Consider the following 70,740-nt stretch of genomic DNA (forward strand, 5'->3'; position numbering starts at 1 on the left):
TCATTTGCCAAGGAGATGGCAATCATGGGGTGCCACCTGGCAGAGTTATCTTGTCCTCAACCATGGGTGGTGTGTATGCACTAAGGAACTGCTGGGTAGGTTCCACCCAGCAATGCCAGGAGGTACCAGTGCCTGGATAAGATCTGGGATCCATATGCCTGAGATCATCAAATGTCCAGAGGAAGTACCCCTGACATCTGACCCTGACCTGGAGGATCACTGAGCTGGTCCAAGGGAGGCCAGAAGCTTCCCTTGAGAAGAGGACAGCAGGAAGCTCACCCAGCCTGGTGGCACATGCAGGGAGGCCAGGTGGCCAGCCAGAGAGGCCAGCCCTGTACGTGGCCCAGTGACTCGCCTGGTCAGATGCTGGTCACTGAGGTCGCAGGAGGGCACAAAACACAGTGGTTCAAAGCTTGAGTTTTGGGGTCAGTTGGCCAGGGTTCAAATCGCACTTCTGTTAATTTTTCCATTGGCAAGTTTTTTCTTTTTATTCTTTTTGGTCTAGGAACCTCAGTTTCCTTATCTGTACAATGGGTTTACTTCCCTGGGTTGTTATAAGGAAATTGAGCCTATATAGAAATACAGCCTATATTCACTCCCACTGTGGTGGTATTACTGCCTGGCTTTTGAGCATTTGCTCCCAGTGACCCAAGCCCTAGGTTGTTGCCTTCACTTCCCTTTCTAGCTTCATTCCTATTCCCTAGATCAGCCATACAGAGGATGTGGAACCTCCCAGTGGCTGTTTTTAATGTAGGACTTCCCAGGTGGCTCAGAGGTAAACACTCCGAGTGCTAATGCAGGAGATGCAAGAGACGTGGGTTTGATCCCTTGGTCAGGAAGACCCCCTGGAGGAGGAAATGACAACCCACTCCGGTATTCTTGCCTGGAAAATTCCATAGACAGAGGAGTTTGGCAGGCTACAGCCTATGGGTTCTAAAGAGTCAGACACGACTGAGAGATTGAGCATGCGCGCACATAGGTTTTCTAGGGGTGTGTGTCTTATCCCATTCCAAGCAGGGTGTGAGACCACTTGGGGCCCTGAAAGCCTTTTTACTCTGGCATTTCTATGAATCCACAAAATCTATGTTACTCTCATTTCAGGGCTACCAGTCCTGGTGGCTCCGGAGAAGGCGATGGCACCCCACTCCAGTGCTCTTGCCTGGAAAATCCCATGGACAGAGGGAGGAGCCTGGTGGGCTGCAGTCCATGGGGTCACACAGAGTCGGACACGACTGAGCGACTTCACTTTCACTTTTCACTTTCATGCATTGGAGAAGGAAATGGCAACCCACTCCAGTGTTCTTGCCTGGAGAATCCCAGGGACGGGGGGAGCCTGGTGGGCTGCCGTCTATGGGGTCGCACAGAGTCAATCCCTGGGTCGGGAAGATCTCCTGGAGAAGGAAATGGCAACCCACTCCAGTAGTCTTGCCTGGAAAATCCCGTGGGCAGAGGAACCATGGGGTCACAAAGAGTCGGAAAAGACTGAGCGACTTCACTCTAGTCCTGCGCTCTAAATTCTTGTGGGGAGTCAGCTATGCTGTGTGTAGTCCAGACTGTATCATACCACCAGAGGGCGCCGGCAGGCTGGTCTTCCTCCACTTTTCCAGGAGACTAAGGGAAGTGAGCCCTGGGTGGCAGGTTTGCCCTTAAGCTGGGGGACCTTGGGCACTTAGCCTGGACTTTGAAGGTCTGCCACTTGGAGGGCTGAGAATCACAATAACAGGGACCCTTCACATCACTTGGGCTCTCCAGTTCTGGTACATGGCATTCCATCTTATGACTAAGGAAGTAACGCCCAGATAACAAACTACAGCTCAGAGAGGTGAAGGGAGTACTCAAGGCCACATAGCTGGTAAGTGGCAAAGCAGATGCCTCCTAGGCTAGCCTGATGCCAGCCCCTGGGGCCACAGGTGAGGCAGCATGGCGGGAGGAAGGAGCGGGTCCTGGAAGACCTGCTGGGTCTGAGTCCCGTTCCACCTCCGCCCAGCACAGCTGACCACTCCTATCCACTCCCTTCTCCTCTCCTATTCCCATGGGATCTCAGTGACCTTCTCCCCTGTTTTGAGAGAGTTGGTGACAGGCTCAGGATCAGTGACAGGTGATTTTTCTGGAGCCCATGCTGGCCTCTTTAGGGACAGTTTTCAGTCCTGCTACAAGACTTCCACATGCTCCAACTAGCTGTGGACACCTTCAGCCTGCAAGTGCACTCCGAGACTGGAGGCAGATGCTGCGATGCAAGGAGTCTGGGCAGCTGTGCCAGCCCAGAGGCCTGAGGCCACGGTCACTCCAGCTCAGTGTTGTATATGCAGTCTCACTCGAACCTCATGCCAGTTCTGGGAGACAATATTATGATCCCCATTTTACAGAGGAAGAAACTGAGGTTCAGAGAGGAACTCAGCAGTTCTGGGGAGGAGGACTTGGCTTTCCCCCCCCATCTCTGCCACTGACTGGCTAGATGTGTGAGGAGTAGGCTAGCTGGGGTCTCAGACTCTGTTTGGGAGCTGGCAAATGTAAAGGGCATGAAAGTGAAAGATAGCGTTACTTGCTCAGTCAGGTCCGACTCTTTGTGACCCCATGGACTGTAACCCTCCAGGCTCCTCTGTCCATGGGATTCTCCAGAAAAGAATACTGGAGTGAGGGCTTCAGCAAAGGTTTCCTGGGAGACCTTCCTGGGAGGAAGGAAAGAGCAGCTTGAGTATCTTAGTTCCCTGACCAGGGATGGAACTCAGGCCCCTGCAGTTAAAGCACAGGGTCCTAACCACTGGACCATCAGAAGTCCCAGAGACAGTGGTGTTTCAGGACCTCACAAACCTAGGGGTTCCGACAGGACCTCAGTGGAGGATAAGCTGCAGCAATTCTTGGGAGTGAGCAGAGGCCAGCAAGAGTGACAGGGGGCTGTGATGATCAGCCAAGGCTTACAGAGAGAGGAGACCGAAGCCAGTCATCCAAGAGCGAGAAGAATGTTCTCTGCAAAGGGTCTGGGCCCGGTGGGGGAAGAGCAGGAGAATGGGGGCTCCAGTCCTTACCCTTGGTCTTCAGGAGAGAGGTAAGGTATGGGAAGATGCTGGGTGTCCAGGGAAGTGGGTGCCTCAGGAAGCAATCACTGTATCATGCTGGGACCGATTCCCGGTGGAAAGAAAATGAGGTTTTGCATTTACTATTCCCAGGTGGCGCTAGTGGTAAAGAACCCACCTACCAATGCAGGAGACAAGAGAAAAGGGGTTCGATCCCTGGGGTTGGGAAGATGTCCTTGAGGAGGAAATGGCAACCCACTGCGGTATTCCTGTCTGGAGAATCCCATGGACAGAGGAGCCTGGCAGTCTACAGTCCATGGGGTGGCAAAGAGTCGGACATGACTAAGCACATATGTACTGTGTTTCAGCCAGCCATAGTCAGAAAACTGCACGGTTCCATGTGTGTGTGTTCCTGTGTGTATGCAGACATATGAGGGTATGTTTGAGGTCAAAGTCCTCTTAAGTCTGTGATCTCTTTTTATTTCCCCAACCACCTTGAGAGGTTGGCTGCACAGAAATGTCACCCTCAAGGACAGATTCAGAACTCCAGTGGGATGAACTGTCTTGTCCAGGGTCACAAGCCTCGAGAGTTGAAAAGCCAAGCACAATCTCTGCTCCTGCTCTTGAACTTTCTGCCTGGACCCCTCTCCTACCTTCCAGGACACTGCATGGCGCAGGCCACCGAGTCATCTGCCTCCTCACACCCTTAGGGCATTCTCCCCTAGACAAGAGGAGAGAGAGAGAGAGAGAGAGAGAGAGAGAAGGCACTCCAGATGAATCCTTTGGTGGGTATAGGGGGTAGGAGTGAAGGACTGAAACCGGAAAGATAAGGATTCCAGTGGCTGCAGAGGTCAGAGCCCCAGGCCAAGGTCAATCTTTTCCCAAACTACTTAAAGCACCCATCATCACCTTAAGGAGAAACTGCTACAGAGAAAGGACCTTTGAGGAGTATGTGTGGGTCCTTGGGGCAGCCTCTGGGGTGGGGGAGTGTGGGGGTGGGGAGGGCTTAGTGAGGGCCAACTAGCTTGACCTTCCCACTCCCCTCCCCAGAATCTCCAGTAGAATGGCACTGAGGACCAAGGGTCTGGGAAGTCACTTTCTGCCCCCTGCCAATAACAGCAGGCACCTGCAAAGCTCTTAGTTTGGACCAGGCTGCTCTGAACGCTTTGTACATACAGGGTCAGTTAACCTTCACAACACTGTTACTTCCATTCTACAGATGAGGAAAGGGAAGCACAGGGAGGTTGGGTGACTTGCCCAGTGTTACTCAGTTTGTAAGTGGCAGAGCCGGCCAGGAAATCTGCCTCTAGGAGCCATTCTGCCTCGGTTGTTAATAGTAATAATAACCAAAGCTTCCATTGGACTGGTCCCTCCCATGTGCCTGGGGCTTAATTTCTCACAGCCACGCTGTGATTTAGGCGTTGATGTTCTCCGAATTTCTCATTTCATAGATGAGTAAATCCGGGCTTAACGGGCAGCCTGGGGTGAGGTGACTTCAGACTCTCACAGATGCTGCGTCGAAATCCGAAGCTTCCACCCTGATGGGCCTCTTTAAAGTCGCTGCGTGACCGTGGGAAAAGCCCATTCCTTTTTGGAGCCTTAGTTTCCCTCCTTTCCCTAAGTCGCTTAGGCTTTCTGCTCCCAGTTCCCCTCTGCTCCAGCGAGTGACCCAGCGAGTGGGACTGCGGTGCAGGGGGGCCTGAGGGTCTTGGGCAACCCCAGAGCCTTCCTCCTCCCCTCAGCCCCCCGTGACCTCACCCTCTTCCAGGAGAAGTCGTGCAGTTTCTTTCTTGCCTGGCAAGCTGGGGTAGAGTACCGGGGAGGGCTGGACGTGGAGGTGCTGGGTGCGGAAGGTCACCGAGAGAAGGCCTAGCTCGGATTTGGGGAAGGGCCAAAGGGCCCAGAAGCCATGTGCTCGGGAGCAGACTGTCCTGCGGGAAAAGAGAAGCGCCCAAGACTCGAGGAGGGGGCGGGGAGGGAGAATCGGAGGAGGCAGGTTCAGGGCAGCAGGGCTGGGGGTGGGGGGAGGCAGAGAGGACGCGGACAAAGGAGGCGGCCGGCAGCCCAGCTGTTTTGAAAAATGCTTCCTGTTTCTTTAAAGGCGCTCGCGGCTCGGGCGGCCGGGGCTGGGGAGGCGGCGGCGCTGACTGATCTGGGGAACCGGGCTTCTGTGTAAACTGAGGCTAAACAAACACAGATGGAGCGCAGCGGGCGTTCTCCAGAAACGCTGGCACGGCGGCAGCGACTTCAGATGACACTCTGAGCGCTCCGGGAACGGACAGCCCGGCGGCGCAGCTGCCCCGGGGCGAGGGGGAGAAAGGGAGGGAGGGAGGGAGCGAGCGAGCGAGCAGGGGGGAGAGCTGGCGACTCCGAGGCGCTGAGCGCGGCGGCCGCCCGGGCAGAGCGAGCGCGGCGGGCGCGCTTCCCGGGCAGCCCCACGCCCCTGCCTCGCGCGCTACCCGCGCCATGAAGCACATCCCGGTTCTCCAGGACGGGCCCTGGAAGACCGTGTGCGTGAAGGAGCTGAACGGCCTCAAGAAGCTCAAGAGGAAAGGCAAGGAGCCGGCGCGGCGCACGAACGGCTATAAAACTTTCCGATTGGACTTGGAAGCGCCCGAGCACGGCGCCACCGCCACCAACGGGCTGCGGGACAGAACCCAGCGGTTGCAGCCAGTCCCGACCCCGGTGCCAGCCCGGGTGGCGCCGGCCGTTCCTTCAGGTGGGGGCGCGGACACGGCCGGCGAGCGCGGAGGCGCCCGGGCGCCGGAGGTCTTGGACGCGCGGAAACGCGGCTTCGCCCTGGGCGCAGTGGGGCCGGGACTCCCCACGCCACCTCCGCCGCCTCCTGCGCCCCAGGGCCAGGTACCTGGGGGTCCCGAGACACAGCCTTTCCGGGAGCCAGGCCTGCGTCCCCGCATCTTGCTATGCGCACCGCCAGCACGCCCCACGCCGTCGGCGCCCCCGGCGCCCCCAGAGCCCCCTGTGCGCCCCGCGCCCCCCACGCGCCCTGGGGAAAGTTCTTACTCGTCAATTTCACACGTAATTTACAATAACCACCCGGATTCCTCCGCGTCGCCTAGGAAACGGCCGGGCGAAGCCACCGCCGCCTCCTCAGAGATCAAAGCCCTGCAGCAGACCCGGAGGCTCCTGGCGAACGCCAGGGAGCGGACGCGGGTGCACACCATCAGCGCAGCCTTCGAGGCGCTCAGGAAGCAGGTACCCGCTCCCAGCCACACACCCTCACTGCTCTTGGGGATGGCTGCGGGAGTGGGTGGGCAAGTGGAGGGACAAGTGGAGGAGCGGGCGGGGGGGGGGGGACTTTAAGGAGGATGAGGGTGTGGATAAAAGGGCAAGTAATCCCCGCCCGGTCGGTCCCAGCGCCGAGACGGGTATGGGACCGCCTGGGGCAGCGACCTTTGCCACACTTTGGTATGGGTCTTAGTTTGCAAAGTGGGGATGAAGGTTAGAGATATCTGGCCCTCTTTACTGCCACTTCCATCCCCTTTGGGGTGACCCTGTCTGCGAGTCTGACTTCAGCCCTCATAGTTCACTTTTATGGCAGCGAATATTTGTCTCCCGGAGTCCCCTGGGCGCAGTGAGGAGTGGAGAGGGGAAACGTGGGAATCTGTCTCCGGTGGGTAAGGGCGAAGACCCTTACCCTTCTGGCAGACCCGGAATGCTGCTGAGGGGTGGTCCTGGTTTTGCCAGAATATAAGTGTTCCGCCTTCACCTGTCGACCCCTTCTCAGCCCCCGCCTCCCAGCAGGGTTGTCCCTGCCCTCAGGTTGCTTACACACTCTGTACCCCCCCACCCCCCCCCACCCCCGCCCCCGGTGTCCTTAAGGACCCTGGCTGTAACCCTTCCCCAGGAATTGGCTGGAGAGAGTCTTTGCTGGAGATTCCCCTTACTGCTGACCTTCAGTGCACATGGAAGAGGCAAGTCTGCTGAGCAGGAACTGGTTGATAGGGCATCTTCAGAAACTAGTTCTGGAGTGGGTTAGGGGCTTCTTAGTTTAGGGCAGGTGGCAGCTGTCCTCACCAGACACTGCCTTCTTGGGGGGATGGGGAGGAATATTTGTCCAAGAATTCCCTGTAGTGGGGAGTGGCAGTTTTACAGTTCCACTTAGACAAGATTGAGACTGCTCAGGCGTTCTAGGCTGTTCATTTTCATAGAGCAGAGAGATCTAAGAAGTGAGTGGTAAGTGCCCTCTGCCTCCACTCCACACAGGGCATGGGGAAGGTTGAGGGGGTGGGTGGATGTGACTATTCTGAATGGTCAGGATTTCTGCTTGCTCTGCAGCTGACTTCCTGTGTGACTTCAGGAAAGTTACTCACCCTCTCTGAGCTTTAGCCAGTAATAAAGGATTTCAGAAAATATGATTTTTTTTTTTAATCACACTTCCTGTGCTTCCTCCTGTGTGTGGGTCGGGCAGTGCCTGTGTTCATCCCTGGGAGAGAAACTGAACTCTTGGGGGAAAGAGGCTCTATGACTTTTGAGCCAAAGTGTCTCACTTGGGAATGGGTGAGCTTATTAATCAGTGAGGTAGAGTGGAGTGGAGGGGTCAGATAGCAGTCACAGACAGTTGGGACCCTGGGCAGTGGGCCAAGTGGAGAATTCAGTCTCACCTTCAGGTAGCAGCCTGAAGGATGGAAGGCTGAGATGACAAAGAGATGCCTGTCCACCTGCTCACCTTGAAGCTAGGAAAACCCCCTCAGAAATGGGGAGGTCACGTGCCCAGAGCATCACAGCTGGTGAGCAGCAGGCCAGGGCTGGCACCCAGGTCCTCTGACTGCCAGTTCCGGGTTCTTTTTACTCCTCCAGCTGCCTCTTTCGATGCCGAGAAAATATTCATAGTCTCTGTGTGCTCAACTGCATCTCATTTGTCCAGTGGCTTTAACTTCTTTTAGCAATAAATTCCATCTTACCTGATCTTAACATCCCTGTCAGTTGAATTAGCTTTCCACTTAATGGAATGTAAAACCGGGGCCCGGAGAAAGAAGGAAGGGGACTCTTCCCAAATCACCTAGTGGGTTAAGAAAGATGATAGAAGTTTCTAGAATGCCCGCCTGGCCAAATGCTTCTCACAGTGTTAGCTGTATCAGTGTCGTAGGCCCCCCACCTGGACTTGCAGTGTCATTTATAGTTGGAAGGTGGGCAGACACAAGCCTGACTCTCTGAGACAGGATTGTTAATTCTGGTTTCCTTTCACTTCTGCCCTTCTTGTGGGAAAGTTCTGTATAAAAGGGACAAATTCATGGAGTGAGTGCGTGCACACACACAGGTACACACAGCTGTGTGTATACACACAATCAGTACCTGTGCTCTTAAGCGCACACCAAGTGCTTAGACAGAAACATCCGCTCCTGTTTGTTGCCCTCCTGGCCTAAAGCATCTGTCCTTTCCCCAGAAAGTCTATCTGGGAGCAAAAGAAATTGCTAGGGCACTTCTGGTCCCCAGAGCCCAGGGCCCAGGGCATACTCACCGCGTCCACAGCCCCTGTCCGATGAGGAAAGTCCTGTGTCCTGGAGGCACTCCCTCCTCTGGACCTCAGGTTCCCTCCTGTAGAAGGTGTGCATGTGTATACACACACAAACACACACCCATGTGCATGCCCCTGTCTAGACAGGCTGTGGCTCTGGATCTAGGCTTGGTGGTGGTGGTTTAGTCACCAAGTCGTGTCTGACTGTTGCGACCCCATGGGCAGAACCCCTCCAGGATCCTCTGTCCATGGGATTCTCCAGGCAAGAATACTGGAGTGGGTTGCCGTTTCCTTTTCCAGGGGATCTTCCCGACCCAGGGATCGAACCCAGGTCTCCCGCACTGCAGGCAGATTCTTTACCAGCTGAGCTACCAGGGAAGCCCTTGGATCTAGGCTCAGGCTTGACTATCTGAAATGGGCCCCAGAAGCAAAAGGTAAGAGTCTGGTTCTGCCTGAAATGAGACCTTGGCCATTGCAGCGCTGAGGGCCGTGGTGGGACTGTGACTCTGGTCTGGAGTTCCGTTTCCCTGAGCAACTTCCTGGTACAGTGAAAAGAGTACGAGCAGGGAGCCTGGAGGCCAGCATTTGAGTCCTGTCTCTGCTGTATGCCTCTTGTGTGACCCTGGACAGGTCATTTTCTCTCTGAGCGTCAGTTAATGAAACTGGAAAATGGTGATAAGGCTCACCTCATACACAGCTTTGCAAACATCGAGTGAAGAAAGGAAGGGAGGCCATAGGAGGAATGAACCTTTCTTGAACATCCACAATGTCCTTAATGCTGGGCAAAGGCCTGGACAGATGTAGAAATAAGAATTCTGTAATCATTTTTCTTAACAATCATAGAAACTGTCATCAATATGTGGCAGCAATCAAAGCAACTGGGTTCAGTCACTCAGTCATGTCCGACTCTGTGACCCCATGAACTGTAGCATGCCAGACTTTCCTGTCCTTTACTGTCTCTGGGAGTTTGCTCAAACTCATGTCTGTTGAGTTGGTGATGCTATCCAACCATCTCATCATCTGCCACTCCCTTCTCCTCCTGCCCTCAATCTTTCCCAGCATCGGGGTCTTTTCTGATGAGTTGGCTCTTTGACATCAGGTGGCCAAGATATTAGAGCTTCAGCTTCAGTGTCAGTCCTTCCAATGAATACTTAAGGTTGATTTCCTTTAGGATTGACTGGTTTGATCTCCTTGCTATCCTTTGTACTGGGTCCTAGGCTAAGTGTGTAATGTGTATTAGTTCATTCAACAAAATAGGTGTTGTCCCATCCCCACCCCTGTTCCACCCCCATTTCACAGATGGTAAGACTGAGGTTCAGAGAGCTTCTGTAAATTGGTGGTGGTCTCCCAGCCTTTGGCTGCTGCACCAGGCCTCATGGGTTTTGCACTGCTCATCTCCCTGACTTGCCATTCACTAGGCTCCAAGGTGCATGTGCGCTCTCATTGCAGAATCTGGATTCAAATCAGTCAGTGAGTCCCTCCAAGGCTCAGACTCCTAATAGCTTGGTGATCGCCCTGGAGCTGTCCACCCCCAGCACAGGGAAGCTCGACAGTCTCCTGTTTTGTCCAACCCACCATATTCTCCACCAGGGAAGGAACGGGGGTAGGAGGCTGCCTGGCCTTAGACGTGCAGATGGGGGAGAGAGAGGCCCCCAGGCAGGAGGGTGGGGGGTGGGTATGCAGGGCAGATGGTCAGGCCACATGCCACCAGCCCAGCTGCGTGGGGCCCTCCCCACCGCCTCATGTGAAGGCCATGTGTGTACAGCTGGGCCTGGCCCATGTGCGGGGCTGTTCCGGGCCAGGTGGGAGGGGGTTCAAGGGAAAGCCTGGTGTTGCTGGGTGGGGGAGGGAAGGGGCCTGAGCCCGTGGGCCTCGGCCTTCCCTGACAGAACCTTCTGGCTCACAGGCTGTGCTTGCCCACAGGGCATCTGGTGTGCTTGCAAGACTTCCTCTCTCCCAGAGAAGTGTAAAGACCCTCAGCACTGGAGGAATGGCAGTCTGGCCAGGCAAAGGCCTGGATCAGCAGGGCAGAGCCCTCAGGACATGCTGAGGTGCCTCTTCATAAGTGAAAGTGTTAGTCCCTCAGTCTTATCCGACTCTCTTTGGCCCCATGGCCTGAACCTGCCAGGCTCCTCTGTCCATGGGATTCTCCAGGCAAGAGTCCTGGAGTGGGTTGCCTTTCCCTTTTCCAGGGGAACCTTCTCGATCCAGGGATCAAACCCAGGTCTCCTGCATTACAGGTGGAGTCTTTACCATTTGAGCTGTCAGGGAAGGCTCCATGGACTCCTGGGGAATCCTCCACAAGTGAACTCAGGGTGGCCTAGAATGGGGCATGTGAATGGTGCCCCCAGCCCTGCACCTCACTCAACCTCAGACCCCATAGGATGCCAGCCATGGCAGCCTGTACCCCACTCCTCAGGGAATGAGGGACAGGCCTGCTTGCATCCAGAGGGGAGAGAAGCGACAGAAGCCTCTCTCCGGCCCCTCTCATCCAGTCACCAGCGCAGCTGCCTTTTGAACCTCTTTGCAGAGGGTGAAGTACCTTACCTGGCCCTGTGGTCACACATGTGTAGTCCCATGTTCCCACTTCACAGGTGAGGACACTTACAGAGGTGGAACTAGTGACCAGGCTTTGTCCCATCTGGCTCTGGGCCAGGGCTCATAAAGACTTAAGCCCAGGTTTCCAGGGTTTGGCCTCATTGCTGGGAGTCAGTTTGGGATTTTGTTTAGATGGAACTTGACAAGGACCTCAAACGGCTCTGTATGGAGAGACTTCACTCCAGGAAGTCAGAACTCCCTAATATGAAATGATCAGAGAATAATTTCAAATGAATCAGGTGCTCGGCTGTGTGTCGAGGACACAGTGATGCTGGAGCTCTGTGGATCCAGAAGCCTTGGTGGGCATCTGAGGATGGGTCTGAGGAGCGGGTAGAAGTTGGCACAGAAGCAAGAGGGCTTCCAGGCCTTCCCTGCATTGGCTGGTTGGTTCCTGGCTGTGCTTCTCTGTTGCCCCTCTGAAGGAAATGGCAACCCACTCCAGTATGCTTGCCTGGGAAATCCCATGGTCAGAGGAGCCTGGTGGGCTGCAGTCCTGGTGGGGTTGCAAAGAGTCGGGCATGACTAAGAGAATAACACTCACAGCCCCAGCCCCTCTCTGCATATGCCCATGATGATTCCATTCTGAGGCAGCAGGTGTTCTCATGTCCATTTATTGGTGAGGAAACTGAGTCCCCTAAGCTTGTGGCTCTGCCTAAGGTCATGTGGATGGCCTGGAGTAGAGTTAGGTCCTCAGCATCTCAGGCCAGGGTCCTTCCTGCTTTCTCCCACTTGTTGGAGCCAGAAGAGGGTCTGGTAAGTAAGTGGGATGGAATCTCTTAGAGGCACATGGGACCTTCAGAAAATCCCCACACGTGCTGCCCTGAAGCTTAACAATCTTTTTATTTTCAATTTTTGTCTGTGCTGGGTCTTCGTTGTTGTGCACGGGCTTTCTCTAGTTGCAGTGAGTGGGGGCTACTCTCTAGTGTGGTGCTCTGGCTTCTCATTGCGATGGCTTCTCTTGTTGCGGAGCACAGGCTCTAAAACACAGGCTCAATAATTGCGGCCCATGGGCTTAGTTGCCCCGAGGCATGTGGGATCTTCCCAGACCAGGGATCGAACCCTTGTCCCCTGCATTGGCGGGTGGATTCTTAATCACTGGATCAGCAGGGAAGTCCTGAAGCTTAACAGTTCTTGTGGGTTGAGCATCAGGCAGGTCCTTTTACTTTCTTGGAAGTTTTGCTGCCTCAAGAGTTGGATCCAACTGACCCTGCTACCTTCTTTGGCCTCTGTCCTCTGAGCAAGCTGAACGGATGACTACTGTGGGCTTTCCTGCAGATGGTGTGGTGGCTGGGCTCTGGGCCTTATGTGGATGCTCAGAGAGGTGATGCACTAAGGCTGGGGTCCCACGAAGTCCAGAACTCTCCAGCCCTTGCTCAGAAGTGTGGGCTGCCCACCTCCACACCATATAGATACATCCACTTTAAAAAGCACAGACACCACTTTGCTGACAAAGGTCCATCTTGTCAAAGCTATGGTTTTTCCAGTAGTCATGTATGGATGTGAGAGTTGGACCATAAAGAAGGCTGAGCACCAAAGAATTGATGCTTTCCAACTGTGGTGCTGGAGAAGACTTTTGAGAGTCCCTTGGACAGCAAGGAGATCAAACCAGTCAATCCTAAAGGAAATAACCCTGAATATTCATTGGAAAGACTGATACTGAAGCTCCAATATTTTGGCCAGAGCTGACTCATTGGAATAGACCTTAATGCTGGGAAAGATTGAAGGCAAGAGGAGAAGGGGGCGAAAGAGGACAAGATGGTTGGATGACATCACTGACTCAATGGATATAAAAGTTTGAGCAAACTCTGGAAAATAGTGAAGGACAGGGAAGCCTGTCATGCTGCCATCCATGGGGTTCCAAAGAGTCAGACATGACTTAGTGACTGAACAACAACACCAAGATACATCCGCTGGAGAAGGGCATGGGAACCCACTGCAGTATTCTTGCCTTGAGAATCCTATGGACAGAGGAGCCTGGCAGGCTACAGTCCATAGGGTCACAGAGAGTCGCACATGACTAAAGCAACTTGGCACGCACACACGCAGATACATCCATATCCCCAGGCAGTTGCTTCTGGCTAATTGGAAAGAGCTCAGCTAAGGTGTGACTTCAAAACCCAGCGCGTCTTTCATCAGCTGAGAGATACTGGAAGTGCTTAAACTCCCTGGGCATCAAATACCTCTCAAAACAGCCACCCTTGCCCTGGCCTTAGTAGATCGCAGGAAACAGCAGGGGGTGAGCTGGCTCCAGCATCCATGGAGGGCACACAGGTGTTATTCCCACCTTCCAGATAAGAAAACTGGGGCTTGGAGAGGTGAAGGTGCCTGTCCAAAGTTACATCCTACTGTTTGGGATTCAGATCAGCTCTTTCTGCCTTACCTTGACCTCCTAGAATCAGATCTGTGTTAGGCCAGGGTGCTCTGAGCTGGGTTTCTTGGGGGGCCTGGTTGCTGCATCCTGGGGCGTGGGCATGGGAAGGACCTGGAATTAAGCAGGTGAGCTGAGGAACATCCGCCCTGGAGAGCAGGAGAAGTCAGAGTGAGCTGCCAAAAGGGATCCTTGGTGTGCCATATACAGCCACCTTGGGCAGCAGGAGCTCAGAGAGCCTGGTGGCCATGTGCCTTCCTTGAGTGATAGACACACAAGCTTGTAGCTCCAATCAGGTCTTAGATGAGTGACCTGGGGCCCAATATGTCTCCTCTCTGTTTCCTTGTGTGCAAATGGGGTAATGGTCTTTATTTGGGGGAATGTCTCAATGGGCTAAAACTACCTATGAATAGTGACCACAGGGCCAGGTAAACAGCCAGAGCTCAATACATGGTTTTCTTGTTAGACCTGGACTTTGAGAGAAGCAGAGGGGCAGAGTGACAAATCTGGGACAAAACTGGCTCAGAACTTGGCACAGGAGCTCCTAGGTTGGCCTTGACCTCATCTGTTGCTCTGTCGTCCCACAATGACCCCGGATCCCCACGAGCAGATCCCTTCTGAGAGCCCTGCTCCCGACTGGCAGATGTGAGTACATGCTTCAGTTGCTTCAGTCGTGTCCAACTCCTCGCAACCCTATGGACTGTAGCCCTCCAGGCAATTCCTAGAGTGGCCCCTGGGTGACAGCACAGTAGGGCCTGGGTCGCATAGCTGTGCCTGCTGTCCAGAGCCTCCACAGGCAGGCCCTCCCTTCCTGGGTGCAGAGGAGAGTGGGGGCTGGGCTGCTCCTGAGACCCCTGCCGCTCTCCTAGGACCCCCAGGAAACTTTTTGTCCCACGGACCTTGTTTATTTGTTCAGGCTGATAAGCAGGATTCTCCGGGCTCTGGTTGAGAACAGGCAAAGTGCATTGTTCTGCAAGCTTTTTTTCAGATGGATTTGGTGGCGTGGTCAGAGCTTGGGGGTGGGGGGCAATGTACGGGAGTTGGGGGAGTTGGCAGTCTCTCTGTCTCCTCCCTGCCCCTCCCTGGGTTTCCTAGCCTGGTGAGGGGCGAGTCCTTGGCTGCTGGAGGATGTTGAAAGGTGACTGCAAACCTTGCCTGGGCCCTGGGCTGTGGTCTCAGGACCCCGGGGGTGAGGGCGGGTAAGGGATGAGCAGGTGCTACTTCCTGGCTCCAGATCTGCTTCTCACCCTCTCTGGGGCCCTTCTTAGGAGACTCTCTGCCACACCTACGGACATAATGCCCCTGACGGGCAGTGTAGCGCATGCGCCGTCTCCTTTAGTCCTTCCCACATTGTGCGGCCAAGCCTGTTAGTGTTATAACAAGGACACCCAGGCCCAAAATGATCATGTCTCTTGCCCAGGGTTTGTGGCTAGACCAGGAGTTAGCCCAGGTGACCAAAGGATGTACAAGCTTCACCTCCACACCAAACACCTAAATCTTCGTCCTCAGGGAGAGAACAGTTTTGGAGAATTCCCTGGTGGTCCAGTGGTTAGGACTATGAGCTTGTACTGCCAAGAGCATGGGTTTAATCTCTGGTTGGGGAACTAAGTTCCCTTAAGCCACATGGTGTGCCCTGCTCACAAAAAAAGAGAGAGAGAGAAGAGAGCATTCATTTGTTCATTCAGTCCCTCACTGGACAAATCCTTTGGAGGCCAGTGATGGGCAGGATCTGTGTTAGGCTCTGCATACGGAGACTTGCCCCCGACAGCTCACAAGGAGACTGACCATTAAATGACTCACAGTCATTAGGGGTTAAGAACAGATGGGGGCGATTAGAGCACCATCAAGGACAGGTACCCATAGCCTCTGGTGTGGGGCTGGGGGCCAGGTCAGGGAAAGCTCTTGGACACAGTGAGCTTTAACATGGGCTCCATTTGTGGATGCATTTAAAGTTCTCATCTGAAGCAACTCTCTCTCTCTTTTAAAAAATTAATTAATTAGGTTGTGTCGGGTCTTAGTTTCGTCCTGCAGGATCTTTTGTTGTGGTGCATGGACTCTGTAGCTGCAGCATGAGGCCTCAGCTGCTCCAAGGCAAGAGGGATCTTTATTCCCCAACCAGGGATCGAACCCATGTCCCCTGCATCACAAAGTGAATTCTTAACCACTGGATCACCAGGGAAGTCCCTGAAGCAGTTCTCTTGTTTATGCTGTCTTGATCACAGCACTGTTGACATTGGGGGCCAGGTCATTCTTTGCTGTGGCCGCGCTGTAGGATCCTGAGCACTGTAGGACATTTAGGAGCATCTACCCACTAGTGATGATCAAGAATGTCTGCAGGGCTTCCCTGGCAGCTCAGTAGTAAAGAATCCACCTGCTCATGCAGGATACACAGGTTTGATCACTGGTCCAAGATGATTTCACATGCCGTTGAAGCCACTAAGCCTGAGTGACACAACTTCTGAGCCTGTGCTCTAGAGCCCGGGAGCTGTAATTACTGAGCCCACATGCTGCAGCTAATGAACCCCGTGTGCCCTAGAGCCCATGCTCCTCAGCAAGAGAAGCCACTGCAATGAGAAGCCCGTGCACAGCAACTAGAGAGTAGCCCCTGCTCACTGCATCTAGAGAAAAAGCCCAGGCAGCAGTGAAGACCCAGCACAGCCAAAAATAGATAAATGAAACTAAAAAACATCTGCAGACATTGCCAACTGCTGCTGAGCGATGATATTATCCCTGATTGAGAACCACTGGTCCAGAACAGTGCTTCATGTGTGTGTTGAGTGATCCTGCCATGGAGACTGCACTCACTGTGCGATGAGGGTTAGTCAGTACCAGGTATCAGTGTTGGGGATGGATGTTGCATATAGCTCCTGGAGAGCCATAGGGAGGAGGACGCCACAGCCTTGGTTGCTGGGTATGCACGATTAGCCATTTAGGTGAATGACGCATCAGAGCAGCTCTATCGGTTAGCACGTGTCTAACCGACAGGTGGACTTTGTAGTGACGTCTCCACATTACAGGGGCTCCCACGTGGCACTAGTGGTAAAGAACCTGCCTGCCAGTGCAGGAGATGAAAGAGACTCAGTTTCAACCCCTGGGTTGGGGAGATCCCCTGGAGGAGGGCATGGCAACCCACTCCAGTATTCTTGCCTGGAGAATCATATGGATGGAGGAGCCTGGTGGGCTACAGTACATGGGGTCGAAAAGAGTTTGACACAACTGAAACAACTTAGCATGCATGGTCCATGTTTCGACACAGATCTGTGCTGCAGTCCATGTAGCTTTTTGCTCAAGCAGTGGAAACATTGGTGGATGATGTTAGAGACTCCATCTCTTCACCTGATACAAACCGCTGTGCCATTTGTGGCTGTCCACTCACCACCTGATGTGAAGAGCCAACTCACTGGAAAGGACCTTCATGATGGGAAAGATTGAGGGCAGGAGGAGAAGGGGGAGACAGAGGATGAGATGGTTGAATGGCATCACCAACTCAAAGGACATGGGTTTGAGCAAACTCCCAGAGATAGTGAAGGACAGGGAAGCCTAGCACGCTGCAGTCCATGAGGTTGCAAAGAGTCAGACACGACTGAACTGAGTGACTGAACAACAAGTCAGTGATGAATGTCAAGGATGTCGAGTCAGGTTGGAACTGTACTTATTAGGCACCTGTTGTATGCCCAGCAGCTTCCCAGGTCCAGAGGTCAGAAAGAAAAAGAAAAGCATAATCCAGTCACGTGTGGGCCTCCCAGCTGAGCATTGTCACTTTCCTCTGATCTGTTCTGAGGGTCTGGGTGCTTAGCTCCGCTTTGATGTTAAAGCATCACTCTTTAAAAATTAATTTTAGTTAATTTTTGGCTGTCCTCGGTCTGTTGCTGTGTGCTGGCTTTCTCTAGTTGCAGCGAGCAGGGGCTACTGTCTAGTTGCAGTACACGGGCTTCTCATTGCAGTGGCTTCTCTCGTCGCACAGACTCTCGGCACTCAGGCTTCAGTGGTTGCGGCTCACTGGCCCTAGAGCTGAGGCTCAGTAGTTGTGGTCCGTGGCATGTGAGATCTTCCCTGACCAAAGATCGAACCCATGTTCCCTGCATTGGAAGGTGGATTCTTACCCACTGTACCCCCACCGCGGTCCATAACCTCAGTCTTGAGGGTAAGTCCTCTGATGGTAGAATCCAGTTACTGTTTGTCATCAGACCCCAAGTGTCCAGCAAGACAGGTGTCACTGAATGAGAGAACAGACTCTCAGAGCAAAAAACATCTGTTCTGTCCAAGATTCCTTCTCAGGGAGACAGTGGAGGGAACTCTGTCCCAGGGAGAAGCGCACTGTGCTTCTTGATTACTGACATTCGGGCAAGAGCCAAGCCTGGCTTTCCTCCTGTACAGCCTGGGAACGTGGATGCCCCCCAGGGGTTGTGTGTGGGTGTAAACAGCAGGTGATTAGAACAGGAAATAAAATCCGGGTGGAGAGATCAGACAAACCACCTCTGCCGCCCGACCGTTCCCTCCCCAGCAGTGGCATGAACGGCCCCACACCTTCCTGGCCAAGGTGCCCCCTGGGCCGGTTCTCAGCAGAGACCGGGCAGCCCCTGCTGACGCCTTCTCACCCACCAGGTGCCGTGTTACTCGTATGGGCAGAAGCTGTCCAAGCTGGCCATCCTGAGGATCGCCTGCAACTACATCCTGTCCCTGGCGCGGCTGGCCGACCTCGACTACAGCGCCGACCACAGCAACCTCAGCTTCTCCGAGTGCGTGCAGCGCTGCACCCGCACCCTGCAGGCCGAAGGCCGCGCCAAGAAGCGCAAGGTACGCGCCAGCCATGCGGGCAGCAGCCTGTGGGGAGGAAGGGGAGGCAGCGACCGCAATCCAGGGCACCTCTTACTTGCATCTAGTGGCTTCCAAAGGGACCAGCGAGACCAGCCTCTCGGAGGCTTGCTGGGATTCACGTCAGTTTCAGTTTCCTTGGGCCCCTGAGATTGTGTGTGACTCTATTCCTGGGGCTTCCTAGGTGGTGCTGGTGGTAAAGAACCCGCCTACCAACGCAGGAGACGTGAGACATGGGTTCGATCCCTGGGTTGGGAAGATCCCCTGGAGGAGGGCATGGCAGCCCACTCCAGTATTCTTGCCTGGAGGATCCCAAGGACAGAAGAGGCTGGTGGGCTACAGTCTATGGGGTGGCAAAGAGTCAGGTACAACTGAGCAACTTAGCACACAACACACTGGTAATGGGGCTCCTGGGTACCAGGGCCAATCCCCTTGGGCCTCTGTTTGCTCATCACTTAAATGAGGACAGCTTAACTCCGAAGCTCTTTCTGGTCTTACATGTTCTGGTGCTGAGTTCCCCACTCAGCCCCTGATTAACATCATATTAGGGGGAGATCTCATGGGCTGGTAACTGCCCAAGAGAGCCCTTCGGTATGTTTTGGCACTATGACTTGGCCTGTGGGTTTTCTGAGGCTGTGCATTAAGGCAAATCATGTTCATTCATTCATTCATTCTGAAGGGATTCATAGAGCCCCAGCTCTTTGCTGAACCTGCTGGGCAGGAGTATAAAAATGATAAACATGTGGTCCTAGCACCTCTGTAGCTCACAGGATTCTCAGAGACCCTCTTGCATCTGGATAAGGGCAGGAGAATATAGACAGGAGGCCCCAGAAGCCTTTGCTGGGTATGGGAAGGCCAGGCAGAGGAGGGACAGGCTGTCTTTCCTGCCCAAGGGAGTTAGAAAGATCACCTTTGTGTAAGTGGTGTTTGAGCTGGGACCAGCAGGACCACCAGGAGGTTGCTGAGCAGATGAAGCAGGAACAGCATTGGAAACAGAGGGAACAGTGTATACAAAGCCTAATGTGTTTGGAGAAATATGGGCAGGAGGAAAGGTGTTGGGCACAGCTTTGCTTCCCAGGTGGCTTGGCTTCCAGCATTTCCAGTTGCGGGTCATTGCCAGGCAATGCAGAGCAGGGCTTGTGATGCAGCCCTCTGGATCTCTGTGCACACGAAGCTACAGGGAGAGAGACAGGCTGGGACCTAGTCCGTACCCATAAGGGTGGAGGTGATCAGAGATGCCTGACTCCTCTGGGCATGTAGGGATGGGGAGAGCGGCGGGGTGGGGGGCAGTGACTCTATCATCCTCCATCTGTTCCTTCCTTCCACTTCCTCCTTCCTTCCTGGCCCCCCACCTCCCCTTTCAAGGAGGCCCTTCTCTGGGTTCTCCAGGCCTTCCAAAGGCCCCTTCAAGAGGCTTCCAGGCAGAGAGACCCTTGTCAACTCTCCTGCCCACAGCAGGGAGGAGCCTAGCACATCCCCACTACCAGCCACTGCTGTGTTGATGGCATGTTGCAATCCTGGCAGTGATTTAACGTGGACCAATTAGGTGAAATCTTCATCTAGTGGGTGAGAAAGGAAGTGCCACTGGCTGCTAGCAGGGCGGCTTTCCTCTGGAAAGTGACGTGGATAAATTAAGGGTGTGATTGATGGCTCCATGCAGCGCTCTGTGACAAAGGAGGGTTGTAAACTCTGGGTGAACTTCCCCTGGCATTTGGGCGGTCGGAGGTGTGGATGGGCAGGGTGGGCAGGCGCCATTTCCCCCATTTAAGCCCCTCGCCCCCACCCCCACCCCAAGTCCTCCCCTCACCCACCAAAGGCCAGAGTGCTGCCCCCCCTTCCCTGTTCTGTGGAGCATAGTGTCCTGGGCTGGGGAAGAGGAGAGACACTTGGAAAGTGAGAGGAGAAGAAAGGGGAGTGGGGTGACGATGGCCAGCAGAGATGAGTTTTTGGCTTCCCCTGAAATCAGCCCAAATCTAAGACACCTTAAAGCCCATCTGGTCCAGCCTCCACATTGTCCAGATTGGGAAACAGGTGTTAGATGGTGGATTAGAGCATCAAACAGGCTTCTCTAGTGGCTTAGACAGTAAAAGAATCTGCCTGCAATGCAGGTCCCCGGATTCAACCCCTGGTTTGGGAAGAGCCCCCAGAGAAGGAAGTGGCAACCCACTCCAGTATTCTTGCCTAGAGAATCCTATGGACAGAGAAGTCTGGCAGGTTACCGTCCGTGGGGTCGCAAAGAGTCAAACATGACTGAGTGACTAACACTTTCACTTTTAAGAGCATAAAACAGCTCTGAATTCAAGGCTTGGTTCATTTTGGACTCATTTTTTAACTGCTTGCCTCAGTTTTCTCCTCAATCAATGGGGATGTGGAAGCATCGGCGATTTCCAAGGCTGTTTGCAGTCTGATTTCCAAGTAGAGATCCTGCCTCACCTCTGAAGGGCAAGGGGCCTCTGGCATCCTGTAGCCCCTCCTGCCAGGGGGGTGTCCTGAGGCTGCCATCTCCCGAGGACCACGCCTGGACAACCACCATTACCAAGAGGATGTAGAGGGAGGGGTGGGCCGGGGTCCTAGAGCTGTTGGGACATCTTCAGGCCCCACCACTGTGCTGGTAGATTGGCTGATCACAGCATCACCCCCTTCCTGCTGTGTGTGCCTTCCTGCATCTCTGTCACCAGGCAGGTAGGTAAGTTTCAAGGTGTCCTCAGGATGGTCTTCAGTGACCGCCGAGTGACCCTGAGTGGCTTGAATGGGCTACTATTTTGTTAATGAGAACCCCTGGAAATACATCCCTTTATTTGTTCGTTCATTCATTGACTCATTCCGTGTTTATCAAGCACTGGCAGTGAGTTGTATGTTGGGAAATCCCAACCTGAGCACATGGGTGCCATGGTGGGTATCAGCAATGAGGTCTGAGCCTCCCAAGTCTCTGTAGATGGGCTTCCCCCATGGCCCAGCAGTAAGGAATCTGCTTGCAATGCAGAAAATGCAGGAGGTGCTGGTTCTATCCCTGGGTTGGGAAGATCCCCTGGAGGAGGGCGTGGTGACTCACTCCAGTGTTCTTGCCTGGAGAATCCCCATGGACAGAGGAGTTACGGTCCATGGGGTCACAAAGAGTCAGACACGACTGAAGTGACTTAGAGCACTCACACACACAATCTCTGTGGACAGAGCATGTGGATGCAGCTGGGTGTCAGAGGGTGGGGGTTTCAGATGAAGCCCCTGTTACCCATAGCCTGCAGCCACTCAGGGCAACCTGAGGGTTTGGGGATGCAAGTGAGTCAGGCTTACATTCCAATGAAGGATAAAGAAAGGAAGAAACTAAAAAACATTCTGATGTAAGCGACCAACTGAAAGGAGGTCCTCCATAAATGATCACCAGCAATCCCATCGACGGCACCCTGAGCGGTCCCACTCAAGGGTGTCCCCCTCACAGTTCATGTGCCCCAGGGGCTGGGTGACCCTTTTCCAAGATGCCTCCTTGAGAGATTGTGCTCTGTGTCTGCTGATAAGCTGCCTTGTCCCTCCAGGCCTGTGTTAAGAATAGGATTTAAAGTGAACTTGACTTACCCCCTGGGCCCCAAGCACACCCTTTTGCCCACCCCAGCCTTGCCTTGCTGAGGTGGGCACCCACATTCCTTGACTGGTGAGTCCTCCAACTCTGGGCCTCACAAGATGTGACTCTGAGGATCCAGGGTCCCTCTGGAAGCCCCAGTCATGCAGAGAGGTGCATCGGAGGCTGCCCAGCTGAGAGACAGGTGGGAGGAGTGGAAGGGCTCCACAGAGTTCAGCTCCGACTCCGGCCGCAGCCGGAGATAATGTGCCTTAAGCACCTGGCTCTGGGCCATGTTTCCGCAGCTCCTGTTTTTAAAGCAGCGACTCCTGGGAGCTTCTGAGGAGGAGGGGAAGAAAGAGCAGCAGAGCTGTTCCGCACCTGGGCTGGATCGGCATTGCTGGACCTCAGAATAGGAGAGGACCAGTTTCCTACGATCTAGGGCACTGCCTTCCAGTGATTTGAAGCTATTGAATAAAATAATAGCAACAATAACAACAACAATAATAGCAACAACAAAAGCAATAGCAGCAGCAGCTACTAACGTTGATGGTATAGTTTAAGCCCTGATGATGAATGGCCAGTAAGTTCTTGTCCCCCACCAAGTTGCTCACAGGCCTCGGGGCTGTTCCCCAGTGACTCAGTGGTAAAGAATCCGCTTACTAATGCAGGAGACTCAGGTTTGATCCCTGAATTGGGACAATCACCCAGAGAAGGAAATGGCAACCCACTCCAGTATTCTCGCCTGGAGAATCCCCATGGACACACACAGAGAGAAAAATCAGTCCTGGTGTGCTGAGCTTGCGGCTGTACCAGTTGCCTGGGCAATGATTGGTGACCCCAGGCTGTGACTGTAGCTGTCAGTGCCAGCTGGGCCGGAAAGGTGGGCTCTGCAAGTCTAGAGGCTGCTCCTCACCTGTGGGCGGTCTTCTGCCAGAAGAGGGGCCAAGGCTGGTGTGGCTCCATCAGATCCGCGTCATCCCCCTTCTCCTGCTGCTTTCTGGGCAGGGAGCGCTTTTGGTGGTGATGGCAGGTTGGAGGGTAGTCGCACTCCTCTTTGGAAGGACATCTCAGGTGCAGACTTCTATGTTTTGGTGCTGGGGGCAAGCTGAGATGGCACATTGGTTTTGGGGTTAGGGGGTCAGTGGGAGCCGAGAGTGTTCTCTGTCTGGTGTCTGAGCCCAGGCCGCAGACCTGGAGGGACTTGCTGTTTCTGTGGACTCTTCCTGAGCCCTGAAGTGTGGGAGACAGCAACTCCACAATTCCTGTGCCTCCTGTGTCCCCAGAGTGCCCACTGAGCGGCGTTGTCTGAGCTCTGTCCCCCTGTCGCATGTATGGTCACCCTCACTGGGGCTTTGGCTTCTACATCTCCAAGGTGAGTTGACCCCGGAAGTGATTGCTATGGCCCTTTCTGGTCAGACTTGCTGAGCTGAGGTCGCTTCAGCCCCTTAACTATCTAAATGACTAAATGTGTTTTGCTCCCTTCCCTTCTGCCCATCACAGGCATTTCACACAGATTTGAAAATCACTCACAGAGACTGTTGGGACCCCAGTGCACCACAAGAATACTGACAATACCTGACGTTCTTAGAGCCTGGTTCACATGCTAGGCGTGGTGCTGGGTGTTTAGTACTTCCGACGGATCACCCCGTTGACTCCTCCCTGCCCCCATCCCTTCAAGGTGGAGACTGGTGTTGTCCCCTGTGTGTGAATGCTGTCACTTCAGTCATGTCCGACTCTTTGCAGCCCTGTGGACTGTAGCCCACCAGGCTCCTCTGTCTATGGGATTCCCCAGGCAAGAATATTGGAATGGGTTGCCATGCACTCCTCCAGGGCATCATCCCAGCCCAGGGATCGAACCCACATCTCTTATGTCTCCTGCATTGGCAATCTGGTTCTTTACCATTAGCGCCATCTGGGAAGCCTGGTGTTGTCCCAGGAACAATGAATCTGAGGCTCAGAGGCCTAAGGAACTGGCCAGTAAGAGGTGCCCGGGGGGGCCCTCTGCCGCTTCCCCGTCCTGCCCCCTGCATGGAAATGGGGTGGTGAGAGGAGGTTCTATCTCTTCATCTTCTGGGCCATGTTACTGAGTTAAATACCATGTGCTTTGAAAGCCCATGGAGCCCCTCTCTGCTGGGAAAGAAGGGGGGTGGTGGGAAACCACCATCAAATTCCCTTCTCGTCATAAAAATGGATGCAATTTATTTTTTCTGGCATTCCAATTACATAGACGTTTGTCGCCAGCTGTTTGTTCTAACGTGGAGCATTCTCTCAGCTGCTGTTTCCCCTCTCACATTTGACACCGTGAGTCCACAGGGCTGGCAGGCACTGGGCTGGAGAGCTCGTTTGGCCAGGGAGCCTCCCAGGTTAGGCTGGAGCTGGCTGCCCTGGAACGCAGGACGTGGCCGTCTGATGTTCCCCGGGTGGTCCCAAGGTGGGGAAGAGGCTGGGGCGCTGCTTTCCCCTCTCCTTTCACACTCCCTTCACTTCCTCCCCCTCCCCTCCCCTCACTCACAGACCCCCACCCTCCTCCCCTCTATACTGTGTGTGAATGAAAACTCAGGGTCTCTGACGGTGAGAAAGAAGCAAAGTCTCCCACTCAGAAAATCACAGAGACCGTGGAAAGTCCCCTCTGATGCTTAAGCCACTACCTCTCAGAGAAGCCCCTGGAGCACCGCTTTGATCCAGGGTACTCCCTGGAAACCGCTTGAAAGACTTGGTGGTCCCCCATCCAGGATGCTATAGGTGGGGGGTCGGTTGAGAGAACCCTACAGTTCTTTTAAGTTTCTGTGCTGCTGTCATTAACTTCAAGGCACACACAACAGGGAGATCGTTGGCAAGACCACAGAGTGGGCGAAGAGTAGGCTTTGGCTCTGGAGACCTGGGTTTGAGTCCTGGCGCTGGTACTTTCTGCCTGTGTGGCCTTGGGTGTGTTCCCTAACTTCTCTGAGCCCCTGTTCTCGCACGTGTGAAGGCAGAGCTTCCATGCCTTCCTTGCCGCCTTGCTGGAAGGCTTCAACAACATCCCGTAGGAGAAAGGGCTGGCCTCTTCTCAGTGCCAGGAAGGAAATCTCATGAATTTACAGCTACAAGGTAACAGCTTCATATGGAGCCCCAGGAAGGATCATCTCAGGAACAGGCAGTGCTGAGAATGGATGAATGACCAGCCCAAGGTAGATGAGAGCAAATCGTTTTGAATGGGGGATTTCTGTTTGTCCAGCACTCAGGGCAGAGCTCTGGCCCTGCGTCCTTAAAGGGGGTGAGCATCTCACCAGCCCAGAAACTCATGGGCTTTCAAAGTTCATGGGTTCATACCAGAGAACAAGCAGTAACCTGTGGTTTTACGTGATAATAATGCTGTTAAACAGACTCACCCTGGTGGCTCAGCGGTAAAAGTATCTGCCTGCCAAGCAGGAGATGCAGGTTCGATCCCTGAGTTGGGAAGATCCCCTGGAGAAGGAAATGGCAACCCACTCCAGTATTCTTGTCTGGGAATTCCCATGGGCAGAGGAGCCTGGTGGGCTACAGAACATGGGGGTCACAAAAGAGTCGGACATGACTGAGTGTCTGAACACCACCACACGAACACCAGAGACCACACTGACTGGGTGGGGAGCGCCCACTGGGTGCCAAGCACCACCCATAATTTGTCTCTACCCCTTTTGCTACCCCTGCACTTTGGCACCACTTCCCCCGTTGCTCGGAGGGGAAACTGAGGCCCCGCGAAGTGCAGTAACTTGCCCAAGGTCTTGCGCTAGAAGCAGTGGAGCCGCTTTGTTTCTTTGGTTCCAATCTCCTAGGGCCCTAAAGTTCACCTACCGCCCAGCAGGGTGGCCCATGCCCCGGGAGACCCCCAGCAAATGGGGGTACAGGACCTTGTGGTGTGGGTGAGGGGAGCAACAGCTCTTATGTAAGCAGTCCGGCGGCGACTGCAGTGCGTGGAAACTCCATTTAGACGCGGGGAGCCAATAGCCCTCCGCCTCTGGGGGTGAAGGGGGTGTGGGCTGGTCTGGGGGTGGGGGTGTCAGCAGCCCCGATCCACCCCCACCCTCCCCGCGCCCCCCAGCGCCGCCGCCGCCAGCGAGGCCTGACACCAGGTTAAGTCGCCCGGCGGCCTCTGGCTGCAGCTGGGAGCGCGCCTGGTTCCCATTCGGGCGCTGTGGTTTTGATTAGCTGTTCCGCGAGGCAGGCCTGGTGGCGAAGCCCTGGGAGCTCCGCTGGAACACAGGGTCCCCCGCCCGGCCGCCGCGGCCCCCCCTCCTGGCAGCCCCAGACTCCAGATGTTCCGAGCGCTCGCTGGGAAGGCCTGCTGGCGCCACGGAGGGCAGAGGGCAGGGAAAGCACGCGAGCTGGAAGCCCAAGCACTCAGTCACCGCAGGGCTTGGCAGCCCGCCCAGCCCTCTGCTGGCACATTCCCCAGCTCTCCCCTGGCCATCTGTTCCCAAAAAACCCTTTCAGAGCCTCATCATCACTCACGATACAACAGCGCGAGCAGCTGGTTTGGAGGCAGCAGGGAAAACCGTGCAAAAGGTCCTTTGTGAGAGAGGAAACTCGCTTATGAATAACAGGGCTGGACGCCGTAAAAGTTGGCGGCTGGAATCCCTGTTTCTCAGGCGCCGCTGTTTTCTCCCGACTCTTTATCTCTGCTTTTTATTTCGTTTCCCCTTGTTTGCTTTTAATGTTGTTTCTTCCTCTTCTTGCACCAGTTGTGACTTTTCTTGCTCCTCCAAGGTGCCTGAAGGCCACCTCATTAAGTCTCCTGGAAGATGCCCGACTTTTTTTTTTTTTTTTTCCTGTTCTCTAAGCTGTAAAAATTGGGGATGGTTAGAAGTGACTGTTTTTGTAAAACCTTGGCTGGAGGAGACAGGGCAGGAAGAAGGTGCCCGGGAGGGCATGGTGCAGACAGGGCAGCAGAAAATCATAAACTGGAGGAAGGGTGGAGGGCAGAGAGGGTGCAGAGACCCCCACCATCTCATCAGAAGGAGACGCTTAGGGAGAAGAGCTGCATTAATGAAACACCCAGTGCCGGGCTCCTTGGCTGATTGCAGTATGACATGAAGCCTTTTTTAAGAACTGCTGCTGCTGCCAGAAACTTCTGGGAGATGTCTGCCTGGAATTTGGGCGCCTCCTGGGAGGGTCATCAGGGGCCCTTGGGGTGCTGGGGGAGTACTGGCCGCTGGGAGGCCCGCACTGGGGAGGAGAGGAGAGGGCAAGGCCTGTCTGCCTCCCTCAGACCCCTCTGGACCCTTGAGGAGGAGCTGAGAGTCAGGCCCAGGGTACCAGGTGGAGGTGGGGACAGTGACCCCTCCCCAGGTGTCAGATGCTGGTGATGGCATGGGGGTGTCACAGGTCAGGGGCAGGGAACTGGGGGCTTCCTCTTTCCTCTCTCAAGTCCTACCAACCTTTATTCCTTGCCTGCCCCCCACACTATTCCATGAGACCCAGAAACTCAGCCACCCTTTACCCCAGCAGTGGAAAAATCCTGTCTTCCATACTGCTATGGGTTGTCGGCTCTTCCTACATCAGGTGAGGCTCTGGCTCTGGAGGGCATTTCATCTGCACTTTGGCTAAGAGAGTAAAAGAACCTGCCTGCCCTTGCAGGAGACACAGATTCATTCCCTGGGTCAGGAAGATCTGGAGAAGGGAATGGTTACTTACTCCAGTATTCTTGGTGGAGAATCCCATGGACAGTGGAGCCTGGCAGGCTACAGTCTATGGGGTCGCAAAGAGTCGGACCCGACTGAGTGACTACATTTTCACTTTTCTCTCATCTGCACTTTACTCAGGTCGGTACTTCATGCCTTTCTCCTCTCTGCCCATTTTCACTTGGAGAGATGGCAGCTCCACGGGACAAAATATTGAGACTTATCACAATGTCAGGGCAGTTGATCTCCTGATCCGAAGGGCTGGGTGTGGGCTGATTTCCCCCATCTCTGCTGAGGCCTAGGCGGGCAGATGTGTGGTCTGGACACTGAGGCTGGTCTCAGCTTTGCCCTGGGGGCTGTGTAACTGGTGGCTCAGCTCCATTGTCTTATCCGGGAGATGCCAGTCTGCCTCCCTGTCTTTCCAGGGGTCAGTGGCACAAAGGATGTGAAATGCTTTTGTGAACTCTGCCTTTCCTCTCGTGTCTCCTGGTCTTTGTGGGGCCAAAGTTGAGGCGGGCCTGGGGAAGGATGGGTGGCCATTGGCCCCAGGCCTCTGGTGATGATGTGGTCTGTCCAGTGACCAGAGCTTGCTTTCTAGCCCAGAGACTTCGAGAGGACCAGGGAGAGGCAGGGGACAGGGGGGCAAGACTGCCCTCCCACTGGAGTGACCAGGCCTGTCCTGCCCACTGCCCAGCCTTGAGCCCCTGCCCTTGGTACAATGGACAGCCGGGCACAGGGAGCGCCAGCAGGCCCTAGTTCCCCACCTGTCCTCAGCTGGTCATCCTTTTTCTTCCTGCCCCCACAGACCGGAGGCAGACCTGTTCTAGGGGAAAGTATAGATCGCTGCCTTCCTTGACCTCCTGGTGTAAATGTTTCTAGAGGGTGAAGTAGGGAGCCTCTCACGCCTTCAAGGTGTTTGTTCTCTGCCCAGAATTCATGGCGACCTGGGGCCCCACTGCCTGGCTCCTCCCTGGCTCGATTCACCCCGACCTGAGCCCCTCCCTGCAGCTCTGCTGAGAGCCAGGTGTGACAGCCTCCCTGTCCTGCTTGGGACCCCTCAGGGGCTTCCCACAGGCACCTGCCCCTCCCCCCAAGTGACCTGGCTCCAGCCGGTCACTCTGGCTATCCCAATTTACACTCTAGCCACATGGAACTCCTCACCCAGAGGGCTTATTTTTGGCCTCTGTGCTCATACTGTCCGTTCTGCCTGGAATGCCCTTCTCTGCTGTCTGTCTGGCCACCTCCTGCTCATGCTGGAAGGCTCAGCTCCTCCTGGAAGCCCTCACTGACCCCCACCACAGCCTCCTCAGGGCCCCAAAGCACGGCCACTTCCATGCCCTTACACAGGGGTGAGTAAAGTCTAATTCAGGAAAGCATCCTGTGATACACTATGATAGAACATATTATATTATGTGATCCTCTATGATGTAATATTTTAGAGCTCGTTTTTTGTCATTATATTGTATTTTTACATAATTTGTTACCTGGTAAATTATGTGATATTAAAGCTTTATACTGTGAATTGACATATGTACACGATACCATGTGCAAGGTAGATAGCTAGTGGAAAGCTGCTGTATAACAGGGAGCTCAGCTCGGTACTCCATGATGACCTAGAGGGGTGGGATAGGGTGGTGTGGAAGGGAAGTTCAAGAGGGAGAGGATATATGTATACATATAGCTGGCTCACTTCATTGTACAGCAGAAACTGACACAACATTGTAAAGCAATTATACCCCAATTAAAAAAAAAACCTCTGTACTACATTACATTACACAGTGTATGTTTAATGTATCTATCTAGACTGTGAGCCCTTTCATCTTTGTGTCCCAGCTCCTGGCACACACGTGTGTATGTGTGTTAGTCGCTCAGTCATGTCTGATTTTTTGCAACCCCATGGACTGTAGCCTGCTAAGCTCCTCTGTGCATGGAATTCTCCATGCAAGAATATGGAGTGGGTTGCCGCCATTCCCTCCTCCAGGGAATCTTCGAAACCCAGGAATCAGACCCAGATCTCCCATACTGAAGGCAGGTTCTTTACCATCTGAGCCCCAGGGAAGCCCCACCCACTAAATAATGCATAGCATTCCTTCCATGAAAATCCACTTGTCTGGGGCTGAATGTTCCTGGGCTGGAGGCTAAGACTCTAGGAAGGACCAGCTAGGGGTTTCAAGACACAGACACGGAAGTGCCCCTGGGCTCCTCCCAGGCTCCTGTTTGGGGAATTCTGGATCTTGTTGGCTTGAATCAGTGAGAAAAGCTTTGCATTTTAGATCACAGAAACTCCTCAGGCAGCAGTTTAAACTAACAGGGCTCCTGTTTCTCACAGTTAGGAAAGGTGAAGGGAGGTAACTATTTCCTGGCTCCAAGGCTCTGGTGATGCTGAGACTTCGGCTTCATTTTTGGTCTTTACCTCATGGCTACACAATGGCTGCCACAGCACTTGAGTACTTCATCCACATACTACATCCAAGGCAGGGCAGGGCCTTGCCAGTAAGAGCTTTTGTCTCCTCACCAGTTCAGTCAATCCTTTCCAGACATCCCTTATCCAGGCTGAAAGAGGGGGTGCTCTCCCTGAAACAGAGGAGGACATCAGGTCCTCTCAGCTAGGAGGGCAGCCAGGTCAACAGCCACGTGGCTAATCTCTCAAAAGTTGATCTGGAGTTGTGACAGAGTGATTTTCTTCCCAGTGAGGCTAAACAGTGTCATAACCATAACCACAGTACCAGAACCTCATCTCTGTGAGTTTGCCATTCCTCACTGCAGCTCCCCAAATTAAGGGCCAGTAGCCCAGGTGGTGCTAGTGGTAAAGAACCCGCCTGCCAGTGCAGGAGATGCAGGTTCAATCCCTGGGCCAGGAAGATCCCCTGGAGAAGGAAATGGCAACCCATTCCAGTATTCTTGTTGGGAGAATACTGTGGACAGAGGAGCCTGGCTGGCTACACTGCATGGGGCCACAAAGAGCTGGGCATGACTGAAGTGACTGAGCATGGACGCAGCCCATTTTCGCTGCGCAGCACTGAGGCCCAGAGAACCGAGGTGGCCACGCCAGGCCACTGGTGGCCTCATCAGTCTGCAAGTGCTTTGCAGTGTGCAGAGCCTCTCACACTCCTTGTCCTCTTTAGTCCTGCAGGGACCTCCTGAAATCCACATTTCTAACGGAGCTAGATGAGGAGGCTGGGACTTAGGGGGGTGAAGTCGCCAAGGGCCATCCAACCGGGTGGCCGGGCAAGACTTAGGAAGGCTCATCCACTTCTGTGAAACAGGCACTCCTGAGTCTAGACCATCACTGGCCCATGTTCTCCCAAGGTGAGAGGTCTGGCAGTGCAGGGCCTCAAGCTGGGGGCTGGAGTCTGAGTCTCAGCCCAGCCGCTTGTGAGCTCTGTCACCTTGGGCCTTCTCCAAGCTTTGCTTTATTCTAAGACATGGCTAGAGATGTCCTCGGGTGAGGAGGGTTCAAGGCAATGATGGCCACGAGAGGGCCTCATCAGCTGGATGAGCTTGTTAGTCACTGGTGTTCCTAGAGGTCACTGCTGTCCATTACAAAGGTGAGCAGAGGGAGCCCACATGTCCCCTCCCCATCCCGTGACTTACCCTGGGTTGCTAGGCAGTGGACACCAGGTCTGTCCCTCTGCTGTGTGTGCATCCATGCACAGGTTTGCTGGGCATAAGTAGTCACTATCTGCCAGAGTTAGATGGAGGGCCTCACACGTGGTGGGCTGAGTTCCCGGCACTGGGGAGATGCCCGGAACTTATAGGTTTCAAATCTCCCTTTTTCCGAGGGATCAGGAGCCCTTAGGGGGGTTCCATTGTAGTAGGCAGGGTAGAGCCAGGCAGCTGGGAGCACAGGGGCAGCCTAGTGACCCCACCCACAGCCCAGAGAGCAGTGACAAGGTGTTACTGAGAACTACTCTGCCTCCGCCCTCAGGACAGCGAGGCGTTCCTGACACTCTCCCCACCAGCACTGCCACCACACACACAGAGGGTGTGGGTGGCAGCCAGCGTGCTTATTTGTAAAGGTTTAGCCCTGCGCACCCAGGGGCAGAACCCTCCTCCTCTGCATACTTTGGATTGGCCAGAAAGTTCAGCAGCTTTTCTGTAAGATCGTGGAGAAAAACCTGAACAAACATTTTGGCCAACCCACTACATGCCGTTGTCCTTTTATTTTTCTTCAGACTTTAACCTTTTTATTTTGTATTGGGGTATAGCCCATTAACAACATTGTGATAGGTGCTGGTGAGCAGAGAAGGGACTTGGCTATACACACACATGTATCCATTTGTGGCTCGGCATCTGTTGTATCTCTATCTGGGGACAAAAAGATGAAGCCAGCTTGAAGGACCCTTTACATTTATTTAAAAATAAATAGTTTTAAAAAATTTATTTGTTTTAATTGGAAGATAATTACTTTACAATATTGCAATGGTTTTTGCCATACATCAACTCGAATTGACTATAGAAATGCACGTGTCCCCCTATCCTGAACACCCCTCCCACCTCCCTCCCCACCCCATCCCTCTAGGTTGTCCCAGAGCACTGGCTTTGGGTGCCCTGCTTCATACATCGAACTCACACTGGTCATCTGTTTTGCATATGGTACTTATATGTTTCAGTGCTGTCCTTTCAAATCATCCCACCTTCTCCTTCAAGGATAAATGAATTCCTGCTATGTGCTAGGAATTGTCCTAGGTACTGGGTCACTTTGGGGAACAAAGCCGACAAAGGCCCCACCCTTTGGAACTCGGGGTAAGTAACACAGAGGCCAGACGGGAAAGCTCACAGGGGAGCCCTGCTTCTGAGCCCACTGTGCTGAATCTGCGGACAGTTCTTATGAGCATGACTTCCTGGTGTCCCAGGTCAGAGCAGCCGGGCAGAAAGGGCTGGGAGGCCAGCTCCTGGAGCAGGTGCAGTGAGAGCCCCCAGAACCACAGCCAGTGGCCCGATGGTGTGGGAAGAACAAAAAGAGCAACACCAGAGGCTCAGAAGAGCCAGGAGGCATGGAGCCATTCGGTGTCAGGGTAAAGGGCCCAGAAGCCTCCGGGACCTGGAGGGTCTTCTGTAGGCTGATTTCCCTGGGCTTGACCTTGAGTTGTCAAGAGGAAGCCAAAGTACATCCAGTAGCATCTGACGGAGAATGCAGGGAAGTGCATCAATTATCAAGAACTGGGACCTGTCCAAGCCGTTCGGGCACAGAAAATACGCGCTTCCTTTCTCTAGGGAAACTCACTTCAGCTCGGGGCTGCTTCTCTTGGGCGGGTGGAGGGGGTGGTCCTTGTCTGTTTTGCTCACCGCGGGACACTCACGTGCTCCGAATGGAGCCTGGCATGGTCTGAACACTCAAAGTGTTCCCCAAATGAATGGAAGCGTGGAAGTCCAAGCAAGTGAGCTGTTTCCAGCAGTCCTCCACGGTATCCCATGGGCATCTCCTTGGTGCGCCCAGCAGAGCCCTGGTCACCTGATGGGGAGACACAGTTCCAGTCATGGTCAACTGACATGCAAATGGGGGAGACACACGCATACACACATGTGCGCACTGACACGTGGCTGCCTAGCGCTAAGGGCTTGGCTTCCTAGCCATTGTGTTCTTTTTTAAAAGTAATTAATCTTTGGCTTTGCTGGGTGAGTCTTCATTGCTGCACACCAGCTTTCTCTAGCTGCAGCAAGCGGGACTTCTCTTGTTTCGGAGCATAGGCTCTAGGCACACGGGCTTCAGTAATTGTGCTGCCTGGGCTTAGTTGCCCCAAGGCATGTGGGATCTTCCTGGACCAGGGATTGAACCTGTGTCCCCTGCATTGGGAGCCAGATTCTTAACCGCTGGATCACCAAGTCCAGCCATTGTGTTCTTTAATCCTCTCTTCAACCTCAGACTGTAGACTACTATTATTACCCTTTTACAGGTGGAGAAACAGAGGCGCAGAGAGGTTAAGTAACTGCTCAGATTCACACAGCTGGTAGAACGGGGAAGTAAGGCTTCACACAGGGTCCGTCTGATGCCATAGCCACATTTAACCACCATGCTGCCTTGCCTCTCAGTGGGGGTGGTGTGCGTTCGGGGGTGTCTCTGTGTGCATTTAAGTGTGTGTGTGTACATGTGTGGGTGAAACATACATTTTTCTTCCTGGAACCTCTGTGGTGTCACTGATAGTCAAGGTGGTGGTGAGTAAAGAGCCCTGATTAGAGATGCCCCAACCCTCCCTGGATCCCATGGTAGCTTCAGAGTCTAGATGTAAGGGGCTTAGGGACAATAAGAAGGGCCAGAGGAGGGGTTTGGACACTGTTTTTACAGAAATCATTTGGTTATTCGGGTTGTCCAGGGCCTCACGGCTTCTCCCAGCCACCCCATTATTGCCTCCACGCATCCTGAAATATCAACAGCTAGACTCTTACCGAGGGTCTCCTAAAGACATGCTGTGGGCTTTGCAAAGGCTTGCAGGCTGTGGGTTTTGCAAAGGTTTGCAGGCTGGCACTTCGGCATGGATTCACTTGTCTGGCTGGTGCCCCATCACTCCTGCTGTCAATTTGCTATAAGGATTGGGGAGGGGAGACCAGAGATGTGCAGAAGGGTGGTTGGATCCCTGACACTGTGGTTGGGGATGTGTGTGTGTGTGTGTGTGTGTGTAGTGTTGGTGGCGGATCGTGTGAGAGTCATGAGTCAGGGTCCATGGGAAGCTTCCAGGGAGCAGAACCTTCCTCACCTGGCTGGGCCACCTGTCTGCCCAGCTGTCTGCTCCCCTCCAGCCTGTCTGTGGGGCAAGGTCAGGGGCTCCTTGTGCTTCTGGGGTCTCGAAGAGCAGTGTGCAGCCAAGTGGAGTTGGCTGGACACTCTCCCAGGATGGGAAGCAGATGGGAGGCTCCAGCAGCTGGGGCTCAGGCCTCACCCAGGCCAGCTTGACCCTCGCCCTGTACTGTGGGGTGGGGTGGGATGGGGGCCAAGAAAGACAGACAGGCTGAGGGACTTGGAGAGAGAGACAGAGGGGCGGTCAAGAGAGAGTTGGCACAGAGACACACAGGCCGAGTATGGAGACAGAAGCAGAGCCTGGCCACCAGAGAGAGTGGTCTGAAGCCCAAGAAGGCATCGGCATGATGGGGCCTGGGGTCTCCCTGCCGGTCCCCTGCAGGACCACGGGCTCCCTCCTAGCACTGGCCTGACTCTGGGAGTGCCAGGCCTCCCGTGGTCAGTCACCTTCACTTAGGCCCCAGTAGATGAAGGCTGAGATTTCCTTAGAACCAAGAAGGTAGCAGCTGGGTGGATGGCTTGGGGACTTTCTAGTCCTCTTTGCTGGTGAAGAAGCTGAACCTTGTAGGGGCTTAGGGCTCTGCTTTGCTCTGCTGCATCCTAGCGTGTGACCTAGGGCCTCCATTTTCCCATCTGTAAAATGGGCACAACAACAGCCACCTCCCAAGGGCCGTACAACAGCAAAGGAGTGTGGTGGGTTCCAGACGAGGCCTCTGTCAATGGATTTGCTGACTTCTGTCCCCAGGTCTGGGGACACAGGGAGCCGAGGATGACCTGGCCTCCTCTCTCAGGAGCTCATGGTGGCACTGTGTGAGGTGAGTGGGCAGGCGATGGCAGTTGCACCAACCATAACTCAAGCACAGAGGATAGAGGAGAAGTCGGTGTGAAGCTCTTGGAAGCTTCAAAGGGAGACACATGTCCCCAGCCTGCAGTGAGGTGGATCTGGTGCCTCACTGTCTGAACTGGGGACACAGCGACCAGCAGAGCCCCACCCTCCTGTAGTCTCTGTTTCTGTGGGCAGGAATAACTGGAAGCTAGGCTTTAACCAGGATAGAGGGGGCCTGGCGGACTGCATGGGGATGTCTCAGAGCTGCTCCTGGTACCTGTGTCCCAGCACCGCCTCTAGCATCTGAGCCCAGGAGGGATCCCCTGTGCTTAGCACGGGTAACCCTTGTTGTTTCTTACCACTAGGAAAGTTCTTCCGTACGTGCTTGACTGACCCTGAGGTCTGAACACATCCATTGGCCTCAATCTGAAGGGGCTTATTTATTTATTTAAATATGTATCTATTTATTTGCCTGTGCCGGGTCTTAGTTGAGGCACCAGGATCTTTTATCTTCTTCGCGGCATACAGGACCTTTAGTTGTGACATGTGAACTTTCAGTTGCGGCATATAGAATCCAATTCCCTGACCAGGGATTGAACTCAGGGCCTCTGCATGGAAGCACTGTGTCTTAGCCACTGGACCACCAGGAAAAGTCCCAGCAGCAAGGAGTTTGGACTGTTGGACCAAGACATGCTCCTGACCTGGACTCCTTGTATCACAGACAGTCACAGCATCCTACAGCCCAGGGCCCCTGACAATTGAATTCACTCCTCTGGTGTGCAGCTTGGTGGGACAGGGGAAAGGTGACTAGACAGCATTTACCAGCAACAGTGGTTTCAGTGAACTTTCCTGATAGCTCAGTTGGTAAAAATCCACCTGCAACGCAAGAGACCTAGGTTCGATCCCTGGGTGGGGAAGATTCCCCTGGAGAAGGACATGGCAACCCACTCCAGTATTCTTGCCTGGAAAATCCCACAGACAGAGAAGCCTGGCAGGCTACAGTCCACGGGGTCTCCAAGAGTCGAACACGACTTAGCCACTAAACCACAGGTGGTTTCAGCTTTGCCCTGGGGTTAGATTATAAGCTGCCCCAGGACAAGGCCTCTAACTCCAGTGCCTGTCACAGAGCTGACACTCAGGAGGAACTCAATAAATCTTTGTTGAGTAAATGAATTTTTCCCCCCAGTTCATGGTCCCTAGGTGGAGTCCTCCGGCTCACAAGGGGCTCTGGCCATCACTTTGCAGCTCTAAGACCTTGAGAGTCCTCCTAGCCAGGACACAGTGTGATCCTTGATTCACACCATGTTCCCGCCCTCAGCAAACAGCAGCCAGCTCCAACTGCTCATAAATTTCCTGCCTGTCACTCGTGGCGCCCGGGCCAGGCGAGGCAGGAGGCGCTGGGGGTGGGCTGAACCATACCTGCTTCCAGTTCCCTGGGAAATGTGGAGGCCAGAAGCCCAGGCCTCTGCATGTGCCCAGAATAACCTCAGCAGAGCTAGGCCCCTTGGAGATGTGGAAGCAGGTCTGCCAAATGCAAAGATGAATGGGCTGGAATGTTCGAGAAAACACAAACACCCGCTTGCGGTATGGTTTGTGCAAGCTGATTTCACTCCCAAGAAATCTGATACAGGTCTGCCTAAGCACAGGAAAAGTGTGTGGATGTATGGACCTAGAGAGTATCAGACTGAGTGAAGTAAGTTAAACAGGGAAAGACAAATATCATATGATATCACTTATAGGTGGAATCCAAAAGTGATACAAGCGAAGTTATTTACAAAACAGAAACAGACTCACAGACATAGAAAGCAAGCTTATGGCTACTAACAGGGAAAACAATGGGAAGGGATAAGTTAGGAGTTTGGAATTAACATATACACACTACTGTATGCAATAGATAAATAGTAAGGACATATAGCCCAGGGAACTATATTCAATATCTTGTAGTAATCTACAATGGAAAAGAATCTGAAAAAGAATATATATGTATATATATGTGAATCACTTTGCTGTATACCTGAAATTAATACAACATTGTAAATCAACTGTGGTGGTGGTGATTTAGTCACTAAGTCGTGACCAACTCTTTGCGACCCCACAGACTGTAGCCTGCCAGGCGCCTGTGTGCATAGGATTTCCCAGGCAAGAATGCTGGAGTGGGTTGCCATTTCCTCCTCCAGGGGATTTCCTGATCCGTGAATTGAACTTGTGTCTCCTGCTTGGCAGGCGGATTCTTTACCACTGAGCCCCCTTAAGACTTCCCTGGTTGTCCCATGGTTTGGAATCGACCTTGCGATGCAGGAGATATGGGTTCTATCCCTGGTCTGGGAAGATTCCACCTGCCTCATTGTGACTAAGCCTGGGTGTCACAACCCTAAAGCTTGTGCTTCACAACGAGAGAAGCGACCATAAAGGGAAGCCCGTGCAACACAGCCAGAGAGCAGCCCATGCAGCAACGAAGATCCAGGGCAGCCAAAAATAAAAGAAGTAAAATTGAAATGGAAATAGTAAGGAAATAAAAAACAAAAAAATTAAAAACTAGAAAAAGGAAAGGAAAAGCGCGTGGAAGAGCAATCACCTATAGCTATCGTGGTTTCTCTGGGTGAGGAGGGGGAGGTGACTTAAATGGTTTTCTTCTGTTTAGTTGTCTGTGTTTTAAGTTTTCTATGATTAACCTGTACTACCTATACATGTACAGAAGTTCTAATGGTTTTATTGAGATTATAGTTTACCCACTTAAAGCTTACAATCCAATAGATTCTAGGATTCTCATCAAAATGTGGCCATCCACACAACCGATTTAGAGCATTTTCTTTCTTTCCCCCTTTTTTCTTTTAATATTTGGCTGCACTGGCTCTCAGTTGCAGCCCGCTGGATATTCATTGCTGTGTGCTCTGCAGCATGTGGGACCTTTTTTCTTTTTAGTGCGGCCTCAGCATCTTTTCCCATGGGTGGAGGAGCCTGGTGGGCTATAGTCCACGGGGTTGCAGAGAGTCGGACACGACTGAGCGACTTCACTTTCACTCTCAGCATCTTTAGTTGTGGCGTGTGGGATCTAGTTCCTTGACCAGGAGCGGAACTCCCAGGGCCCCCTGCGTTGGCAGTGTGGAGTCTTAACCACTGGACCACCATGGAACCCCCAATTTAGACCATTTTTATCAGCTCCAAAAGAGACCCCGTATGCTTTAGCAGTCCCTGTCTCCTTCCCAGTTCTGGGCAACCACAAATCTATAGATTTCCCTGTTATAGACATTTCGTGTGAATGGAATCATATAATACTTGAACATTTGTGTCTGGATCCTTTCACCTAGCATATTGTTTTCAAGGTTTATCCAAGTTCTGACATGTGTCAGTACTTCATGCCTTTTTATGGCTAATATTCTTTTGTATGAATATACCACATTTCACTTATTTGTTCATTATGAATGTGATTTCAGTAATTTAAAAATTGTGCTTATTGAAGCAACTTAGTGCACACACCATCTTGGGATTCCCGGGTGGTGCTAGTAAGTAAAGAACCCACCTACCAATGCAGGAGACATAAGAGACGTGGGTTTGATCCTGAGTCAGGAAGATACCCTGGAGAATGGAAGGGCACCCCACTCCAGAATTCTTGCCTGGAGAATCCCATGGACAGAGGAACCTGGCAGGCTATAGTCCATAGGGGTGCAGAGTTGGATATGACTGAAGCATCTGAGCATTCATGCACAGATTTATTGCTTCCTGTTCTGAACGTTTCTGGCCAAGATGGCAGTTGGTTCCTTGTGACTATTTCTGGTTACTTGTTTTGAGACTTTTCAGCCTATGGTACCATTTGATGTTTTCAAACACCAGTGAGTCACCCCAAGGACCCAGCTCTTTGCAGGAATGGGAACTGGTGCTTCAACTGTGGGTCAGACCCTGTTGGGCACATGTGGCTCCCTTGTCCCATTGATTCTTTGCAACTGACCTAAAGGTGGGTACTATTACCGTGCTCATTTTAAAGATGAGTAAACTGAGACTCTGAGAGATCAACCAGCCTGCGCAGGGCCCCAGGGCCCCAGAGCCTCACTGACTTTAAGGCCAAGATGAAACCTAGCATTCAGCATTTAGAACCAAACACAAAATCCCCTTTTAGCCTACATATTGGTTTACATAAAAGTGAAAGATAGGGAATTTCCTGGCAGTCCAGTGGTTAGGACTTGGCACTTTCACTGCCAAGGGCTGGGTTCAGTCCCTGGTCAGAGAACTAAGATCCCACAAGCCGTGTAGCTTAGCTTTCCCTGCCCCTCCACCTGCCCCCCCCAAAGATGAAAGTAAAATAATGCCTGATAGGGTACATCTCTGATGCCCTCCCTGTTTGTCTTTTTTTTTTTTTTAGTATTTTTTAAAAATTAATAAATTTGAACAGTTTTTGCTTGCCCTGGGTCTTTGTGGCTGTGTTTGGGCTTCTTCTAATTGTGGCAGGTGGGGGCTACTCTCTAGCTGCCGTGCTCAGGCTTCTCGCTGCAGTGCCTTCCACTGTTGCAGAGCTCAGCTCTAGGGCACAGGCTTGATAGCTGGGGTTCACGGGCTTCGCTGCTTCACAGCATGTGCAGTCTTCCCACAGCAGGGATAGAACCCATGTCTCCTACACTGGACATTGGCAGGTGGATTCTTTACCACTGAGTCACCAGGGAAGCCTCATTCTTCTTCTTCTTTTTTTTTTTTTTTCTTCATGTTTTGCCTGCACCATGCAGCCTGTGGGATCTTAGTCCCCCAACCAGGGATTGAACCCACTCCTCCTGCGTTAGAAGCATGGAGTGTTTACTACTGGACTGTCAGGGAAGTCCCTGTCTTTCGTATTTTACTGTTAAAATAACATTTGGAATCTGACTGCTCCTTTAAGGACGAACCATAAAAAAAAAAAAAAAAAACACTTCAGGATTTCATTACCATTTGATGCCTTTTTCTGCTTATAAAAGGCTGTATCCAAATTGCTTATCTATAGAAAAAATGTATAATTTGAAAACAGTGAAACATGGTTAAGTAAGTAAAGTGACTGAAAATGTGCTTGAAAGGTAAAACAACTTACAGGCAGAAATAATAAGTTTTAAAAATGCCCCTACAGTGATAAAATTACTCTGAGGAAACCAATCCACTTAAAGCCAGACACAAACTTAGTAAGCTGAGGAGGTATAATTAGAAATTTAAAAACTGGAAGTGAACAAAAGCAGAAAGATGCAATACGGTTCCCGAATTCACAACAGTTACAGGCGCAGTTAGCCAAAATGTCCAATGACACATTTGAAATAGGAAACCTATCTGTGGCACATAATCGCTACATTAAATAAAACGGCAGTGACTGGAAATATTTATTCACGTGGTCAACAGATAGCAAATATTTATTGAGATGCTACTGTGTGTCCAGACTGTTTTAGGCCCTGAGGCTACAACAGCCAACAAAACAGGCCACATCCCTGGCCTTGTGGAGCTGATGTTCTGACCACAAATGAGTGAACAATCAACAGCTGATTTCTGGAACTTCCCTGGCAGACCAGTGGTTAGGACTCTGTGCTTTCACCTCTGAGGTTGCAGGTTCTATCCTTGCTTGGGGAACTAAGATCCTACAAGCTGTGAGGTGTGGCAAAAAAAAAAAAAGATGATTCCTGAATGTGATAAATGCAGCCACTTTGTCACACTGACCAAATCACCTCGATCGGACTCCACACATCAGACCTGCTGAAAGGGACCTGGGAAGGATCTTGTCTAGTCATTTTTAAAGTTTACGATAGTAAGACTTTTTGATGCTTTTGAACTGTATAGTGTTGGAGAAGACTCTTGAGAGTCCCTTGGACAGCCAGGAGGTCAAACCAGTCAATCCTAAAGGACATAAACTCTGAATATTCATTGAAAGGACTGATGCTGAAGCTCCAATACTTTGGCCACCTGATGTGAAGAGCCAGCTCATTGGAAAAGACCTTGATGCTGGGCAAGATTGAGGGCAAGAGAAGGAGTGACAAAGAATGAGATAGTTGGATGGCATCATCGACTCAATGGACATGAGTCTGAACAAACTCCAGGAGACAGTGAAGGACAGGGAAGCCTGGCGTACTGCAGACCATAGAGTTGCAAAGAGTCAAATGTGGCTGAGCAACTGAACAACAACGCTAATGAGAGGCAGAACCTGTATTTAAAGGGCATCTTCTTTGTTGAGGGACCATGTAGGAGGCTCCTCAGGACCATGAAACCCTTGCCCAGCCACACCCAGAGCCTTGGCTGCAGTGGAAACAACCACCCACAAAAAGTCCAGAGCTGGATGGGGTGCAAGCTGTGTTTCTCACCTGGAGCAGGATGTGGCCAGCGGTTACGGGAGAAGGAGTCTGTGGTGTGGTCGTCACAGTGGAGAGTAAGCGCAACCCTCTCCTCTGTATTTGCAATTATTCTTGCGTGTGTGCATGTGTATACACACCTATACACACACCTTGCCTCTTCTGAAAGGATGGCATAGGTAGGTTTGTCTCCTATCTTTCAGCCACAGCTGATGGGTCCATGGTAAGAAATCTGACTGAGGCTGGACCAATTGCCTGCCTTCACTGGGCGTTTAGGGTGGGGATGTTGAGAGACTGGGTCAATGGGGAGACAAGCAGTAAAGAAGCAGGGCCTGGATGTGGCCAAGTGATGTGGTTGGCAGGCACCTGGAGGGAAGGGCCATAGATTGCCCCTTGAGGTTTGCAAGCTTTCCTGAGACTTTCTTCCAGGCTCCTTGAGATGCCCTTTCATTGTTGTTTAGCTGCTAAGTCATGTCAGACTCTTTGGGACCCAATGGACTTTAGCCCATCAGACTTCTCTGTCCATGGAATTTCCCAGGCAAGAATACTGGAGTGGCTTGCCATTTCCTCCTCCAGGGGATCTTCCCAGCCCAAGGATCAAACTCATTGATCTCCTGCATTGGTGGGCAGATTCTTTACAACTGAACCACAGGGAAGCCCCTTGGGTAGCCTTGAATAATGGAAAGATTGGAATGAGTTTCTTCTCCTCGCAATCTAGTCACAATCACACAATCAAAAGAAAATGCTGGGTAAATAAAACCAAACACATTTCTTGACTGCAGGATTTTTCAGAGCTTTTAATATGTCTATATATACTGTGACTTTCTCCAGGGGATATTCCTGACCCAGTGATCGAACCTGGGTCTCCTGCATTGCAGGCAGACTCTTTATCAGCTGAGACACCAGGGAAGCCCATACAGTGACTTTCCAAGGTGGGACCAAGGTCTGTGATGTTTCTAAATCTCATGGGATATGCCTCACCTGGCTCATACTCTGCAGAACAACCCTTTGGGGAGTGCTTATCCACGTGCATGGACTTGTACTTGCCATACAGGTGAAGGAATTAAATCATAGAGAGCGAGCGTCAGCTTCCCAAGGTCACACAGCTGGTTATTGCAGAAAAGGTCCTGGCACCTAAGACTTCCCGTTGTTCCTCCCGCCATGCCCCAGTTGACATAAGACTTCCTTGGATGGATGATGTTATGTGTGGGATTCCTGGTCCCAGGTGGGTGGTGGAAGGCAGGTCCAGTATAGACGCGAGGGAAAGGGTGGGGTTGAGAACTGAAGGTCAGGCCTTGGGCTGGTGGTAGCCATGGCTTCCGTGGAGTCTGAGAGCCCCAGCGATGGCTTGGGACAGAGCCCAGCTGGGCGGCCGCGCCTTGACAGAGCAGCCAGTGGGCCGGCTCCAGCTGCCCCAGCCTCGCGCGCCTTCTCTGACCGCAGGCGGACTGAGCAAGGGAGGAACTTGGGGCCAGTCCTTGGCCGGCCCGCCCAGGCAGCCAGCGCCGGGATGACGCGGCTGTAAATCACCCTGTGGACCACAGACCCAGTGCCATCCCCACGGGTTTCCTTTCCGCTTCTTAATCCTCCTCTTCAGACTCGGTAACAAAAAGCAGATTCCTGCTGGGGCCAGCACGCACCATGGGCTCGGAGAATGTGAGCCCGAACTCACCACATCAAGATGCTCCCTCCTCTCACTTTTCCTTTTACCCCTGTCTTAGCCTCTATTAGCCGGAGGACACTCCCTCCTCCTGGCGGGGCTCCCTCGCCCTCCCTGGACCCCACTTCCAGCCTTGCCCCAGCCTCTGCCTTGGCCGCCTGCCCATCAGCCGCCCAGGCCTGAGGCTTACCGGAGCCTGTGGTTAGCAGCCCCTCCAGCCTCGTGGTTTGGCTCCAGCCCGGCTCCCCAAGCCTCCCTTTTAGCAGGAGTTGCCTTCGTGTGTTAGGATAAACAGCACCGATCAGGGTTCAAATGCTGGTGCTGCCAACTCGTAGGTAGCACTTACCTCTGAGATGGGGGATGTGAGAAGGTTCCCTGGCACGTCGGAGGTGCCTGACAGCTGTTCTGTTCCAAAAATAAGTGCTTAGCTGTTTGTTCAGGGTTGTTGCAAGAAGCAAGAGAGAGGTATTTGGCACTGCTTTGCTAGGGGTTTGCGTGCCCAGTTAAGGGATGGTTGTTCTCCTGAGTGTTCTTAGGTGGACTTGGAGCCCCCGAGAGCCTCCCCACCAGCTCTGATCTCCCTCCAAAGCTAAAGCCCTGGCAGTCCCTATGACCTCTCCCCATCTCCTATCCCTTTCTATAGCAAATCCCTCCCTTTGGTCAGTTTTTTCATGAGCAACACCAAGTTCAGTGGCCAGAGTGAAGCTTCTGAAGGTCAGGACTGCAAGGGACTAAAAGATGGTCTAACCTAAGGGTTTTCCAATTTGCCCCAAAGCACCTGAGTTCTCAGAGACTTCACCAGGCTCCACATTGGAAAGAATACTGTAGACTCTGGGTCCCCTTCTCTCTGTGTCCCGCATCCTCTCCTGATTCAAATAGACCGGAACCATGCTCATCTGTTTTCTGCATTAGAATTTCAAGGTCAGAATTCATTGCTATTTTATTTCCACCAGATGAAGACACTATCATTTTATAGATAAGAACACTGAGGCCTAGATGGCGGGGGGATGGGCTGCACCTAGAGTCGGCCTCTTGGCTGCTGGTGTAGTATCTTGTCTGAAGGATGTGGGGAGAAGGAGGTGAGGGTGCCATTCCTGTGGGCAGGGGCAGGGCTGACTCTAACATTCCTTGGAGGTGTGACCTGGGGATTGTAGGTCACACCTGGGTATTAGGACCAGGGGTCCCTGGGCTTCTTCTACCTGCTACACCCCCTCCCATCCCCCAAACCAACTAAATCAGCATGTGTGCTAAGTCGATTCAATCTTGTCCTACGCTCTGTGACCCCATGGACTGTAGCCCACCAAGCTCCTCTGTCCAAGGAATTCTCTAGGCAAGAATACTGGAGTGGGTTGCCATGCCCTCCTCCAGGGGATCTTCCCGACCCAGGGATCAAACCTATGTCTCCTGTGTCTCCTGCATTGGCAGGCGGGTTCTTTACCACTAGCGCCACCTGGGAAGCCCAACTCAATCAGCAGTGGCTCTGAAATGCAGTGGGGGTGGGGTGGGGAGTAAGGGGACACTGTGGGCTCTCGTGGCAGCCAGTCCTGGGTCCAAATGTTGGCTCCATCCCTTACTGAACCCTTCAAGATGCAGTCCCTGCCTGAGCCATACGGGTCCTTCCTGGGGCAGCCGTGAGGGTAAGTAAAAGCAGATGCTACCAGTGAGGCACCTGGTGCAGGCTGGCCTTCTGGAGTTAGGACCAGTGTGTGTTGGGGGGTACTTCTGACCATTGGTTGTTTCTTTTTTTTTTTAAAAAAATTTGTTTATTTGGCTGTGCCAGGTCTCGGTTGCAGCCCATGGGACCTTTAGTTGTGGCATGTGGGATCCAGCTCCCTGATCAGGGATGGAACCTGGGCCCCTTGCATTGGGAGCAAGAAGTCTCAGCCACTGGACCACCAGGACGTCCCTGTTGGTTGTTTCTTTTTGTTTGTTGAGGTATAGTTTATTTAAAATACTATATTATTTTCAGTTGTATAATATAGTGAATCAAAATTTTTATAGATTTTATTCTATTTAAAGTTATTATAAAATATTGGCTATATTTCCCGCACCATACAATATATCCTTTTAGCTTGGCTATTTTATTTTATTTTTTGTTTGTTTCTTAGTTGTTTTTTTTTTGTATTAGAGTGTGTTTGATTCGGGGGCTTCCCTGGTGGCTCAGCTGGTGAAGAATCTGCCTGCAGTGCAGGAGACTGCCTCTTGTTTAGTTCCAGGTGTGCGGCAAAGTGATTAGTTATACGTACACATATACCTATTCTTTTTCAGACTCGTTTTCCATATAGCTTATTGCAGAGTATTGAGTCGAGTTCCCTCTGCTCTACAGTAGGTCCTTGTTGATTATCTATTTTATATATGGTAGCGTATATGTTAATCCTGTCCTAATTTATCCCTTGCCTCCCACTGGCTGTTTCTTTCAGGAGTGACTAGCCATGGGCTCGCCCGAGGATGCTGCTGTGGGCCCTCTTTCCAAGTCAAGCTTGAGGAGAAGGTGAGCTTGCCAAGTCCAGCCTCGTCTTCCTCTCTAAGATGCCACCGGATGCTCAGACCACCGCCTCTCAGGACAAGAGCTAGCCTGCCTCCCTCTCACCCTCTCCCACACCCCCACCCCCAGCCACTCTACGGTGACTTTGCACTTTGCTCTCTGCCTGCTGGGGTGGGGAGAGCAAAGCCTTCGCCTTGCCTGGGCCTGAGGCCCCCCGTCCTTCTGGCTGCAGAAATTCATTGCCAAAGATTCAACAGGGACACTGAACAAACGGGGTGAGAGGACCCCACGGTGAAAAGCCACACTGTGGCTCTGTGACCTTTGCTCCTCATGTTGCCCGGGTCCCATCTCAGGCCAAAGACGAATCAACATTTCCACTAGGAACTCATGGAAGAGGTGGACGTTCGGTGACTTCAGACTTGACCTGGAACTGTCTTTCTCCACTGGGCCCTGAGCTGGCTGGACCCAAGATAAACCTTCTAGGGGTTGTGAGAGGGAGGCTGGGGGTGCCTGTGGGGAGTGGGATCTGAGATCCCGGCCCTCTCTCCCTCCCACTGGCTGCCCAGGCCTCTGACCTTGATTTTCCATGTTCCCTGGGTCCAGCCTCCTTCTTGGGTCCTCAGCATCATGAGAAGTGAGTGTGTAGGGGAGCAGCACCCGTACCCCACCCCCGGGACCTGCCTCGAGGTGACCTGCCCCCAGCTGGCCAGGCCAGCACTTCTTGCCAGGGGCCCACCCTCCTGACAGGACACACAAGATGGTGCCCTGCCTGGAGCCCAGTGGTCCGTGACGGCTGTGCAGGGGGCAGAGGGGAGAAAGGGACCAGGGGAATGGGCCAGTAATGTGGGGAGGAAGGCATGTTCAAAGCCAAGGCCTGTTCTTTCCTTGTGCTCACAAGGCCAAAGCTGTTCACATCTGTGCTCAACCATCTGCTTCAAATTGAAGTAAAAGCCCCAATGTGTAAAGAAAACACTTGCTTGTGTTGATGGACTCTGTGGGTGACCAGGACTTTGGCCAGTCAGTCAGAGGGAGGAGAGAGGTTGAGAGTCCTTCAGAAATAAACAGTGTGTGAATGAGTGTGTGTGTGTGTGCGTATGTGTAACGGGGTGGGGCGGGGCTTTCGTCATGGCCTTGGCCTAGACCAGTGACCAGGAGGCCAGGTCAGGAACACGTGAGGAGCTTTCTCTGCTTGTACCTCATTTACTCCATACCGTGAGTTTATAAGGTGGAGACTGAATTCTTTATCCTGTTGTACAGACAAGGAACCTGAATACAGAAGGAGACAGGGCAGGTCAGTGACAAAGCCAGGTCTCACACGGTGGCCCACCCCAAAGCCTGGGCTCTTAACACCTTTCCAGCCCCGTAAGCCAGTTCCTGCCCAAGGTCTTGGCGTGGCTTTGTCCCATCCATGCACTGCAGTGGGCCTTGAGTGGGACAGTAACAGCCCAGCAGGGGTGGTTGGGTTGTGGTTTAGTCGCTCAGATGTGTCCAGTTCTTGTGACCCCATGGGCTCTAGCTCACCAGGCTCCTCTCTCCATGAAACTGCTCCTCTCTCTCTTGCTCCTCTCTCCAGGCAAGAATACTGGAGTGGGTTGCCATTTCCTTCTCCCGGGAACTTCCCAACTCAGGGATCGAACTCTGGTCTCCTGTGCTGCAGGTGGTCTCCTGCATTGCAGGTGGATTGGATTCTTTACCAACTGAGTCACCAGGGCAGCCCTCGTGGGGGTGGGGGAGGCGTAATAAGAAAAGCATTCTGGAAGGAATGTCAGGGTGGGCAGAGGAGGGGCAGAGGTCTTGAAGGATGAAAAGGAGTTTTCTGAGCAGAGAAATGGAAGAAGAACTTTCTATGCAGAGAAGTCTTCAGCCCTCAAAAGAGGTTAGAATCACCTAAGGAGGTTATTAAATATTGACATGAAGTGTTAATGCCAAAGTTCCATCTTCAGAAATTCTGCTATATTGGTCTGGGCACTTGGGACTTTTAAAAGCTCCCCAAGTGATTCCAACGTGCAGGCAAGGTTGAGAGTTACTGGATTAAGTGGGGTTAGATCACTGACAAAAAAAGTGATTTAGAATCGCTGATGTGGAATACAGGCTGTGCTAAAAGTGTGTGTGTGTGTGTGTGTGTGTGTACAAATAGACAAGCAAATAATTGTGACACCATCAGATGACTGCAAGAATGTATACACACATATGAGTGACAAGAAGTTCCACGTTTTTCTTTTCTAGCTTCTCTCCCAACATAGCAGCTTTGATTCCTTTGCACACACACACACACAGACACACACACACACACACACAGACACACACACTCCTTCTTGAACGCACATGTATGCCCAGATATCCACCGTGTACATCCCCAGGGAAGAAAAATCCATTTCCCATGAATTCACATTTCATTGGCAGCCTTCTCAACAGTTTGTGTAAATGACCGTGCAAGAAGACCCTCACCAAAATAAAAGTGATAAAGAGCCGCCTTCCTGGAGCCTTGAGAGCACTTGTCCTGTTTCAGCTGAGAGTGTGGTCACAGGGCCCCTGCAGATTCATTTACACACATACCCTCCGTGCTCCGTTGTTTGCTCTGGGTCCTGGCTCCACACACCGGGGGTGGCTCAGTCACGGAGGGCTTGTACCCATGTAGGAGGCCATGTCTGTACACACCATGTCCACGTGTGTACCTCTGGTTCATGATTGGTTCCTGCAGCACGCGTGCTTCTTGCTCTCCAAAGGGCAAAACCACAAAGAAGAGCTCTGGAAGTCGGAGATTCCCCCCAAGCTCAAGGCTGAGCGTCATCAGGCTCTTCAAAAACAACAGGCTGCGTGTTCCTTCTTGGTTCCGACCTCAGGCGGTCCCAGAAGAGAGGTGTAAGTTCTGGGGAAGGGTTCCACAAGTCCCTGGGCCACTTTCTGGGGTCATAGCATGGCCAGGGCCCCTGTGGATTCCATCTCCCCACACCGTCCTTCCTCCCATCCCCATGGCCCACCACGTGGTCCTGGACCTCCCCAAATCCCCGCCACTTTATGTCCCATTTCTTTTCCTGATTAACCCTCCCACTCATCTTCCCTTCCTCACAAGTCAGTGAGATGCAAGAGCTAGTAGGTCCCAGGGGCAGGGAACTGGGTAGCAGAGCTATGAGCAGGGACTGCCTAGGGAGCAAAGGTGCAGACAGGGCTCCTTTGTGCCCAAGATACGGGGCAGAGTTGGGTACTGCTAACTGGGCTGAGCTGGGGCTGTTCTGGGGCTTTTCTGGTGGCTCAGACAGTAAAGAATCTGCCTCCAATGCGACAGACCTGCATTTGATCCCTGGGTCAGGCAGATCCCCTGGAGAATGGAATGGCAACCCACTCTGATATTTTTGCTCAGAGAATCCCATGGACAGAGAAGCCTGGTAGGATACACTCCATGGGGTCACAAAGAGTGACTTTGTGTCCACTCAGTCAGACACAACTGAGTGGCTAACACACAACAACACAAGGGCTGTACTGGGTGGGGTAGGGTCAGTCGGGGGCCCACTAGGGAGCTAGAGCAAGGGTTACACTTGCCTCCCACCTTGCACTTGGCTTCCTGAGCTACAAAGTGGCTATTGCCAGCAGCCCAAGTGACAAATAACCTAGCCCTCTGGAAGCAAGACTCTGATGTCTCCAAGTGTGTCTTTCAGCAGATTCATGTAGCCACTCTCCTTACTCTCTGCCACCGGCAGGGATGCTTGCTGTTTTCAGGCTCTAGGAGGACAGGGAGGCTGGAGGGGGCCCCACCTGAGCGAGGTGGGGAGGGGCGGGAGTGGCTGGCTTCGCCCTTTGCCCCCAGGATCCTACCTTCTCACAGTCTCCTCTGGCCTCCTGGACCCCAGACAAGCTGTGTCTGCCTCCCTGAAGCCAGGGACCCCAGGGAACCTGGCTTAATAAATAACAACTTTGTTTTGCAAGTATTTGGGCACGTGTCTAATCTCCAGATGGCCCTGTGAATTCCTAGAGGGCGGAGATTAGGTCAATCACATCTCCAAATCCTTGAAAAGGCTTTGTACAATGTGTATATCGGTTTCTTTGTTGAATGAATGGATAAAATATGAAAAATATGGTAATTCACGCATTTATTTTCTTCCTCCCACAAATAACTACCAAGCAGCTAATTTGTTAAGACCCAAGAGAACAGGGTGCAAGTCTTTACCAAGGACTCAAAGAAGCTCAGGAAGCTTCCCTGGTGGCTCAGATGGTAAGGAATCTGCTGCAGTACAGGAGACCCCGGTTCAATCCCTAGGTTGGCCCTGGAGAAGGAAATGGCAACACACTCCAGTATTCTTGCCTGGGAAATTCCATGGACGGAGGAGCCTAGCGGGCTACAGTCCATGGAGTAGCAAAGAGCAGGACTCGACTGAACGACTAACACTTGCACTTTTAAAGAGGCTCAAAGGGAGAAGCTCCAGAGCAGAGGGGAGCCTAGGTTTGAGGCTTTTTACTCTTTCTGTGGCTGAGCCTTTGCGCACTCCTGCAAAGAGGAGAGCTTCATAGCTCTGCGCCTGGTCTCCAGGAGGCGCTAAATAAACGTTTATCAAGGTGTGTGGATGAATGAATGAATGCAGCCCCACCCCCACACCCCTCTTCAGATATCACTAATCAACTGCGGCTCTTTGTCTGGTGGGGGGGTCTGAAGTTGTCCAAGTTCAAGACAGTGCTCCAGGCAGTCACTATTAATCCATTGAAGAGATGTGCTTTCTTGGTCATCCCAGTCTTAGGGCCATTCTGGGGTAAACTATGGGTGGGAACCCCTCAGGCCAGCCTCCTGGGGTACCATTGGGATGACATGATGGAAGATATGTTAGGAGGTTGCCTTGCTTATGTCCACGGGGCTATGTGGCCACTCCATGACTGGCCTCCCCTCTCTGATCTGTTCCTTGCTGACCCTTACTCCACTACTGCTAACTGGAGGTGTGTTGCTAAAGTTCCTCCCCTGGGCCGGTCACCTCTAGGCAAAGTCCAGTCTCCTTAGCGGCCCATAGGACTTGTCACAGATGGTCCCATCCCCTCCTTCAGTGACTCCAGTGTCTCCCTAGACTCAGTGACACCTAGTTTGGTCATCTGGGGATGTAGCTGAATCCCATCCCCAGGTGTTAACAGCCCCTCTTTCACAGCCATGCCTCAGTGCCCTTTCTTCTGGCTGCCCCCAAAACACGATTCTTTCTGGACACTGCTGTTTACTGCTCTGGAAACTGTTCCTTTCTGTTTGTTTGTTTTGGCCGTACCTTGCAGCATGCAGGACCTTAGTTCCCCAACCACGGATTGAACTCATGCTTCCTGAAGTGGAAATGCAGTTTTAACCACTGAACAGCTGGGGAAGTCCCAGAGACAGTTCCTTTTTAATCTAACTTTCTTCTGTATCTAATCCATCAAGACCCCTAATTCGCCAGAGGGAAGTCTAATTCTCTCAACTCCAGAACCTGGGAAAAGTTTTCAATTAGCAATAATCGCGCCTCGAATAAACCTCATTGGCTACGATACTGCCACTGCGCAAAGCTCAACTCCAGAACCTGCGCAGACAGAGAGGCCCTGCTTAACCCAACAGCAATGGCCTGTATTCACGTTCCCCCATCCTAAGGCTCATCTTTTCCTGTTCATATGTAAATCAGAACACTGCTTTGCTCCATCTATATTGGGAAGCCCATTATTGCTCCAAATCTCTGAGGATTCTCAAAGGGCTTACATCCCCATGGTTATCTCTTGAGAGTTGATAGTTATCTTTGTTAGTTGCCCCGTTGTGTCCGACTCTTTGTGACCCCCATGGATTGTAGCCTGCCAGGCTCCTCTGTCTGTGGAATTCTCCAGGCAAGAATACTGGAGTGGGTAGCCGTGTCCTTCTCCAGGGGATCTTCCCAGGGATCGAACCCAGGTCTCCTGCATTGCAGGCAGATTCTTCACCAACTGAGCCACTAGGGAAACCCATGGTTCTATCTCTCCAATCTAATTCTCTCTCTCTCAATCGCTTCCTGTGGCTGATCCCTTCTCTCTACTCTGCTTCAGTTTAAGGAACACAGGCACTTTCCCTTGATCTCCCCAAAACATCACTCACACAAGGCAGTTGAGTATAGAGGAATTATTAATATTTTTCTCTCTCCTGATGATTTTTTAAAAAATGTTTACACTCCCAGAAAACCAAACAAGACCTTGCCTATTTCTCCCCAATTTCTTTAGCTGATTGCATGTATTTTTGACAGGTTCATCATGTTTCCAGCAGTTATAAATATTTTCCCCTCTGGCTTCTCTCTCTGACACCACATTTCTGCTCTGTGACTCACTGAAGTTGTCCCACAACTGGGGCTTGAATCCAGTCTCTTTTCTTCAATTTAACATCTCCCTACCCGACCCCAGGTCACCACCAAATCCCAGCCTGAAAACAGGAGACTATAAAATACGATGCCCAGTGGAAAGGTCATAAGCAAATACGACAGCTGGCTGGGCCTCTCACCCACACTCAGCTGAGCAGGCATCCAGGTCTTGCCTCTGGGAGAAGAGATGCAGGGCCTAGACCAGCCACATTCCTCTGCCTAGGCTCTCCTATAACTGAGGCTTGTCCAGAGGCAGCTGACTGGCAACACTGTGGGGAGGAAGGGACAGGACAGAGCCTGCCCCTGCCCCAAGAGGCAAGTGGAGCCCTGAATTTAGCTGGGTGCCAAGGCTATACCCCAAACCACCTTCAAAGACATCTGGTCCACAGACAACATGCATTCCTCCTCTGGGATTTCATTTCCACAACCAGAAGTTTCTAGAATTTTCCTCTTGCATGCACACATATGCATGCAACTCACACCCTTTTTTTTTTTTTTTAAGTTTAAATAAAGAACTTAAAATCCTTCCAAGTCCCAGGAAATAAATCACCGTTTTTGGAGAAAATAGAAGAAAGTTTGGTACACTTTGGGATAGCTATGTTGACCTTTATTTTCTAAATAAAAATCAGGGTAAGGGGTTTAACAAAAATTTTAGTGCCTCTTCCAGGTGTGAGAGGCAGCCAAGGAAGTCAAATGCTGTAATGTGGGTCAGCCCCAAGATGAACAGGACTAGGATTTTTAAGAACAAAGAGTTCAGTGATCCTCTCCACTGGGAACTGTAGCTAATATTTTGCCATCATAAAGGCTCTGAAAAGTCCTGTGAGGTCCCATTAAAAAAAAATTTTTTTTTTTTTTTTGGGCTCTACTGAGTCTTTGGTGCTGTGCAGGCTTTTGCAGTGAGTGGGGGCTATTCTTCAGTTGTGCGTGGGCGTCTCATTGTGGTGGCTTCTCTTGTTGGGAGCACGGATTCTAGGGCATGCAGGCTTCAGTAGTTTCAGCGTGTGCGCTCAGTAGTTGCAGCTCCCAGGCTTGGTAGCTGTGGCCCATTGGCTTAGTTGCTCTGTGGCATGTGGGATCTTCCTGGACCAGGGATCAAACACATGTCTCTGTTGGCAGGTGAATTCTTTACCACTGAGCCACCAGGGAGTCTTAAGTTTATTTTTATCAAATGAAATATTCTTTAAATTCTATAGCACATTACAATTTTCACAAATTTTACATACATGATTTCATATAATCCCATAAGAACCCGTTAAAAAAATAATTCAATTTAATTTTTATTTAAAAATAAATAATAATTTAAGTTTAAAAGGTTTTTAATTTAAAAGTTTAATCTCCAACCCCTATATTACCCTTCCATTTATTTGTTTTTTTTTCTTTTTTGGCGCCTGCATTTAAATTTGAGAACTCAATGTCTCCCAAACTTGTTTGAGCACTACATTAAAAAAAAAATTGCCATAAAATGTGTATAACATAATATTTATCATTTAAATCATTTGAAGTGCCCTAAATAAGATATGATGTTGTGAAACTGTAACCACTAACTGTATTGCAGATTTTTTCATCATCCCTAAGGAAAACTCTGTACCCATAAAATAATAACTTCCCTCTTCCCACCTCCTCTAACCCCCACCCCTCGTAACTTCTATCCTACTTTCTATCTCTATAAATTTGCCTATTCCAGGTACCTCATTTAAGTGGAATACAATATTTGTCCTTTATGGTTGGGCCTATTTCAATAAACATAATTTTTCAAAGTCTGTCCATATTGGGACTTCCCTAGTAGTCCAATGGCTGAGACTGCGCTCGCTCCCAATGCAGGGGACCCGGGTTTGATCCCTGATTAAGGAATTAGATCCTGCATGCCACAATGAAGATCAAAGATCCTACATGTTACATCTAAGACCTGGTGCAGTCAAATAAATAAAAATAAATATTTAAAAACAGATCTATCCATTTTGAGCATGTTCCTATTTATGGCTGTATAATGTTCCACTGTACATGTATTTGTTTCTCCGTTCATCTGCTGATAGAGTGCATTTATTCTTTATTTCATTCCCCTCTCACGGGACGAGCTTCCCCCTGCTCTGCCCCCAGTGGCTCAGAGGTAAAGAATCTGCCTGCCATGCAGGAGACACGGGAGATGCAGGTTCAATCCTTGGATAGGGAAGATCCCCTGGAAAAGGAAATGGCAACCCACTCCAGTATTCTTGCCTGGGAAATCCCATGAACAGAGGAGCCTGGCGGGCTACTGCCCACGGGTTCACAAAGCACTGACACGACTGACCACTCACACACGCAGCTCACTGGACACCACTGGGTCCCTGGAACGCAATCTGGGGGCTGCTGGGATCAGGGCCACTAGAATGTTTGGCTTTTGGATGAGCTAGAATTTGTTTATGCATGTGGTTGCCCCAGGCACTGCCAGAGGGTCTCTGACCAGCTGAGTCTCCAAACTGAAAGCAGAGGCTGCAGCCATGAGAGGACTTAGGAGAGGAGGCTCAGCCGTCAGGGCTCAGCAGGGTACACACTGGAGAGCCTTGTTCTCCAGCCCTCACAGGACGGTGGAGGGGGTGCTGTGGGGACCTGCTGGGATGACTGACAGCTCCGTGCTGGTGACATCTGTCAGGGCGGCCTCCCTTGGCTTTGATGGCAGGACTGGATCGGAGCCAAGCTTGAGGGGAGCAGTTGCCTGAGAGGCCCCAGCCCCCTGTTGGCAGCCTCATAGGTGCACCCTGTCCCGCTCCTCAGGGAGCTTGAATGGACTGTTCCGAACCACTGCCCCTTCCATCAGCACTTCCCACAGGCAGACCCGCTGGGCTCAACCGCCCTTTCCAGTGGGCTTTCTCCTGCGCTCTCCTCTCCCAAGCACAGGGATGTGGGAAAAGCAAGTGAGGAACCACCCAGAACCAGGTGCCCTATGACTGAGGGAGAACATGGCCCTCTGGGAACCCAGAGGCCTGGGGTCAAGCTTGGCCAGACCCTCAGCTCCCTGAGTGACCCATCTTGAGTACAAGTAGACAGTGGCTCTGTGACCTCCAAGGTTGCTCGTAGCCCATTTCCAACCTGGGCCCCAAACTGCCTGCATGCCTGAGTTCAAGGCTCAGATTACAGCCCACAAGGGCTTTCCCACCACATGGAGCCTGAGACCTTGCCTTCTTCTTGCTAGAAAAGCGTTATTTCTCCTCCTGAGGGATTCTTTTGAACCAGGGAATAACTGGAAGGAGCCGATAGCTTCCAGGGTCGTTAATCAAACACCAACAGAGCATCTTTAGAGAAATTACAAATAAATGAGTGGCTGTCCTTCTGATCCGAGGAGAGGTCACCTCCCCTGACTCTTGACCTGCCCCTCAGCGAAAGGTCCTTTCACCTTTATCCAGATTCCACATGCCTTGCCTTGGGCCTGTTGGGACACCTCCTTGTCAGCAAGATGGTTGGAGAGACAAGCTCCTCGTGGCTCTGTGGCTTGTCTCTCCAACCATCTTGCTGGCTCGACTGTGGGCTGGAGGGCAGAGAATAGGTCAGTCTGTCACCACATTGCAGGACAGAGAATAGGTCAGTCTGTCACCACATTGCAGGACAGTCCTAGGCCCTGAGGCCTCAATGTACAGCCTGGGTTGGGAGGGCTCTTGGGGTCTCTTTGCCCTGGTGAGGAGCCAAGGGGTGAGCCCCAGGGGCCCTGTCCATTCCACTCCAGCCCAGGATGTCTGGCAGAGCCCCGCAGAGATGCAGGTCAGGGAGGCAGTCTTAACATGGTGAGAATTCTTAGCAGGAAATGAATAATGAGTGGGAGCCGGATGGAACCCACAGGGAAGGGAACTCCAGGAGTAAACTGAGGTTCTGAGTTCGGTTCAGAGGGTTTAAGTGAAGTGGTCACATGCACAGGCCAAGGTGCGGGCTTTCCGTTCCTCCGGGGCCTGTGTGCCGCTTCCTCCAGGTCCTGGGCCCACTGAGACTCACCCTCTCAGACCTCGAGGCTCCTCCCCACGATCAGGAGCCCACTCTGCCGGGAGCCAGGCCGCTCTCTCCTGTCAGAGCCCACTGGCTTCCGGTGTCTCCTGCTTCCGCCTCCCCAGCCTGGTTTCTTCAGTCCATGGATTCAGGAGGCAGCACCATTTCCCAGGCTCCCCCTCGGCTCGTACAGGTGCCAGGGGTCCTGAGGCTGGCTCTCAGCCCTGCTGCTCACTGGCTGCTTGACCCATGGCAAACACCTCCCACTCTGAGCCTCAGTTCCTCCATTTGTAAAATACGTGGTTCATGGACACGATGACTGTAGGCCTCTTCCAGCTAGATAATTCTCTGTCCGGAAAATGTCACTCAGCCCCAGGGTGAGCTGAAAATCTGTTTCATTTCTATTTGAAATTCACCATTTTTAGCCTGCCCTGTCCCTCCGGGCATCACCCACAGCAGGAAGGAAGAGGCATTTCATAGCATCTGCTTTTCTCACTCAGGACAGACCTCCGCTGGCCTCTCCCCAGCAATCCCCGTTCCCCCTCCCCACCCTCACCACCTGGCTCCTCACAGGGCTGTGGCCTTCCTCTGGCCCGGCCCTCGTCGGGGACTCATTTCCTCCTCCCGGCCTTAGCACTTTTCCGAGGAGCCAACACCAGTTCCAGCGTCCTGGAAGTTTCCTCAGAGGCAGGACTGAGATCAGGCCCCACCCGGCAGCTTGGCAAGCTCTGACTTGCTGTTGATGGGACTTAATTAACACAGGGATCCGCTTTCCTCCCGGCCGCCCAGCCCTGGGTGAGAGGCGGCCTCCTTGGAGCTCAAGGACACAGGGCCCTCCATTGTTCTCCGGAGACAGCCAGCTGCCCCATGCAACGGCTTGTCGGGCTCATCAGCTGCTGTCCTCCGGGTTCTCCTTGCTCTCGTGGTTCTTTCCACTTCCCTGCCCGCGGGGCTTGTACAAGTGCCCACCCTCCATGACAGAAGTCCTCTGCCAGGGTTGGGCCAGCTCATCTCCTTCAGGATGTTGCTCCTGAGTTCTCATCAGACTTGGTCTGTCAGCCAGCACACTGGACACAGCCCGTCCGTCCTCCCCGTGAAACACAGCCCAGTCTCCCTGGGTTGCCTCTGGCTACTCCTCCTTAGCCTCCTTTGCTGGTTGGGATGCCCTGGGGTCTGGTCCTCAGTTCCTGCTATCTCCCTGCCTCCCGCCTTCAAGACTGCATGACCTTTGTACGTTGTTGACTTCCTAATGCTTGTCTGCATCCCCGAGATGGCAAGATCACACTCAGAGTGAAGCCAGGTCCTTGCAGTGACCTCCAACAGGCCCGTCTGCCCCTTTACCTCCCTGACGTCACTGCTTCTTGGACACAACGGACCCTGTTTGTCCCTTGGCCTTGGCATCAGCTGTTTCCTTACCTGGAATGCTCCACTCCTAAATATCCCCATGACTTGTTTCCTCCCCTTCTTCAGTTCTTTGATCAGATGCCACCTTCTCAGTGAGACCTTCCCTGATTGTTCTATTTCAAAGTGAAATAGAACCCTTCCCCAACCCCCCACACACTCTACTTCCCCTGGCATTTTCTCCATCTTTCTTCCCTGTTCTGTTTTGCTCCATGCTACATCTTTTAAGTGTATCTGGGGGGTTTTGGTTTCCTTTGTTTTTTATTATCTCCTCCCTCTGAAAGGTAAACGCCACAGAATCAGGAATGTATTTTTGTTTTAGTCACTGTATTCCTAGTGCCTGGCACATAGTAGTTAGTCAACAAATGTTCATCGAATAAATGAGTGGGTATTTCATTAGATGTCCTTGTACGCATGTCTTCATGTTCTGTGTTTTGGTTTTTTTAAAAAACTTTTATAGAGAAGATCCTGGAACTAGGGTTGTTTTGACAAGTGTGCACACAGAGTATTTTTAATTTTCATAAACAATTCTAGATTACTCTCCCAAGAGGCTATAGTAGTTTAAGCCCATTGCCCCGCCTGCGCTGTATGCTCTTACACTTGACTTCATGCCAGTATTCTGGGGGAGGTGAAAATCACCTCATTGTTTTAATTTTCATTTTCCTGACTGATTAGAGAAGAACATCCTTCTTAATTATTTACTTGTGAATTTTCTTGTTTATAACCTTTGCTGTTGTTTTTTCTGTTGTTGTTGAGTGGGGAAGATTTACCTTTTCTAATGAGTTTGCAGAAGGAACCCTCATTTCTTAAAAGAAAATCCCATACAATTCTGATACTTAGGGAAGTGTTGGAGCAATTGTTCTAGAGTGACCATCCTCCTGGTTTGCCACTCCCTGACACACAGCAGAGTTCCCCTGTGCAGTTTGGAATTAAAGATGTTTTAACGTTTTTTTTTCCTTGTTGATTTTCTTTGTCTCTTCTACAATGTACTTGTGTTAGTTTTTAGAAAGATATTAAAAAAGGATCATAGAAAAATCCTTGTGTTGTAATGCCAAGTGGAAAAAACATTTACAATTAGGATGTACTTTTGATGACAGCTACATAAAAAGGCTCTCTGTATATAGAAACTCTAGCAGTGAATCAGCCAAAGTGAAAAGGGTGGGATTATGAATGATTTTTCCCTACTATGGGAGACAGGCAAGTGAAGGGAAACGGGGTGGTAGTGACTCCCTAGCGGGGAAGAAGAAGCTGTTGAAATCATGGCACTTGGTTTACAGCACTCTGCCCTGGGCCTTGGGAGACATCACTAATCATTGCTTCAGTGGTTCCTCCCAAGCCCAGACTCAGCCTTAGAACCTTTCTCAACGCAAGAGTCCAGGGAGGGACTAGTCATAGATCAGAGCTTGCAGGCAGATTAAACCCGCTTGCCCATCCTTGTCCAGTGCCGTCAGCATCAGCCCTGCAAAGGCGCTCTTGCTGGGGCAGTAACATGCTCCCCCGTGGCCTCCTGGTTCCGTCATGGCTGCAGTCTGGTTGGCTGTACCTCTCCAAAAATGCCCTGAATGAGGTTCCTGGGGTCTTTACAACTTGCATGGGTTTTCAAACCATCACTGATATCAAGCACCACTTTCTGAAATCTCTTTTCCTCCTGTTCCCTTGGACTCATTGGAACTGCGAGCACTGTCCTCAGCATGGACACTTAGAGGCTTTGCCCACACCCTGGCACATCCCCTTGGGCACCACACCTTGGTTGTTCCCACTTTTGAACTGACTCTCTGTTCTGACTTCTGTTCTAATGACATGCCCCCACCCCCTGCTCAGCTGCGATTTCCAGCCCTGGTACTATGACGGTTGGCCCATCCTCACTGTCTAACCAGACCTCTGGCCCTGCCCTCCTGCTGCCCTGTGCTTGGCTTGCCTCTGATCTGATAAATTACCCAGCAAGTCTCATTGCAGGACACCCAGGAATTTCTCACCAACATTCTTTCTAGACCAGCTTGGGGAAGTGGGTTGATTAGAAAGGATAGGAAGAAATACTGTGTATGTTTTTTTTCTGTTTGGGGAAAAACAGTAAATGATATAGAAAAACGACAGAAATGTATGAAGTGACTGCCAGTAATTCAATCACGTGGAGATAACCACAATGACTGGGCTGGCAAATGTCCTTTCAATCACCTCTCAGTCTCTGTGCCCATTAAGATCTGTGTCTATCAACTGTCTTGAATGAATTCATGCTGTTATTCGACCTGTGTTTTTCACTCATCCGTCTGTCATGAGCGTTTTCAAGGATGCCAATGATAAGAAACATGTTTTCCTTTTTCCAAGAATGTAAATTATATTCCACAGCGTTCTTTTTTTTTTTTACCCCCACCAGCATATCTGCGCATTTGCTTCTCCGGCTGCTGCTGCTGCTAAGTCACTTCAGTCGCGTCCGACTCTGTGTGACCCCATAGACGGCAGCCCACCAGGCTCCCCCCGTCCCGGGGATTCTCCAGGCAAGAACACTGGAGTGGGTTGCCATTTCCTTCTCCAATGGATGAAAGTGACAAGTGAAAGTGAAGTCACTCAGTTGCAGAAACTTTGCTCGTGTACCATTTCCCTCCCATAGTAACAGACCACCCATTTTTGGTTGGGTGTCCACTACAACAAAAACGATACATCCCAGCTCCCCTTGACTGTGTGCGGTCATGCGACTGAGTTCTAGCCAACAGGGGGTGAGCAGAAGAGGAATATGTGAACTTTTTGGATGTGTCCTGTGGCAGTTTTACATGTGTTCACAAATTCTTTCACATTCGTTTCATTACGGTGAAGCCTAATTCCCACCCCTCCCTTAGATATATGCTATACTTAGGAACTTCTGTCTTTTTTTTCCTGAAAAATTTTAATTGAATGAAAGATTGTTTGAATTCTATAGTGTTTTACAATTTTCAAAAGTCTCACACACATGATTTCATATAATCCCATAATAACCCTACCCCTATATTGCCCTTCCCCTCTTCTTTTCCCCACTGGTAACCACTAATTTGTTCTCTGCATCTGTGAGTCTGCTTCTTTTTTGTTATATTCATTAGTTTGTCGTATTTTTTAGTTTCTTCATATAAGCAATATCACAAAGTATTTATGTCTTTCTGTGTCTGACTTGTTCCACTTAGCAAAATGCCTTCTAAATCCATCTGTGTTGCTGCAAATGGCAAAATTTCATCCTTTTTTTTATGGTTGTGTGTGTGTCCTATGTGTGTGTGCATATATATATATATTACACACACACATATATATATTGCATTTTAAATTTATTTTATTTTTTGTTATTGAAGTACAATAAAGAAATTTTTTTATTGATTTATAATGTCCCAGTCTCTGCTGTACTGCAAATTGACTCAGTTGTACACTTATAGATGTTCTTTTTTAAATATTCTTTTCCATGTGGTTTATCTCAAGAGACTTTGATATAGTTCCCTGTGCTATACGGTAGGACCTTGTTGTTTATCCATTCTAAATGTAATAATAAGCATCTACCAACCCCAAACTCCCAGTCCCTCTTTCTCCCTCCCCCTCTCCCCCTTGCAACCACAAATCTGATCTCTGTGTTTGTGAGTTTGTTTTTGTTTTGTAGATAGGTTCACTTGTACCATAGTTTAGATTCCACATATATGTGATATGATATAGTATTTGTCTTTCTGTTTCTGACTTAATTCACTGAGTATGGTACTCTCTGGGTCTGTCCACATTGCTGCAAATGGCATTACTTTGCTCTTTTTTTTTTTTTTTTATGGCTGAGTTCCCTGGTGGCTTAGACAGTAAAGAACCCACCTGCAATGCAGGAAACCTGTGTCCAATCCCTGGGTTGGAAGAATTCCCTGGAGAATGGAATGGCAACCCACCCCAGTATTCTTGCCTGGAGAATCCCATGGACAGAGGAGCCTGGTGGGCTACAGAGTCTGGGTGGCAAAGAGCTGGACACGACTGAGCAACTATACTTTTACTTTCAACAGTCTATTGTATACAGGTACCACACCTTCTTTGTCCATTCATCTGTTGATGGACACTTGGATTGCTTCCATACCTTGGCCATTGTAAGTATTGTTTCCATGAATAATGGGGGGGGCAGACATCTTTTTGGATTAGTGACTTGCTTCTAAAGGGTAGAATATGGCAGAAGTTGTTGTGTGTGACATGTGAGGTGAGGAGGCAGAGGGCTTCCTCCTTGTTCTCTCTTGTAATAAGCACAATGGGGAAGCCAACTGCCAAGTCATGAGGACAATCAAGAAGCACTAGGGGACTTCCGTGGTGGTCCAATAGTTAAGAATCTGCCTGCCAATGCGAGGGACATGAGTTCGATCCCTGGTCCCCACATGCTCAGGGAAGCTAAGCCCGCCCTCTAGAGCGCTCGCATTGCAACAACTTCTGAGCCTGTGCACCCTACAGACCGTGCTCTGTAACAAGAGAAACCACCGCAATGAGAACCCTGCGCACCACAACTGGAGAGTAGCCCCCACTTGCTGCAACCAGAGAAAGCCCCTACGCAACGACGAAGACTCGGTATAGCCAAAAATCAATTAAAAAAAGAGAAGCTCTGTGGAGTGGCCCATGTGGCAAGCACCTGAGGCTTCCTGCCAACAGTCATACGCCAGAACCATTTTGGAAGTGAATCCTCAAGCCTCGGTCTAGCTGGCATTTGGAGGACCTTGGTCTTGGCCAGTGCCTCGACTGCCTCCTCTGATCTCCTGACTTGCTGAAACTGAGATAATACATGCTTGTTGCTTTAATTAATTAAGTTCTGGGGTAATTGGCTATGCAGCAACTGACACACCCTTAAGAGGATGGGCAGGCCTCTGCTTCCCCTTCACCCTCTCTCTAGATGGAAGGTGGGTGTGGGGTGGGCCATCCTGGATCTTTCAGATGAGGGCAGTGTGCTAAGGATGGAGGAGCAACAATACAGATGGGGTCCAGGCCTTTGATGGCTTCATAGAGCAAGAGTCAGCATAACAACTCACTCTTCCATTTGACAGACAGGTGAATGTCTACCTTAATAATGCCAAATTTCCTCATCAAAGTTGGGCCTTCCTGGTGTGTGGGTACCAGGTGTATGAAGCTACTGATGGTCTCCATCCTTGGTCCAATGGAGCTATATACCGGGCTGGCCAAAAAGTTCATTCAGATTTTTCCACACAGCTTACGGGAAAAATCTGAATGGGCTTTTCCACCAACCCAATAACTGTTGTCATTTTCCCTGCGTGCCAGGATGGGAATACAATTGAGGAAGCTTTGGATCTCGATCACAACAGCTGAAACTGATCCTAAAGAAGACTCTGCAAAGTGAGCTGATGCTGAGTTTGACACGTGCTTCTCTCCTTGATGGGCTCCCCAGATAGTTCAGCTGGTAAAGAATCCGCCTGCAATGCAGGAGACTCCACTTTGATTCCTGGGTCGGGAAGATCCCCTGGAGAAGGGATAGGCTCCAGTACTCCAGGATACTCCAGTATTCCTGGGCTTCTCTGATGGCTCAGATGGTAAAGAATCCACCTACAATGCAGGACACCTGGGTTCAATCCCTGGGTTGGGAAGATCCCCTGGAGAAGCGAACCCACTCCAGTATTCTTGCCTGGAGAATTCCATGGACAGAGGAGCCTGGCAGGCTAAAGCCCATGGAGTCGCAGTCGGACACAAATGAGCAACTTTCACTTTCTCTTTGATAAGCCTCCCCTCCTTGAGCGGTCTTGCCCTGACGGGGTCTCTCAGACCTTGGCAGGAGAGAGCTGGCCCCACATCTGCACATGGGGCCAGCTCGGCAGACAGGAATGTCCTCCCTTCCCCGCCTCAGAGAACCGCTCTCAGATGATTTTGACTCCTCCCCTCTCCCCACTGAGCAGTCTCCACACCCCAACCTGACTTCTCTTCAGGCTCAGCTTTTCTCTTTCCTGCATCCTTCTACTCTTTGTCCTTTGTGTGGCGTCTGTCATCAAGTACTGACTGGGCAAGGTGCTTCATTCTTTCCTCCCGGATGAGAAGGGGGGCTCCCAGGCTGGAGTCTGAACTGGGAAGTGATGTCTCATGGAGTAGTACCATGAGAAGACTCCCTCTTTGGTGACGGGTCAGGAACGCTCACTGTTACCCTCACTCCCACATTTTGTAAGCCTGCCTAACATCGTGCTTTGTTTTTTTTTCAATATGGCTTCACATTGCTTATTTGATTTAACTCAAACCCTATGGTGTAGGCTGGGTATCAGTAACCCCTTCTCACTCCAAGAAAGCTCAGGCCCAGGAAGGTGATGAGTCTTGTCTGCCCAGGGGGTCAGTGGTGTCATTGAGACTGGATGAAGGTACCAAATCCAGGAATTCTTTGACCTCATCAGGTGTCTTTAAGGTATCAAAGGTTTCAGGCTCCCTTGTTTCATCGTCCTGCCTCCTGCTGCCGTGAGGGGATTGGATAGAGAGATTGGGTTTAGAGAGCATGGACAAATGGGTAGGAATGAACAGCTCTTCCCATTCCTCAGCTTGTGGCAACGCCAACCTTCTTTTGAGCTACCATTAGGGTGAGTCTGGCGCCCTCAAGAGGCCAGGGTGGGAAAATGGGCTGCGTCACCTTCTGGGCTGCTGCTGCTGCTAAGTCGCTTTCAGTCGTGTCCGACTCCATGCGACCCCATAGACAGCATTGCCGTGCGACCCCATTGCCGGAATTTTCCAGGCAAGAACACTGGAGTGGGTTGTCATTTCCTTCTCCAATGCATGAAAGTGAAAAGTGAAAGTGAAGACGCTCAGTCGTGTCCGACTCTTAGCGACCCCTTGGACTGCAGCCTACCAGGCTCCTCCGTCCATGGGATGTTCCAAGCAAGAGTACCGGAGTGGGTTGCCATTGCCTTCTCCTCGCCTTCTGGGAACTTAAGCCTATAGCCATGGCGCTCAGGAAATATGCATCAAATTTTATTATCTAGGTACTTCAGAGAGAAGCTAAAGCGAGGATATGGGGGAAGGCCTGTTCAGGGAAGGCCCATTGGGTCCTGCTCAAGTACATATCCAGTAGCCAGATGTGCCTAACAAGCAACTTAAACGTGGCCATCCAAATGAAGGGGCTTCCCAGGTGGCGCTAGTGGTAAAGGACCCACCCAGAAGATGCGGATTCAATCCCTTGGGTTGGCAAGATCCCCTGGAAGAAGGAATGGCCACCCACTCCAGTACTCTTTCCTGGAGAATCACCATAGACAGAGAAGATTTAAAAGTCTTAAATCATGACTTGGTTTTTGTATCTTTAAAATATCATTAATGCATTTTTATATGTTAATATTCTTATTGTCTTTCAGTGAAAACATGCCTAATTTTAATATAGTCAAATTAGAATCTTTCTCTTTATGACTTTGTTTTTGGCATGTTGCTTAAGGAATCCTACCCTGTCTAGAAAACAGACATATTTTCCTATAGCATCTTCTATGATTTAGTTTTGGCACTTATATATATGTTTTTTTAAAAAATTTTAATTGGAGGATCATTAACTCATTTTAACATCATTAACTCATTGATTACATGTTGAAGTAATTATATTTTGGATATCTTGGATTAAATAGAATTGAAAAAGAATAAAGCCATAGGTCTGGAATCCTTCTTCTTACCTGTGTAGCTTGCTTTCCTACAGGAAGTGCCAGTAACTGCAACCTTTTCTGAGAAGGTTTCATGCTCATGGTTGAAACATGATGTGATACAAAGAGAATGCAAGGAAAAATCTTTTCTCACTGCTGTCACCAGCAGCCAGTTCCTTTCTTGGAGGCATCAATATTTTCTACTTTTGTATATCTTTTCTGAGAAATGTTTTATATATACATGCAAATACATATATTCACATATATGTGCATGTATATATGTGTGTATGTATATATATCTTTGCTTCTTGTTTTATTTCACAAATAATAGCATATTATACATACTGCTCTGTGGCTTGCCCTTCTCCACACTCCCACAATATTTCAGAGTAATCATAATAAACATTTATTAAGCGGTTACCATGAACTGGGTACTGTCCTAAGAACATGATATCTATTAATTGTCTTAATTTATTTAAACCTCACAATAACCCCATGAGGTAACGTTATTTTTTCAACCCTACACATAATGGAAACCACGCAAACTAAAAAACACTGAGATAGTAGTTTTCATTCATCATGCTATTAAAGATCAAAAAGCTTGCTAACATACCATGTGGGAAAGGGTGTGGGGAAATTGCCAGCCCATAGATTGTTGGCAGGCAATTTAGTAATATCATTCAAAATTATAAAGGCTCATATCTTTGGCCCAGCAATTCCACTTCTAGGAATTTTCCCTGCAGATACACTTCACCATGGCTGAATGACTTGGGCACAAACTGTTCATATAGCATTGTTTGTAACAGTGAAAGTTTGGAAACAGCTTAAATGCACATCAGTAGGGACTGGCTAAATAATTATGATATATTGCCATCCATTGAGTGAAATACTAGGTTGTGATTTTAAAAGTGAGCAAACATAGCTCCCCTGATGGCTCAGTGGTAAAGAATCCGCCTGCCAGTGCAGGAGACAGGGGTTCCATTACTGATATAGGAAGATCCCACAAGCCGCAGAGCAGCTAAGCCTGTGCACAGCAACTCATGAACCTGTGTTCTGGAGCCTGGGAGCCTCAGCTACTGAGTCCATGTGCTGCACCTACTGAAGCCTGCACCCCTAGAGCCTGTGCTCTGCAACAAGAGAAGCCACTGCAATGAGAAGCCCGTGCACGGCAACTAGGGAAAAGCCCTTGGAGCAACAGAGACCCAGTATAGACCCCCCCAAAAGTGTAAAAGCATCAAAGTGGACTCTATTCATTAGAAAAAGAGAGCAAACTCTATGCAGAGAGGTGGGTTGCTCCCCAAGGAGAGTGTTTTAGTCTGTTGGGGCTGCTACAATAAGATACCACAAACTAGGTAGATTGTAAACAACAGAAATTTATTTCTCACAGTTCTAGAGGCTGAAAAGCTCAACATCAAGAAGCAGGCAGCTGCACTGTCTGGTGAGAGCCTGCTTACAGTTTGATAGGTGCCTGTTTTCCCCCTGTGTTCTCACAAGGCAGAAGGGACTAGAGAGCTCTCTGGGCCCCTTTCATAACGGCACTAATCCCATTCATGAGGGCTTCACCCTCATGACCTAATCACCTCCCAAAAGCCTCACCTCGAAATACCTTGGCACTGGGGATTAAGTGTCAACAGTTACATTCACAGAGAGGGAGGGCACAAACATTCAGTCTGTAGCAGGGGGGCAAGGCAGTGCAACATAATGGTTAAAAATCCATCTGTGATGCAGGCTGCTAGGTTTTCATTCTGGCTCTGGTGCTTATCAACTGTGCAGACTTAGACTGTCACTTTCCCTCTCTTCACCTCTGGTCTGAAAAGTGAAGATTGTAGTAACAACTTGTGATACCCCCAGCCAACTCAAAGATAAGTGATGATTCAAGTTGTTCAGTTGCTGAGTTATGCCTGACTCTTTGTGACCCCATGGACTGCAGTACGCCAGGCTTCCCTATCCTTCACTATTTCCTGGAGTTTGCTCAAACTCACATCCATTGAGTTGGTAATGTCATCCAACAATCTCATCCTCTGTCCTCCCCTTCTCCTCCTGCCTTCAATTTTTCCCAGTATCAGGGTCTTTTCAGCTCTTCCCTTCAGGTGGCCAAAGTATTGGAGCTTCAGCTTCAGCATCAGTCCTTCTAATGAATATTCAGGGTTGATTTCCTTTAGGATTGACTGGTTTGATTTCCTTGTTCTCCAAGGGACTCTCAAGAGTCTTCTCCAGCACCGTAGTTCAAAGGCATCAATTCTTTGGTGCTTAGCTTTTTTTTTTTTGGTCCAACTCTCACATCAGTACATGACTACTGGAAAAACCATAGCTGTGACTTTATGGACCTTTGTCAACAGAGTAATGCCTCTGCTTTTTAATACGCTGTCTAAGTTTGTCACAGATGAATAAGTACTTACATTTATATGCCACTGGGATTTTGTGGGTGTTTGTTACACAGCATGATTGCAGTAGCGGCTAACTGATACAAGCACACGGTGGGTGCTCATTAAATATGCTTAGTAGGAAACCAAGCAAGCCCTTTCCTCAGAATGGGGAACTTCACAACTTACCTGAAGGGTGGCTCCACATAAGACCCAAAGAGAAAGCTCGCAGTTAATATCCAAAGTATCACCAAGGCACCGAAGGTCTTATTTACTCAACAGGCTATGTTTTGAGTACTAGCCACTCTGGAAGCTAAGGTATATACAAACAGAGTAAGGATTGGCCCTTGTTCTCAGAGCTCACAATCTCTGGAAGGAAAGATTTGCAAACAAGTAATTATAAGGGAAACAGCACTTGCTATAACAAAAGTGTGGACAAAGAATGCAAAAGAGAGAAAAAGCACCTTAGACCAAGGTGGAAGGGAGGGTGGTGGTGGCAGAGGCGGCTTAGGAAGGGGATGGTGCCTGGTAAGGAGGGAAGGGATTTAAAGCTGCAAAGGTAAACTGAATCTAGGGTGGGAAGGAACTTGAGGGCTCTGGAAGAGCATCTGAGTGCCATTCTTAGGGTCCGAGAGAAGGCGGTAGGCTCTGGGGCAGAGTAGCGCCATGTTCAGGTTTGTGTTTTGGGGGCAATAACTCTGGAGTAGATGTGAAGGGGCACCCCTGGATGTGGGGTGCTTACATCTTCCTTCCTGTTGTAGTCGGAAATGACTGGGGACAACTTCTGGGGACTGGATTGATCTGGGGCCATGTAACCTCAGATGAGTAAAGGGGACGAATGCAGGGGTTGATAACCAGAAAAAGTCCTTTCTTCCAACTCCCCTGCTAGGAACTGTACCCGATAGGAAGGTATTTGGCTGCAAGGAGCAGGAAGGCTGGTTATAGAGGTTTACACACACAGGGGGTCTTTTTCTCATAATGAGAATCAGGAGAAAGAAATCAGAAATCAGCTATAACATTGCTGTTGTAGCTCAACAACTCTGAGGTTTCTTCTGGCCTTAGTTATTTATTTAATTGATTTACAATGCTTCAGGTGTACTGTAAAGTGACTCAGTTAAATATATGGTTACATCTTTTTCATATTCTTTTCCAATATAGGTTTTTATAAGATATTGAATATAGTTCCCTGTGCTATACAGTAGGTCCTTGCTGTTTACCCATTTTTATATACAGCAGTGTGTAACTGTTAACTGCATATTCCCAACTACCCCTCGCTGCTCCCTTTCCCCTTTGGTAACCATAAGCTTGTTCTCTAAGTCTATGAGTCTGTTTCCGTTTTGTATATAAGTTCATCTGTATAATTTTTTGAGTCCACATTTAAGTGACATCATATGATGTCTTTCTCTGTCTGACTTAGCTCACTTAGTATGTCCATCCATGTTGCTGCACGTGGCATTATTTCATTCTTTTTTATGGTTGAGTAATATTCTCTTGTATATGTATTCTCATATATTCCATATCTTCTTTATCCATTCACCTGTCGATGCACACTTAATTTGCTTCCATATCTTGGCTATTGTGAATAGTGCTGCTATGAACATTGGGGTGCATGTGTCTTTCCAAGGTAGCCTTTTCATGTTTTTCTGTATATTTGCCCAGGAATGGGATTACTGGATCATATGGTGACTCTTTAGTTTTTTTTTTTCAAGGAACCACCATACTGTTCTCCATAATGGCTGCACCAACTTACTTTCCCACCAACAGTGTAGGAGAGTTTCTTCTGGCCTTTTCTTGGTGGTCTTAGATGACTGGTATAGCACCATTTTCTTCTCCAGGGAATCTTCCCGACCCAGGGATCAAACCGGGGTCTCCTCCATTGCAGGTGGATTCTTTACCTACTGAGCCACCAAGGAAACACCCTAGGTATCATGCCCACATTCAAAACAAACCAGAGACAGAGAGATGAAAAGAGAGAGGCCACACCAGCTGAATCTGTTACCTTTTATTAGGAAAGCAGAAGCTCCTGGACTTGACACTGTGAAATCCACTGTGTCTCCCCACTTCTACTCCAGAGACTCGCTGCAGTGGGTCCCAGGTTGTCCCTATTTCCCCTTAGAGGGGCCCTTGGAAGTAGATCCAGCTGCTGTGTGACTGGTGCTAAGCAGCGTGGGGAGGGCTCCCTGGGTCACCTGACGCAGGTGCTGAACACCCTGTGGGCCTTTTCCAAGCCGAGCTGGTGCAGAGGGCCTGGGGCCTGCTGCCACTCAGAGTCCAATTTCCTAGGAGCAGAGAGTTCTAGTAGCAATATGCTCTAGGGGCCGTATTGTCCATATAACTCTATGGCTTGTCTCCTTTCCTGGAGAGGCCATTGTGCCCTTATGCTTGAGTGAGGGGCCCTCCGAAGTCCAACTTGGTGGCTGTATCAGGAGAGGATGAGTTAGGTTGTGGTAACAAATGCGTTTAAAAGTGTAATGGCTTAGGGACTTGCTTTGAGGTCTGGGGGTTAAAACTCTGCACTGCCAATGCAGGAGGCATGGGTTCTATCCCTGGTCGGGAACTAAGATCTCACATGCTACAAGGCTCAGCCAAAAACAAACAAAAAAGATACATTAAAAAAAAGTGTAATGGCTTATAATGGCTTAAACACAAAGATTTATTTTGTTCATTCTAAACGTCCATCATGAATCCATTCAGAGTTCTGTTCTATTTCTCCCCACTCTGGGATGCAAGTAAATCCAACCAGTCCCTAAAGGAGATCAGCTCTGAGCGTGCATTGAAAGGACTAATGTTGAAGCTGAAACTCCAATACTCTGGCCACCTGATGCGAAGAGCTGACTCATTTGAAAAGACCCTGATGGTGGGAAAGATTGAAGGCAGGAAGAGAAGGGGATGATAGAGGATAGGATGGTTGGATGGCATCACCGACTCGATGGACTTGAGTTTGAGCAAACTCCGGGAATTGGTGATGGACAGGGAGGCCTGGTGCGCTGCAGTCCATAGGGTTGCAAAGAGTCGGACACGACTGAGTGACTGAACTGAACTGAACTGGGGTGCAGGCTAATGAATCGCCACCATTTTGAACTTGCTGGTTGCTGGAACAGAGGGAGAGGAAAGATCTGGAGGGTCCTGAATTAGCATTTGAATGCTTTGACTTGGGAGAGACTCATATAATTTTTACTCACAACTCACTGCCCGGGACCAGTCACATAAGTCAGTTCAGTCACTCAGTCGTGTCCGACTCTTTGTGACCCCATGGACTGCAGCATGCCAGGCTTCCCTGTCCTTCACCAACTCCAGGAGCTTGCTCAAACTCATCTCCATTGAGTCAGTGATGCCATCCCAACCATCTCACCCTCTGTCGTCCCCTTCTCCTCCTGCCTTCAATCTTCCCCACCATCAGGGTCTTTTCCAATGAGTCAGCTCTTCACATCAGGTGGCCAAAATATTGGAGCTTCAGCTTCGGCATCAGTCCTTTCAATGAATATTCAGGATTGATCTCCTTTAGGACGGACTGGTTGGATCTCCTTGCAGTCCAAGGGACTCTCAAGAGTCTTCTCCAACACCATAGTTCGAAAGCATCAATTCTTTGGCATTCAGCTTTCTTTACAGTCCAACTCTCACATCCATACATGACTACTGGAAAAACCATAGCTTTGACTAGATGGACATTT

General features: G+C 50.9%; 1 protein-coding gene and 1 non-coding gene across 2 annotated transcripts; one reads left to right on the forward strand and one right to left on the reverse strand.

The window, feature by feature from the left end:
• Nucleotides 1-5,480: 5,480 nt before the first annotated feature.
• On the forward strand, nucleotides 5,481-46,149 carry ATOH8 (atonal bHLH transcription factor 8). Its single transcript, XM_068984741.1, has 3 exons — nucleotides 5,481-6,230; nucleotides 18,065-18,256; nucleotides 45,402-46,149. Exons 1-3 carry the CDS (start codon nucleotides 5,481-5,483, stop codon nucleotides 45,405-45,407), a joined length of 948 nt encoding a protein of 315 aa, XP_068840842.1. The 3' UTR covers nucleotides 45,408-46,149.
• A 4,693-nt stretch (nucleotides 46,150-50,842) lies between these two features.
• Nucleotides 50,843-50,976, reverse strand: LOC138094183 (U4 spliceosomal RNA). The gene has a single exon (XR_011146219.1). It is a non-coding gene; the product is annotated as a U4 spliceosomal RNA (small nuclear RNA).
• Between the last annotated feature and the right edge of the window lie 19,764 nt (nucleotides 50,977-70,740).

The sequence above is a fragment of the Capricornis sumatraensis genome, chromosome 1 (genome assembly GCF_032405125.1).
Source record: "Capricornis sumatraensis isolate serow.1 chromosome 1, serow.2, whole genome shotgun sequence".
In the NCBI taxonomy this organism is placed as follows: Eukaryota; Metazoa; Chordata; class Mammalia; order Artiodactyla; family Bovidae; genus Capricornis; species Capricornis sumatraensis.

Excerpts from the sequence above, each read along its gene's own strand:
- ATOH8 (XM_068984741.1), top strand. The coding sequence starts at position 5,481 with ATGAAGCACATCCCGGTTCTCCAGGACGGGCCCTGGAAGACCGTGTGC. Across the intron at positions 6,231-18,064 it reads TCGAGGCGCTCAGGAAGCAG|GTGCCGTGTTACTCGTATGG; the intron begins GTACCCGCTCCC and ends CTCACCCACCAG.